Source organism: Rhinolophus hipposideros (assembly GCF_964194185.1).
Source record: "Rhinolophus hipposideros genome assembly, chromosome: 22".
Lineage (NCBI taxonomy): Eukaryota > Metazoa > Chordata > Mammalia > Chiroptera > Rhinolophidae > Rhinolophus > Rhinolophus hipposideros.
The window spans coordinates 24,213,214-24,270,447 of record NC_138068.1 but is presented as its reverse complement, the minus strand read 5'-3'; the positions used below and the strand labels follow the sequence as shown (position 1 = coordinate 24,270,447).

The window sequence follows — 57,234 nt, the reverse complement described above, 5'->3', positions numbered from 1 at the left end:
AAAACAATGTCACTCTCCTAGGGCTATTGTGAGAAATAAGTGAGTGACAAGAGCTTTTTGAACCTGGCACATACCAAACACTGAAAAAAGATTAGCTATGATGACGAGGACAGGGATGATCTGTGAGTATTTACTCCGTGTCAGACTTTACATTCAACACCCACATCAATTCTGGAAGGCAGAATATGGATATATACATACACCGTGTTTCCCCCCAAATAAGACCTAACTGGAAAATAAGCCCTCGCGTGATTTTTTCAGGATGACATCCCCTGAAAATAAGCCCTAATGAGTCTTTCGGGGCAAAAATTAATATAAGACCCAGTCTTATTTTCAGGGAAACACGATATATATAGTGCCAAAAAAAAATGTATACACATTTTAAGGAAGGAAAACTATTAAAATTGTAATACTCAATATACACCGATAACAAAAGATGAATACAAGTCACATTTGACTTCTGCAATTACAAGACGTGCTCAAAGTGGTTACCATCAGCATCCAGACACTTCTAATTACGGTGAACTACTGTTTGAGCAACATTGACCAAAGTGTCCACTTGTATACATTTTTTGGCACCCCCAGTGTATATGTGTGTGTGTGTGTGTGTGTGTGTTCAGAGACTTTAAATAACTTGCCAAGGTCACACAGCAAGTACATGGTGAAACTGGGATTTGAATCTCCATCTATTTGATTTGAAAGTCTAAATCCCTAACCACCCACTATCCTTCCTCCTGTCCGTCATCAGCTCTACCAAACTTTGAATAACATGGGGGCGACAAGAATGTCATTAATTTTCATCCCCGCCCCCCGCCACCCCACTCCCTCTCCCAAGTGCTCGTTCCAGAGCAGGCATCAGAAAATGTTTCCTGAATGAATCGCTGATCTTTCCTCCCACGCCTGGCACTTCCAGTCCCTCAAGGGCCTCCCCCTCTCCATCCTTGAACCAGCTTTTACTGAATACAAAAGGCCATGAAAAAAGTCTTTCTCCCTAAGGATACAATTAATCAGAATGCTTGCGCACATACCTCTAGCTGTATAAATACATATATTTGTATCTATATAAATAGTAGCACTCAGAAAGTTTGCTGGCTCAGTGATGTGGTTGAATGGGAGACTGACGGCGTGATTCATGGCTCAAGTCAAATTTAACTCTAACCTGTTTGTGCAAGACAGATTTACTTCAAGGGCCCTTTCTGCTGCATAATTGCCATGGGGCTATCTTCTTTCTGGAGGGAGGATATGTCCACAACAGCCCACAGTCTCTTGCTGCTGTACACCAAAGTCAGAGCCGGAGTCTCTTGGCTACTTTCCCAGCAGTGTGGGCCCAGGTAAGATCCAATCAGGCAGTTGTCAGCAGAGAAAGGAGGAGTAATCAGAACTGCAGCAGTAGGCACCCTGCCAGGAAACCCGGGGATATGAGATGGAGAATCCTCTGGGATAGGTAGTCTAGAGAAAGCCTTTCATCCATTTGCCCATCCATTCATCCATCCATTCATCCATCCATCCATCCATCCATCCATCCATCCATCCATCCACCCATCCGTCCATCCATCCGTTTATTCATTCAACCATTCATTACATACATGCATGCATACATTACACACACCCATCCATCACATTCACTTATCTATCTCTTCAGGCATAAAATATGTGCTCAGCATCTACTAGACACTGCTGAACAGTGAGGATATAGTGAATGAGTCAGATATTTTGCCTATGGAGCTTACATTCTAGCATGAGTTCAGACATTAAGCCGATAATCATACCAATAACTATTTAGTTATAGGCTCCAAGGAGTGTTAGAGAAAAGAGGTAGAAAGTGTTAAGAGATTCTGTACCTGAGGATCTTGAGCTATTTGTGGGGTCCGGGAAACTTCTGAGAGTTGCTAGATGAGAAAGAGCCAACCAACCATCTGGGAGCTGGGTGGATCTTTCAGAGAGAAGAGCCTGAGGACAGCTTTGAGACTGAGAAGAGCAAGGACCAGAGTGACCTGAATGTGGTAAGGAGGGGAGAGTGACAGGAGACTGGATTGGGGAGGCATTGGGAAACCACATCACCCAAGGCTTTGGAAGCTATGGAAGGATTTGGTATCTGGGTCTACTTATGCTGTGATTCCATTTTCTATTTAAAGTAGCTCAATTTGAAGAAGTGGGAGTTTCATCACTTTGTTTAACAGGAAGGTGGTAAGCCATGAAAAGCGCAGAGCTAAGCTGAACTCTTGGCTCCTGCATACTACAGATATATGACCTTAGGTAGGCAAGCCATTTAACTTCTCTGAATCAGATTACTCACCTGTAAAATAATGATAATTCTGCATTTCTTTCTTCCTTTGTTTAATATTTATAGAGCACCTACTTCGTATCAGGTGCTTTTCTGGACACTGGTGATATTCCAATGACCCCAACAGATTGAGCTCACTGAGTTGTTGTAAGGATTAAATGAAATAGTGCATATAAAACATTTGGTACCATTCTTGGTCCATTGATGGTGGCTGTTTTGATTATTATTTTAAGCATTAATCAAGGAACACTTTCCGAATTTTGCTCAATATACTGCAAAAAACAGCAGGTAGCATTTCCTCCTTCAGTTATAGCATCCCCATTCACTACTCTACCAACTCAGAAATCTGAGTGACATCCTTTATTCCTGACAGCCAGTCAGTCTCCAGGTTCTGCCCTTCCTGTCTTCTAAATATCTCAAATGTATCTACTCATCCCCAGAATCTATTCACTGACATAATTTGGGGCTCTTAATCTCATACCTGTCTGACAGACATTGCTAATTGCTTATCCAAAATATACAGTCTCTCCTTCCATACTGAAAGCATCATGATTTTGTTTGTGCCTGTAATTTGTGTAATCTCAGGGAAATACTAACATCCTCAGCCTCTTTTGCACTTAGCAGTGACAGTTTTGACCAAGAAGATGGAAGCAAAAGTCTCCTCCTGGAGGTAAAAAGAATAGATGTAGAGTCTTCTTTTCTACCTGTTCTTAATTTTTCTTTCTTTGAATGTGGATGTGATGTCTGCAGCTGTGGCAGCCATATTGGAACCATGAAGTAATGCCAGCAACTGCTGACCTTTGAATATCTTGTGAGAAGAATAAACCCTCTTTTGTGTAAGTCACTGTTATTTGGGTTTTCTGTCACTTAGAGCTGAATTGATTCCTAAATGATGTACTTCTTTTTTTTTTTTTATAACAATCTCCCAACTTGCCTCCTTCAGATTTATCCCCCTAATTCATCTCTGCATAGCAGCCACAAGTATGTTGTGAAGTGTGTAAATCTGATCACTCCTTTGAAAAAATGTAGAGGTTTCCCATCACCTACAATCGTCTCTGGGCATAGTGCTATTTTCTAGCTTTTTTAGGGCCTTCAGAGAGCATCTCAGCTCCTTGATTAGCATTTTTTCCCCCTAATGAATATTGATATATTAATCCCTCATTCAACTCTTGTGACCTTGGTGTCATTGCAATAGTGTGTTAAATAAAAGTATTACATTTAACTTTATTTGAACTTAAAGAAAAAACTGAAGTGAAATTGAATTGCTGATTTTAGATTAATTTTTCTTCACCCATGGGATATTATTTCTTAATAGATCACTCTGAGGGAATTATTAAGGAATGTGGGATCCAGGATTGGATTCTGGACTGGAAATGGGGTACCAATGGGAAAATGGCAGTATTTTAATAAGGTCTATAGTTTTGTTAATAGTATTATATCAATGTTTATTTCCTGGTTTTTATAATTTTACTGTGGTCATGTAAAATGGTAACATTGAGACACTAATTAAGGGCATATCAAATTCTCTGTATTACTTTTTCAACTTTTCTGTACTTCTAAAAATATTTCAAAATAAAATGTTTTTTTTTAATCACTTTAAGGTTAAGAAAAAAATTTATAAAATACAAGAGATTAGAGTAGTTCTTAATCACGTTTTTATTCTAGAGAGTATGGAATTACTCCCTGTTATGAAACATGATGGTATTAACACCCTATAATTCTTTCCATTTTCTCTTCCCCAATTATGGTTAATTATTTTTATATTGTCAAGATTTAGAACACTGATGTCTTTTTTTTTGTAATCATGGCTATTATTGGAGCTGTTGAATCTTAATTATGTATTTAAGTAATTTGGTACTCACCACTAGTCCTTTTGTTTCCTGAATTCTTTATTTTGATTTATCTCTTTATTGGCTGGATTTCATAAAGAAATACTTTTTTCAAGAATGTCTCATTGCTCCTGTGTTTCTTGAGCTCATGCACACTTGAAAATGTCTCTGTGTTGCCATCACATTTATACAAATGGGAGCTTGGCTGGATATCAATCCTGGGGTGTTGGTTCAGAACTTTGTAGACATTGATCTACCATTTTTTGTCATGGAGGGTTAAATTTGTTTTTTACATACAGTAGAATTAACTTTTTTCATACACTGTTTTATGAAGTTTGTGTAATATTATGAAGTTTATGTAATATTCTATGCCACTTCATGGACTATTACATAAACTTCATAAAAATTACGTGTAATATTCCTATAACCACAATTAGAATCAGACTACAAAACAATTCCATCATCCCCTCAAATTTCCCCATGCTGTCCCCTTATAGACAAACTTTCCCCCAACCATTAACCCCTGGCAACCACTGATCTATTTTTGTCCCTATAATTTTGCCATATAGATGTTGTATAAATGGAACAAATTATATAGGATGTAACCTCTTGTTACTGACTTCTTTCACTCAGCATAATGCCTCTGAAATACATCCATAGTGTTATGCATACCAATGGTTCATTCTTTTGTATTGTTTAGTAGGATTATATTATATCAATGATCTATAATTTGTTTATCAATTATTGAAGGACAGGGCGGCCATACCATTTTTCTTCCCACCAGCAATATATGAGAGTTCATTGAGTATAAGGACTCCATACTGACAGTTCAAATTTTGGGTCTATGTTTAGTCTTATTATTACATTGTTAATGTTCTTTATATATTCTGAATACAAGTTCTTTGCAAAATACGTAATTTGAAAACGTTTTCTCCTCCTAGGAAGCTTGTTTTTTCATTCTCTTAGCAGAGCAAACATTTTATATTTTGATGAAGTCCAATTTATCAACAATTTTTAAAGGATCATGCTTTTGGTGTTATATCTGTGAACTCTTTGCCTAATTAAAGGTCATGAAAATTTCTCCCATGTTTTCTTTGAAAAGTTTTATGTTTTACATTCTATCTGTGATTGTTTTGAGTTAATTTTTGTATAAGGAGTGTGGTATAAGTTGAGGTTCTTTTTTTTTTTTTTTTTTTTGTATATAGACACCTAAATGGCCCAATACTATTTGTTGAAAAGACTATCTTTTCTCTATTGAATTGCTTTTGCGACCTTGTTGAAAGGCAATTGACCATACTTCTGTGTGTCCCTATCTGTATTCTCTGTTCTGTGCTGTGGATCTATGTGTCTGTCCTTTTGTCAATACCGCTCTGTCTTTATTATTGTAGCTTTATAATAAGTGTTAAAATTGGGTAGTGTGAACCCTCCAACATTGTTTTTTCTTAATCAAAATTATTTTCATTATTCTAATTCTTTTGCTTATCCGTATGAAAGTTAGTCATATCTACAGAAAAATTCCTGTTGTCATTTTTATTAGAATTGCATTAGTTTGGGGATAATTGATATCTTAACTATATTGTCTTTCAATTAATGAGCATGGTATCTCTTCCCATTTATTGAGGTCTTCTTTTATCGGGGTCTTGGAGTTTTCAGCATACCGATCTCATACACATTCTGTTAGGTTTATACCCAAATATTCTACTCTTTTAGAAGTTATTGTAAATGGGACTGTTTTTAAAACTTGTTTCTAATTGTTCATTGATAGTACATAGACATATGATTAGTTTTTACATGTTGACCTTATGACCTTGCCAAACCTACCTATTAGTTGTAGAAGCTTTTCCTGTTTGTAGATTCCTTGGGATATCCTATATAGACTATCTTATTGTCTATGATAAAGACAGTTTTATTTCTTCTTTTTAAATCTGTATTCCTTTTATTTCTTTGACTTGCCTTTTGTAGTGGCTAAGACTTACTGTACAATGTTGAATAGGAGTAGTGAGTGGATATCCTTGCCTTGTTCTCTGTCTTAGGGAAAGCATTTAATCTTTCATCATTAAGTATGATGTGAGCTGTAAGGTTTTTTGGTAGATGACCTTTATCAGGTTATGGAAGCCCCCTTACCATCCTAGTTTGCTGAGAGAAAATTCTTGAATGGATATTTAATGTGGTTTAAGTGAGCTTTCTGTACTAGTTAATATAATCATTTGGTTTTCTTCTTTACTGTGTTAATATGGAGGAATAGATTGATTTTCAAATGTTGAACCAGCATTGTCCTCCTACGATAACCCCACTTGGTCAAGACATATTATTTGTGTGTGTGTCTCTCTCTCTGTAATACATACATGTGTATGATTTGCTAATATTTTGTTGAAACCATATGGACCTGGAATTATATTCAGAATGTTTATAACCACTTATTTGATTTCTTAGACAGGAATATTAAAATAATTATTTCTTCTTGGGTGAATTTTTGTAGTTTGTAATTTTCAAGAAATTGGTCCATTTCAACTAAGTTTTCAAATTTAAGTGCATAGAGTTGTTTGTAGTATTTTACTATTCATTTATGTCTGTGGGGTCTGTGGTCATATTCCTATTACACTCTGAATATTGGTAATTTATGTCTTCTCTTTCTCTTTTCTTCTTTGTTAGTCTGGCTACAGGTTTAGCAATTTTATTGACATTTTCACAGAAGCAGCTTTTGGTTTGATTGATTTTCTCTACTATTCTGCTTTTGATGTCATTAATTTCTGGCCTTTATTATTGTATCTATATTATTTTTATTATTCTTTATGTTTATATCTGTCTTTATTATTTCCTTGTGATTGTTTTGGGTTCATTTTGTTCTTTTTTTCCTAGTGTTTTAAGATGGAATTATAGATTGTTGATTTGATCTTTTGACCTTTCTCCTTTTCATATATACTCATTTAACGATATACATTTCCCCCTTAAACACTGTTTTAGCTATAGTCCACAAATTTTGAGATATTTTTTCTTTTCTTTTTTTTAGATATATTTTATAATTTTCCTTGAGATTTACTCTTTGACCCATGGATTATTTGAAAGTTTTTTTTTCTAAGTATTTAGGGAATTTTCCAGATAACTTTCTTGTTATTAAGTTTCTATTATAATTTAAGTCCATTATGCTCAGATATATTCTTTGGATGATTTCAATTCTTTAAATTTGTTACGATTTATTTCATGACCCAGAATGTGATCTATTTTGGTAAGTGGTCCTTGAACATTTGACAATAATGTGTATTCTGCTATTCTTGGGTGGATTCTTCTGCAAATGTCAATTAAAGCCAGTTCCTTGGTAGTGTTGTTCAGTTCTTCTCTATCTTTGTTTATTCCCTATATGCTTATTCTCTTAGTTACTGAAAGAGTAATTTGCACCTCTCCAAAATATATTTTGGATTTGTTCATTTATTTTTTCCCAACTCTAACAGTTTTTACCTAGTGTATTTTGAAGCTCTGTTGTTAGATACACACACATTTAATAATGTTATGTCTTTTATCATTATCTAGTGTCCCCTTTATCTCTGGTAATTATAATCTGTCTGATATTCATAGAGCCACTGTAATTTTCTTTTTATTAATATTTGCATGGCGCATTATTTTTCACCCTTTTACTTTTAACCTATCTATGTCATTAATTTAAAATGGTATGCTTGTAGACAGCTTATAGTTGAGTCTACTCATCTGACAATTTCTGTCTTTTAATTGGTGTGTTTAGAATACTTTCATTTAATGTGATGATTGATTAGTTTTAATTTAGGTCTATTATTGTTTTCTATTTTTGACTTCTGTTTTCCTTTGTTCTGTTTTCCCTTTCCTGACCTCTTTTGGCTTTTTTTGAATATTTTTGAGTATTCCATTACATTTTTTCTAGTTTTATTTTACTATATCTCTTTGTACCTGGTTTTAGTTGTTGCTCTAGGGATCACAATATACATACATGACTTTGAACAGTTTACTAGGATCGAGAGAAGGTGGTGATTGATTCAAGGTAGGGGTGAGATAAAGGAAGGAGTTAGGTACGACACTGAAGTTTCTGGATCCCACGTATAAGGTGGTATCTTTCACTATCAGGGTGAATATAAATGGAGGAGCAGATCTGGGGGAAATGAGGGGTTTTTTTTCTTTGGAACATATGGAGTGTGGGATACTTGTGGAACATCCAAGTGGAGATGTCAAAAAGCAATTTATCACATGGGCCTGAAGTTAAGGGAAATACTTATGGAGGCTTAAGGATAGATTTGGAAGTCATCAGTTGAAGTTAGCATCTTTTGTTTTTGCCACTCAACGTTTGTTTGCCTCTGGCAATCCATTCCTAACTCTTGGCCACTCTCAATTATAGAAGGGGCCTTGAGTGGACTCAGCTAATTATTTTATCCCATTCATCTTGGCCACAGAGATTGACTCAGGGTTAGACTTGTAACCAAATTTGGCCAATGAGAATGAGGTCCAATAATTCTGTTCCATCATCTTGGGGAGATACATTTTGTTTCTGTTTGAAGTTGATCTCATAGGGCGTATGAGCTGAAGATGCTGCTGATATCTTGCTTCTCTGAAGGAAGAGCCATCTGAAAATATGTCAGTAAGAGAGGAAGCAGAGCGGAGGGACACTGGGAATGAGTGGGTCCAGGGAATATTCTTTGAGTTTCTGGTCAGTCTGTGCTTAGTCTTTAGACTTCTCAATCATGTGAGCCAATACTTTTCATATTTCCTAAATTATGCTTGATCAGGCTTTCTATACCTTTTGACTGAAAGAGTTCTGACTGATACATAAGCATCTAGTGAGGATGAAAGCCATGGTGATAAATGATAGTGTGAAATAAGAGTGTGTCAAAAGGGAGAATAAAAGAGTAAACCCCAATTAAAGGATAGGAAGAGGAAAAGGAGCCCATGAATGAGCATGAGAACAGTGCTCAGAGAGACAGGAGAGTTCTGTGTCTTGGAAGCCCTAAGAGAGTGAAAAGAGAGACAGAGAAAGAGAGAGAGAGAGAGAGAGAGAGAGAGAGAGAGAGAGAGAGAGAGAGAGAGAGTAATTAGCAATGTAAAATACTTATGGGGAATCAGTCAGGATAAGGACTGAGAAGGGCCCTTTGGATTTTTCAACAAGGAGGCTGTTGACAAAATAGTAGTAGATACCAAGCTAGAAGGATTCTCTGAAATCATTACTCTATACCCTCTTCTGTAGATGAAGAAATTAAGGCAATGAGATACTTAGATTCTTTTTTTTTAAAGATTATAATAAGTAAAGATGAGGGGCCTAAAGGTCTTTAAAGATCACCTGACTCAATTACTTATTCAATCCTTGAGTTTCCTATACAACATCTCTCTGAAGCCTGTGCTTAAATACGACTAGTGGGGAAGAACTCATCACTTCCCAGGTCTAATGAAGACTCTCTGTTTCTGGCTTCTTACACAATTTCCTTTTTACCCCACAGAGCAGACACATGCCAGGAGACTGTACACATCCTGAGTTGATCCCTGGGAAAGCTGGTTGGATTTTGGAAACTCAGAAGAGTAAGTCTGATTTTGCATTTTAAGGAGACCCTTGGCTGAGATAAAACCCTCTCCTCATCACTCCATCCGCTCCCTACATAAAGCCAAATCCTTAGGGAATTCCAGGACCAGCGTATCATTTCACGTGCATGTTCATTGGCACCTCAAACCCAATATATCAAAAGCTGAACTCATTACCTTGCTCTACTAACACCTGCTTTTACTCTTGAGAGTCTGACTCCCTTACACCCAGATGCTCAAGGTAGAACCCTGGCTCTTCTCTGTCCTCCACCCCTACTTCTTATGAATCATCATTATCCTTACTTACCAGGCGTTCCTGGATTTCATCAACTTCTCTTTATTTCACCATCACACCCAAGCAGAGGCCACCATTACCTTTCACCTGGACAATGGTCAGTCTCTCAGCTGGTTTTCTACGTCCAGTGTCTTCCCACATCATCTGATCTCCACAGGGAAGTCTTATCAGGCCCATGCTCAGCACCCTTCAGTGATTTTCTATTGCCCTCAGGAAAAAGTACAAGCTTCCTAATATGACCTAGATTGTGTCCCTAATCCTGGGGTTTCTTCTGGCTTTTTAGCTTCAACCTTGTACCCACCTTTCTCACATTCATGTCTTCCACCTCCTTGCAGAAGCCATTTTTTTAAATCTCTTTTAGTCTTTTTTGCTACATGCCATCCCCATTCTTGGAATTGTTTTGCATCTCCTCCCTTTCCCCTTCAGTAATATTTGTGAACTTTTTGTTTGGATATCTACCACCTCTTCGAAAGCCTTCCCCCTTTTTTCCGTTTTTTCCTTAAAGATTACTGTAAACGTATGATCCTTGTAGCACCTATGTGAAATGCCTCTTGACAAGGTTTAGGAAAGATAAATTTTATAATGTAGATAATATAGATCTATATTGTTATGTGAATATTCTAAGAATATGAACAAAATTGTATGATGAATAAAAATAAGATTGTGCTCGTAAAAAAAAAAAAAAAAAAAAGCCTTCCCCAATTATCCCTACCACAGGCAGGATTGATGCAACCCCAGTTTCCTCACGGGCCCGTGGGACTCCTCTATTACAGAAGTTTTAACTATTTTCTAGATGTCTGTTTTTGAATATTTCTCTATTGTATGACTTTAAAGTCCATGAGAATAAGGAATATGTCTGCCCTCTTTGTCACTGTATTTTTATTGCCTGGCACAGTGCTTAATGTGCAGTATGTGTTAAGTGTGTACCAGTCTATGGTTTAGTTATTTGTTTAATGCATATGGTGTTGGCATCACTTGACTGAAAAGAAGCTGAGTTCAGATGAGTAAATGTTGAAACATTCTTACTGCACCTTACAGAATCTAGATTCACAGCCCTTAAATTCTCCCTTGCTGTCTCAGAAGATGCTAGCTATAATGCCTGAGATATGGACAATTAAGGCCTCTCCAAGAGACCAACCCTCAAAAATCTACTCCAGGAATTGTCATTTTCAATACCAGAAACTTCTCCCTGAACACCAGTAAGCCCCATGATGACATCAAAGCCAATCAGATCTTCTGATGAGCGTGAGCTAATAACCATTAGTAAATGTGACTCAAGCCCAAATCTAAAGCCTCAAAGATATAATAATCATCCATTGACTCATTTATGCATCAAATATTTATTGAGCACCTACCCTGTGCCAGTTCCTGTGTTAGATACTGAGGGCACAAGACAGACCCGGTCCTTTCCCGTTAGTTAACATGATGGTGGTCAGGTTGAGCACGGGGAAAGGGATGGCTATTAATTAAATAATTACCCAGTGACTGTGATTAGTGCTACAAAGGCAAGTATTGGGTGTTCTAACAGCATATAAAGAGGGGACCTGATGTAAGGTTTAGGAATCAGGGAAGGCTTCCCTGAAGCAGTGACCTAAGGCATATATGTATTTTGCCAGGCAATGAAATGAGCAAAGAGTGTTGCAGGCAGAGGAAGCAGCAGAGCAAAGGGGCTTGGAGGTGGGAGGGGACGTTATGCCTTTTAGTTGCTGAAGGAAGGCAACTGGCAAGGCATTTGAGAGGAGAGATGGACAAAATGAGGCTGACGTAGAAATCAGGTCGAGCTCATCCAAGTCCTTATAGACCATGGCAAGGATTTACAGATTTTTATCTACTTAAGATAATAAAATGCTCTCGCAGTGAACTATTCAATCCTCTGAGGAAATAGCAGTAGCTGGTGTCAAGCACTTGGCATGTGTTTGCCATAATATCCATGCACGGTAGATGTAATGGTTTTAAAACATGGCTGCAAATTGACACTCCCTCATTCAGAGGTAGGATCTATGTCCCCTCTACTTAATCTGGGTGGATCTATGATGGCTTTGATAAAAACAAATGATACTATGTGACTTCCATGTCTAAGTTATAAAAGGTCATGCAACTTCAGCCTGTTCACTAGAAAACTAACTCTTAGAGTCCTGAGTTGAGGCTGCCATGCTCGGCAGCCTTACCTTACCTCTCGGCCACAGGTAAGTACTCCAGTCATTGTTCCAGATAAGTTTAGCCTTTGAATCACTCCAGCCCAGGACTATGTGAATAAAAAGACCTCCACGTTATTACAACCGACAGCCATTTGGGTTTTCCCATTTGAGACCCCAGACTTCATGCAGCAGAGATAAGCCATACCTGTTACGTCCTTTTGAATTTCTGACGTAAGAATCTGTGAGCATAATAAAATGGTTGTTTTGTTATGCCACAAAGCATTAATGTGGAATAGATATTATTCAGGAATAGATAGCTGGAAGAGCAAGTATTAATATTATTATTATCCCATTTTACAGATGAGGAAACTGAGTTTCAGGAAGATTAAGCAACTTGATGCAGGTCCCATAGGTAGTCAATGGCAGAGTTCATGATCTGAACCAAGGTCTGACTAGTCGTAGAGCTTGTTCTCTTCCATTTTTTTCCTAAGTGCCTTCTGCTGAAAAGCTTCTTGACAAAGCTTCCCAACCTCCCTCCATTACTGTTTCAAACTGGAGTCCCTCCTTGGCCAATCTAGATTTTAATGGTTAAGATTTAGTTAGAGAAACAGCCTTTATGAAACATTTGACACATTCTTTTCAAATAATTGAAAGACATCACTCTGCAATCAGTCCTTTCCTGATTTTATTTTTCCCTCCATACCTCCCGGCAGGAGCCAGACACTCCTGTCAAGCCTGACAGATGTGCATCTCCTCTCCTGTCTCTGCCCCCAGTGCACAAATACCCACTGGCCCCCATTAAATCCCAATCAGGCTTGGAGAGAGCTGATTCAGTCCCCTCTCCTGCCTCCCGGGAAGAGTTAGGGATGAGCAAATCATTTATTGGAGTAATTCTGGGAGCTAAGGCAGAGCCATGGCTGGAAGCCACCCACTAACTAGAAACCTAGGGCATCAATCAACCAAACTGATTTTTCCACTGCCACAGCCATTTAAACATTCAGCTTTGCTTGGGGCTTTGTCCAAAGTTACTCAACCAGCGGGTTCCCGGGCGATAAGTCACCGCAACCTCGTTCCACTGTCTCTGTGTCCTGGGGCTGCCTCTTTACTCACTTCTCGTGAGGGGTTGAAGTTCATTTGTTGCACTCAAAAAAGAAGAGAGTCTGCCCTGCTTGCGCACACGCTCTGGTTATAGTAGAAAGATGAAAAAGGAGCCCGAGGTTTGGTGGGATATCAATATACTTCTCATTTGACGCCCTGCAGAGTCTGGAGAGGATGTTTTAAATTCATTTTATAGCGCCTCCTGCTGGCCCCCTTGCCTAACTGCAACAGATGCTTGATCCAGCTTGTGGGAGCTTTGAGAGGGCTTTGGGGGGAGGGGGGACTCTTAAAAGTCAGGTAGAGAAGGAAGGGAGTACTCAGCCATACAGATCTCCTCTCTTCATTCTACATAGGGGGGAAACTGAGGCCAGAAAGAAAAATGTGATTTACTCAAGGTCATGATTTGACAAGTCTATGTTTTAAGGTTAGAACGAGTCTCTCCGTGGCTAGAACTTTTTTTTAGGACCCAAGAGTGCCCAGCACATAGTAAAGTGGCTCATGCAGCACAACATGAAATCAGGAGGTCCTGAATTCGAATCCAAGCCCTGCCACTTAATAGCTGTCACAAAAAGGCAGTTTTCTGAGCCTCAGATTGTCATCTGTAAAATAAGGGTAAAAGAAAGGGGTAAAATAGGGTTTAATAAGCATCCATTCAAAAATGACTACATATCTACTATGTGCCAGCCACTGTGTTTGGTAGTTGGAATTTAATGCGTAGGACACTGCAGTACCTGTTCTCTTTGAGGGTGGCAGTTTAGTGAGAAAATTAGGTGATATATGCAGACACACAGCAGAAATTCAACAATCATTAGAAAGGAAAACATTTTCTCTTTGATTCTCCCCCACTTTCCAAGTATCAGAAGGCTTGGGGCATTGCCGCAGCTCTATCAGTCTAGGAATGTTAATGAACTGAAGAAATTAAGTTATTTGAAGGTCCAGACCACATGAATCTTTGTATTCGCCACTGTGCCTGGCCCCAACATGTGCTCCGTAAATATTTGTTTGGCTGCGTGGCGGCCCCAAGTTCTGGCTCCCTCTGCCTTCCCGGCTGCCAGCCGATTGCTGTCCGTGGTGCTGAAAAGCAAATTCCTGCTCCTCTGCATGAGGCAGCGCAGGTGCTGAGGCAGAAAATGGAGCCCAGGGGAAGTGAGTAGGGAGGGGAAGAATGAGCCAATTTTTCACTGGCTACTCGTGACATCTTCATTTTGCCATATCTTGGAATCCAAAGCTGATACTTCTTTTTCTAGCTGTCCCCACTTGGCATTTCTTGCTAGTTGGAAACACTGGGCAGATAGGTGTTCTTAATAATCACACAGATTGATAATTTCTACAATGGGAGCCCATAGCCCTATAAAGTCCTGTGTGAAATTGTTCTTGAAAAGTGTGGACCCCTTTTTCCAGCCTCTTCCTGAGCAAGGAAAAGGCAGCAATCATAGATGCCTTTTCTCCAGCTGATTTCATCTGTGTCTGTCACCCAAGAATGTGGGCATCTTTGAGTCAGAACTGGCTATGGGGAAAGCAGAAAGAGGTAGGGCCTGACAGTAATAGTCTGGAGCTGGGTGAGTGTTACAGATGGCAGGGTGATTCATTTTGACCAGTAGGTCATGTGATAATATATTTGCTATTTATTCATTCTGGAAATATTTATTGAGTGTCTACCACAGCCTGGCACTGGTCTAGGAGCTCCAGTCAAGTACAATAAAGACAACGTCTCTCGCTTCCTGGAACTTACATTCCAGTGGAGGATACAAATAATAAACAAATATGCAAATGAATGTGTAGTATAATTCCAGGCAAAAGGATAGATAATGATATGGAATGATCTTTTAGAAAAGACGATCATGGTAGGCCTCTTTGAGGAGGTGACATTTAAGCATTATAAATTAATTAAAAGAATACGACATGTAAATAGTAAGGCAAGGCAGTGTTCCAGGCAGAGGGAACAACAAGAGCAAAAGACTTACAGTGGGAACGAGATGTCATGTCCAAGGAACAGCAAACAGACCAGTGTGAGTGGAGCAGATTTATCAAAGGGACCTTAGGAAAAGTTGGATAAATACACTGAGTCCAGATCCTGTGTCTTGAGGGGGGGAGCAAGCAAGATGCTCAGACTAGAAGAAACACAAAATGACAGTCACTGTTGCACCTGCATGGATAAACCACAACACTCTGGATGCCGCCAGGGATACAAGAATAATTAGAGCTTCTGCCTTTATAGACCTCACCATGTCTAAGATATAACAAATGGATGCCAGTGGGAGTTAACAATGTACTATTTATTCAGCCAGCTTTCCTGGGTGCTTACTATGCACTCACAGACCATTGTCTAATGCAAGAAAAGAAGGAATGAGGCCCTGATGGAACCAGAATGTTGAAAGGCAAGTAAGGAGCTCCAGACAGCAGAAGCTGAGGCAAAGCCACTTTCCTCTGATTCTTAACCTGCTCTCTTCTTGAGAGCTAGGGACAACAGTGGTCTAGAGTAGGAAACACCTGAGAAGCAGGTGCTATAGAAGCCCTCATCACTGAGGCTCAGTCCCCAGAGGAAAGCAGCATGAGCTACTTTTTGCTAGACAGCATAGGAAAAAGAACTCACATTCCAGGCATCTTAGCTAAGAATTTCATTTAGTCTTTACATCAGCTCCATGCAGTGGATAGAATTTCCTTACCATACCCACAGGAGACTCACAAGTCCCTGAACAAAATCCTGCCAAGCAAGGAGTAGAGTCCCTTCCTCACTGGTCCTAGGTTGCAACGGATTTTATACACCCTGCCTTGCTGCTGAAAGACCCTTAGCATGTCGCAGATATTGGCAGAGAGTCTTTGACAAATGAAAAACTGAAGTTTTGAAAAGTTGAGTGACTTGCCCAGGGTCAAAAGTGTTTAAGGAGATGAAATAGGACTTAGTCCCAAATTTGTCTGACCCGAAAGCCATTTGCAATTCTAATTTTTTATTGGATCTCAAGCATGGAGCTCATGTTTGGCTTTGTTTGTTTGTTTTTCAGTGACCAATCCCCTGGATATGCAGAGCCAGCTTTCATAATGGTAGCACCTGAGATCTCTGCCCCTTGCATTCTTGATCTCTCTTAATCTTGTCAACAGTGTTGGAAGGTAGCGGTGATGAGAATCATAATAGCTAGCTAGCGTTCATTGAGCACTGATTGTATAGCAGGCACTGTGTTAAGCACTGCACATACATTAATTTCATATTTGCAACAAACTCTGAAGTAAGTACTACTATTATTCCCATTTCACAGATAAGAAAATTGAAGCCCAGAGAGATTATGTAACTTGTCAAAGATCACACAGCTAGTCAGGGACAGAGCCGACAGTCTGGCTCTAGAGCTCTTGCTCTTACTCACTGTACTCTGTTGATAAGACAGCCGTTACTCAGAGAGGTAAGCCACTCGCCCAGTTGTCCATAGTCTTACTTGATCCCAGGATCAAATCCCAGGATACTTTCCCTGCTCTACACTGTCTTTCTCAGTGATAAAGCAGAAGAAAGGAGCAAAGCTGTTCTGTGACATCTCCACAGAGGCACAGAGTGATTTAATGCTGCCAAGGTGCCCCATGGGCGTTTTATTTAAATGATGATCTGTACTCTGCAGTTGTCTGATATTTCCTCCCACTTCTTTTTATCAAATGTGGAAACCATGTCACTCCGTGCACCCTCCCTAACATGCAAATGCTTCTCCAAAGAAACCCTCCCTTTCTGTAGGGACTTGGGCTGTTCAAGCTCCCTCCTTAAGTGCCATTTTTTCCAGGGACTTGTAAGGATGACTCAGAGAGGGAGATGCTATCCTGTAAAGTTAGTTATTTTATTAGAGATGGGACCCAGGCTGGAGACTCAGAATTAGACTGATAAAGGCCCTTCAACGAGGGCTCTAAGGAGCCTTGAGTTGTCACTGACCAGTTATTCAAAGTCAGGAACAAAGCACTTTAGCTTCCATTGCCTGTAACTATTACTATTCCTGAATGTGTCACAGAACTGGGAGGGTGTGAGGTGTGCATGTTGGAGGGTGTGCATACATGTGTGCTGCTATGTTTTCTGTGTGTGTGTATGTGGTTGTGTTTCCGTGAAATGTGTGTGTGAGTCTGGGAGTGCTGGTGAGGATCTGTGTGTTTGATCATACTTGTGTTTGTCTGTTCATATCCATGTGTATGTATGTGTATTAATATGTGTATATACTGTGAACATATGTGTGTGGACCTGAGTACATGTGATCTCTTAGTGTATATTTCTGAGGACTTCTATGAGGGGAGGACTCCTACATGTTTAGTTAGAAACCAATAAGTGTAGGCAGGCCAGGGCGATGGAAGCAGTTACAGGGTGGGTCTTTTGGTGTTGCTGTGATATAGGAGAAGAAAAAGATATGCAGGTTAAACCACTATAAAACCCTGAAAACTTTTTCATCTGAAACTGGGGAAGATTAGCTACTATTAACAACAATAGCAGTTTATAAATGAACAATAGTATTATAGAGCTAGTTGTAATAGCCCCATCTACAGAATACCTACTGTAGACCCCTTTATATACATTAGATGCATTCTCATCACAACTCTGTGCAACTATTATGTCCATTTCACAGAGGAGCCAACTGGTGCTCAGAGAAGTTAAGTAACTTGCCTAAAGTCACACAGCTAGGAGGAGTGGAGCCAGGAAGAGAACTCAGGTCTGTCTGACTCCAGAGGCTGAACTTTTTCCATCACTCTATCCTTCACCTGCACCAGCCTCCACCTCTCAGCCCCAGCCAAGTCCCATCCCTGGTGGGGTAAGCTCCAGAATGTGAAGAAGAGGGGCTCAGGGTGGCAGGCTGAACAGAGTGATACAATGGGAACAACTAACTTTTAGGCCCAGCTGGTCATGCAGTGGTTGTGTGGCCTGGAGACAGTAGCACCTCCTCTTTCGACCTGTTTCTTCATCACTCAAATGTCAGTTTGGATTCACTGGTCTGGTAGGTTCTTCCCACTCTGACTGTGTGGGCCACTGGGCAGAGGGCTTTGTAGGGTTCCCCACACCACCTGGAGAGTGTTGACCTAGTAAAAGGGCTCTGGGTGGGGACAGAAGAGGAAACTCAAGACACATGTCCACCCAGCCAAGGGTACTCTTTTCTTTCCTTCCCATATGCAGAGATGTCAGCTGGCCCTCAGCACCTAGTCCCACCTCCTTCTCCTGCTTCTCTCCTGTGTGCCTTCCTGGACTGCAGAGATGAAAACTATTTTTCCCAGACTCCCTTGCAGTTAGGGTTCTAGATGCCAATTAGCTAGGCTTGTGTGAGGTGGAGACAGTAGAAATGGAATGGATGGAGGCCGTCTTCTGTTGCTTTGGCTGTTGCAGCTAGCAAGAGCAGTCATGGAGGAATGGGGCATCTCTGCAGGAGCATTTCCAAGACCCGTCACAACTCCCGTGAGTGTTGAGAGGCTGTTGTGATAGCATCATGGTGGCTCTGTAGTCCCAGCTTCCGGGTCCCTGGATCATGATACGGTGATAAGTTCTTGAACTAACCACTGGCAGGATTGGCGTCCTGTTTGCCCACCTTCTGGCTGTGTGAATGATGGCCATGCAGTGTTCTAATGTCTTTCCTCGAGGCCCCGTCTACTCTTCCAGCTGCCCTCCCCTCCCACACCTTTAAAATTTTCCTAATTTCTCCATTAAATCTCTTTTGGATTTTAAAATCATGGTATGGTTTCATCCTTCTGCACAGAATGCTGACTGATGACCATGGCACGCTCCTATTCAGCCTTCACAACACAGCCTCTGTCTCCAGCTCCAGGATGACTTTCCTTATCCGCCAGACTAACTTGGGAACCTCTTCTATATGATTCGGTGGCCCCCCCTTATCTCAGACTTTCCCACATGGTACTGAAATTAACTGTTTACTTTCTATCATCCCCACCAGACTGTGAGCCCAGAGGGCAGGACTGGGTCTTCTCAGCTGAGTGTTTAACAGAGAACCTGAGCTATGGCAGGGTCATCTGGGATTATTCTGTGGAGTGAATGCAGAAGAGGTAGCATCTTGTCAGTTCAATAGGATTTAGGAAAAACTAAGATTCATAGACTGAGAAAAAGGCAATTTAATCTCTCCCTTTGGCAAAAAGAAATGTAGTTCTTATAAGAGCTATTATTAGGAGCAACGTACCTCAGGGAGCTCACGGGATAATGAGGGGCAGCTCTCAGATCAAGGGTCTTGTTCCAGATCAAAGATTTGCAATATCTCTGTGGATCTGTCCTCCTGCTGATGCCCTGAAGCTGCTCCTGAGGCATGTAAGTGTGATGAGTGAAAACAGCCCTGGTGTTTGAGGCGGACGGACTGGGTTTATGTCCTGGCTCTGCCACTTACGGGCTGCGTGACCTCGGGCAAATGACTGCATTGCTCTGAGCTCAGTCTCCTCATCTACAAAGTGGAGTTAACGATATCTCTGTCATGGTGTTGTTGTGAGGGGTAAATGAAGTGGTTTAGGAGAAGAACCTAGTCCTAGCAGGGAACTAATACATGGTGGATGAGATGAGATTTCAGTGATTTGAGATTTGGGGTTTTTCCCTTTTTCATTTGAGCAAAAACGTTTCTTACCACTGACCTCTTGTTGGACTGCTGGCAGAGGTCAAGAGTGGGCCCCAGATATGTGGTCATGACCGTGAAGCCTGTACTTCAGGACCCAGAACACAGCGGGTGCTGAGTGAACAGGTGTCCCTTCTTGCCAAGTGCTACTTTTGGATCTTGTTCAGGACTTATTCCCAGGTGGCTGAGAATGGAGGAGCATCGTGAGCAGATGTGCCATAGTAGAAAGGGGCTCAGACTTTGGCGCAAGGCAAATCTTGATGCAAGTCCCGCCTCCACCACTTACCCACTCTGCTACTTGGGAAGTCATTTCATATCTCTGGGCCTCTGTTTCTTCATCTGCAAATTGGCACTTACAGTGCTTACCTCACAGGGCTCCCAAGAGCTTACTACACATCAGATATCCCTGTTCTTGTCATTGTTCCTGGCACAGGATAGCTCTCAGTGGAGAACAGAATGTACGCCTTTGCTACTCTTGGGTATCAGCCTGCCTCTGAGGTAGTGGTTTGCAGTATGGGTTTTAATGGCAGATCCGTTTGGGCTCTGTTCCATTTACGAGCTGTGTGACCTTACCCAAGTCACTGCCTCCCTGAGTTCAGTTTCTTCCTCTGAAAGCAACCTAGCTCCGAGGTTTGCTATGAGGATTAAATGAGGTGCTACACGGAGATGACTCAGCCATGACGGGTATCAAGTTGATGGATGATCACTTAGCCGGAGCAATAAAGTTCTGCTGCCAGCTGAGGCAGAATAGGAGAGGGGATGTTGCAGCCACTGAAAACGGGACGCTCTCTCCCATTGCAGCTCATCGGCTCAGCTGTTGGCATCTTGTCTGTACCTCTTGGCGGGGAGAAGAACACAGCTGCTTTTCCCCCTGGCATTCTCATTGCTACCAGAGCGCTCGCCTCAACTCGGAAAACGGATACCTTTCCCCAAGGTCTTTCCTGCCCTCTTCCATTTTAGCCATTTTTAAGTGTACAATTCAATGGCATTAAGTACATTCATAATGTTGTGCAACCAGCACTGCTATCTATTTCCAGAACATTTTCATCGTCCCAAATAGAAACTCTGTGCTGTTTGAGCAATAACTCTCCCTTTCCCCTCCCCCGCAGTCTCTGGTCATCTCTATTCTTCTTCCTGTCTCTATGAATTTGCCTCTCCTACATACCTCACAGGAGTGGAATCATACAGTATTTGTCTTTTTATGTCTGGCTTATTTTATTTAGCACATTGTTTCAAGGTTTACCCATTTGAAACATGGGTAAACTTCAGAACTTCATTTCTTTTCAGGGCTGAATAATATTTCATTGTGTATAGGTTTTCATTTTGTTCATCCACCTAACTATTGATGGACACTGGTTTGTTTTTACCTTTTGTGAATAACACTGCTGTGAACACTGGTGTACAAGTATCTGTTTGAGTCTCTATTTTCAATTCTATTGGGTATATACGTAAGAGTAGAAGTACTGGGTCATATGGTAATTCTATGTTTAACATTTTGAGGAACTACCAAAATTTTTTCCACAGAGAGTGCACCATTTTACATTCCTATTACAATGCACAAAGGTATATATTTCTCAAAGACACTGGCTCGTTGAGGTGTTTGCTTGGCCTCTTTGTTTGCTTGGCAAACTCCTATACATCCTTCAAAACCCACGTCAGATGTTCCCTATTCAGAGAGCCCTTCCTGAACATTCCTTACATTCCCAGACAGAGTTCATCACTGCTGCATCTGTATCTTGCATTGTTTTGCTTGTGCACCTATTCCATACATTTTAATGTCCCTCACTGGACTGTGAACTTATTGAAGGTAGGAATCATGTTGGATTTGAATCTCAATCAGCAGCACTAGAGCATTAGAAAATGCTCCTGAGCCGAATGGAAATTACTGAGTAACTCTTTCTTCAGATCTCTGGGCTCTTTATCTACATGGAGAACCATTTTCAACCCTACTCACCTTCCAAATACTCTTTAGACAAAGTGCTGAACCTCAACCTGGCATGGAGGGCCTGCACCGTCTTCAGCCTCTTCTCTCCCCATTCCTGCCTTTTACTCTATGCTCCAGCCGTGCTAAGCTACTGGTAGTTCTTTTAGTCACTAAATGAACACATGTTTCCTGAGTATATACTATGTACCAGGCACTGTTTGAGGTGGAAGGGATACAGCAGTGAGTAAGACAATGTGCCTTCCTTCATATTTCACACTCCACTAGGGGAAACTGGCAATAATCAGGCACAATAATGTATCAAATCGGCCAGGGATATGTGCTGTGAAGATAAATCGAGTTGGGTGAGGCATCGGGATTGGTGGGGTAGAGGGTAAGCAGAACATGAGGACAAGAGTGGCCCAGAATGAAGGCACAGCAGGGCAGAGGCGCTGAAGCAGTCGTGTGATTGGTGTGTTGGAGGAGCAGCAGGGAGCCAGAGCGGCTACAGAGAGATGAGCAAACAGAAAGCAGCAAACAGGAGGTTGGGAGAGAGCAGGCCCATCAGGGAAGAAGTGTGGATCTTATTCTAAGTGGGATGAAAACCTCTGGAGTGTTTTAAAGAGGAGTGTAGTACAATCTGAGTCATGTTTTTTAAAGAATCTCTCTGGCTCCTGAGGAGCCAGTAGTAGTTAGGGGATAAAGGTGGGAACAGAAACCTGTGGGACTTGGGCAGTCGGTCGTCTAAGAGAGAAGTGACAGCCGAGAGTGACTGTGCCAGACACAGTGAAGATGGCTGACGAACTGCATGGGGGTGAGAGGAAAAGCAGATCAAGGATGACCCCTTCAGCCATCCTCCGCAATTCTCCTTGCCTCTAGGCCTTTGCCGAAGCTGTTCCCTCTGCCTGGAATTCCTGTCCTTCCCTTTGCCTGGAGAAGTCCTGCTTGTGCACCAGTACCACTTAGCTCTCACTTTCTCTTGGAAACCTTCCCTGGATCCCCCCTGCTCCCCCAAAAAACCAGGCTGGGTTGGGAGCCCCTCTTCTGTGTTCCTGCACAATTCTAGGTCTCTTCCTAGCCCAGCACTCGTCATACCACTGGACATTGTCTGTATATCTGTCCCCCGACTTGGATCATAAGCACAAGGTGGGCAAAATGGTGTGTGACATGTTTCATGGCCAGAACCAAGCACGGACTGGCATATTGTGACCTTTCAATATGAAAGTATGACGGAGAGAGGGAGGGGGGGAGAGCGAGAGAGCGAGAGCGAGAGAGAGAGAGAGAGAGAGAGAGAGAGAGAGAGAGAGAGAGAGAGAGAGATTGAGCATTATTACCCCTTAAGCACAGCTTCTGATTCCCCCTTTCTGTTCCCGTGTCAGCCCCACAGGGACATGGCTCTGGCCATCAGGACCTAGTGTGGGTCCTCTGAGATTCACGCTGTGTGCATGGCAGCACAAAGAGTGATCCAGGAGACAGGAAGCTGATGGGAGAGTGGGGACTAAATTCTACTGAAATCCTCCTGAGTGATCCACGTGACCTACTCCTATCTTCCCAGGGCAACAGGTGAATAGAGAAAACACACAGCACTTCGAGCATGAGACAGGGTGGGGAGAAGGTGGGAAGCAGTCCAACTTGTAGTTGGGGTACAAGCCTGGAGTCCAACAGCTTGGTTTCAGCCTGCGCTCTGCCATTTTCTAGCTATCTGACTTCGTGCCAGTGATTTCCTTTCTCCCAGTCTGTTCTTTATCTGTAAAGTAGGGGTAAGAATCACACTTAATTACAGGGTTGTTGGGAAAACCAGGTGTGTAAATGGTGTACAACAGGGCCTGCCATGTAGGAAGCCCTTGAGAAACACTGGCTTTATTTTATTTTATTTTTACTTTTCTGTCTTCTGCCAAGTTCTCCCTTATTCCCACCTAACAGAATGGTTTGAGGGCGGGTTGTTTCAAATGCTGCCTGCTTTTTAGTCTTTGCTTTTTCGTCCGCTTCAAGATCTGCACTGGAGACTTATCATGCACTGAGAACATGCAGGGAAAGGAGCCTGCTGGAGTTTCGGAATCGGTCCTGACACCTGCGTGAAGCTAGTTTGGTCCTCCTATCTCCAGAGCATGCAGGAGCTCGGGTGACATATCTGTGAGTTGCCAGGCAGTGAGTAAGTGGGAGCATGGGGATTGAGCCCAAGTGAGCCTGTGCCCATTCCATGGTTCCTGTCCCACGTGCCACTGCCCACGGCTGTGATGTGACCCCGGGCATCACTGAGCCCGGTAGGGGGTGATCTTTATGACAGGCTTTTCTAGGACTCAGGGAGAAAGCTATTCCTGGCCACGACCTGCCTGTGTGTAAAGGACATTGTAGAAGGAAAGGAAAAGCAAGTGAATGAACCATTTGTTGTGAGGCTGACAATAGACTCTGGGGGTGAAAGATGTTAAACGTTATTGGCTTAAAGTAGGATTGCCCGCAGCATTGCTACTCCGGTTGTCTTTCCTTCTTTGTGTGATGAACAATAGATAAGAGTGGCCCCTACTTCTCTATTCCAGTGCCTGCTGACTTCCAGGAATGGAAGCCATTGTATCCCATCTCTTAGAACTTGTGTCTATTCCAAGCTTATTACTAAGAGCTTATAGAGCTGAGGAAGAGGAGGAGGAGATGAAAAATAAGGAGGACAGAGAGCAACTGGGGCGAGGATTTGGCCTTGGAGTGGAGAAGAAGCTCACCCCAGGGCTCCCACATTCCCAGGATGGCAATAAACAGACTCCACCCAAGTCCTCTGAGTCGCGAGAACAGAAGCCAGCCTGAGGCGGTACTGTGTGTGCTAAACCTCGGCCATAGCCACCAGACACTGGGGCTGAGGGCTTCCACACAGGGCATCGGGAAGTTGTGTGTATCTGCCTGTCAGTCCCAATGTGCTGCCTGGGAAAAGGGAATAGGAGAAGATGGCAGGCAAGGCTCAGATCCTGAAGAGTCCTCCCTGGGACGGAGGAGGGAGACTTCCCCTCAAGGCTGGAAGGGGGTGTGCAGGAGCTGAGCTTTGGGGCTTATGGGACTGGATTCATTTCCTCCTCCCTCCCTGTGCGGCTGGGACCTCCCTGAACCTGATCTGCCTCAACATGTTTGCTTGTTGTGAGCATCTAGTGAAACATGCAGAAGTGTCTGAAACAGAGTAGGTGATCAGCAAATGGCCCCTTCCATCTTCCTCCTTGGAACGAACCCGGTGCAGGGAGAGAACGAGGCCCCCGAGAACCGTGGTGCGTCACAGAGGGAATGATGTGATTAGCCACAAGACGGATGGTGACAGGGCACTCATTAGGAATCTCTATGTTAAATGCTGCTGCTCATATCCTCTTATTTCACCCTCACAAGAGCCCGATGAGCTGGATAGCCTCATCCCCATTTCACACATAAGGAAACTGAGGCTGCAGTTGGAAACTCGTCTAAGATCTCACCACCGTGAGTAGCAGAGCTGGGAATCAAACCCACATATTAAATACTATTAGAACAGCCCTCTCTTACATTGTACAGTTGGAGAGACTGAGACTCAGAGAAGGAAGCTCTTGGCCCCCACCCCTGACAGTGGGCAGATTCAAGGTTTCATGCTCAAAGAAGGGCGAGGGAGTGGGCAGGGATTTTGGGTCAGATTAACCTGGGTTTGGAGTCTAGCTTGATGACATATTTGCTGCGTGTCTTTGGGCAAGTTTCTCAGCTCTCAAGCCTTTCTTTCCTCATCTGCAAGGTGGGGACAGTATTCACTACCTGGCCAGGTGTTAAAGATAAAACCCAACGACTTTGGTTAACTGCTTGATGCAACACAGGTTCCCATGAAATGGGCTGCCCCTGCCAGACTTCTGAAACAGTCCTGCCTCCCCCATCAACCACTTGTGTACTATTGACTGAGGAGACACTCACATGTTCTCTTCCAAACTCAGAGACCCCCTACGTTTTGGAAAGTAGCCATAAGGAGTGCTGCCTTCAATCTGCTTCTGGCAGGGGCCGAGGGTACACGTGAGGTGGGCACACCCCCCCACCCGCGTACGTGCCAAGGCCCATCGCAGCCCATCTTTTGTGGGGGGGATGTCATGATACTCACTTTGTGTTGCCACCAGAGAAAAGTCAACTGCAGCTCCTGGCTGCTGGGGAAGGGCTGTGTTCCTGCCAGGACTGGCTGTGCCTGGCACCAGCTCAGGCATCTACCAGAGTCGACTGTTGGTTGCAGGCAAATGTCTGCACAAAAGCGTCCAACACACACAAGCATCGCCACAGCACACGACACTGGAAGCGTGATGCACGCCCCTGCTGGCTTCCTCTGCTGCTTCCCTTTCTCAGCTCTTCTCATATTCTGGGACTCCGTCAGCCTGTGTCTCAGCGTCTGTGTGTCTCTCTGTGTGGGTTCTGAGTCTGACTGTCTTCTTTCTTGGTTTCCTTATCGCTCTTCCTTGGACTCTGTCTCTCTGTTTCTACCTGTCTTTTTGGGTATCCTCATCTCTGACTCCCTGGACACTCTCTTTGGGTCTCTCTGTTTTTCGGTATCACTCTCTATCTCTCTGACAGTCTCTTTCTCTAGTTCTGATTCTCCCTGAATCTTTCCGTTTCGCTCTGATTTTCTGCCTCTCTCTCTGTCTGTCTCCATCTGTCTCTATATCTGTCTGACACATGCTCCTTCTCTCTGTGTCCGTCCCCATCTGTCTCCATCTCCCTGTCTGTCTGTTTGTCCCTCTCTGACTCTCTTTCTGTGTCTCTCTGTCTTTCTGTAACTCTTTCTGTCTCTGTCCTTCCCTACCTCTCTCTCTCTTTTTCTGTGGCACTCTCCTGGCAATGCATCAAAGACTCAAGTGGCCGGATTTCAAGTGACAAACAGCACTACACCCAGAATCCACCCCCCCCAGCGTGGCTGCCTCCTCCTCCACATCCCCTGTCACGAAGCCTATTGTGTCGGGCCCAGGGAGTTCGAGTTGAAGGGCCCTGGGGTCTGCGCCTCTGACTGCTCAGAGCTACTTCCCCATTGGCTCCGAGCAGCTTGTGCTCAGCAAAGGCTGAGCAACAGGGGGAGGCTCTCGTCCATAAAAGGGGGGGGTGAGGCACCAGAACTGCCATTCTAAGGGGCTTTGGTGGCACTCACAGCTGCCTCTTTGGCACCTCCTTCCAAACCGGAGTCAGAGTGGCCCTTGGGTCTTGGACCAGCCACTTGCTACCAACCCTCTGATCTGCTCAGGCAGAAGCTGACAGGGACAAAGAAGAGTACAGGTAAATCCAGAGGGGCGCTGGGATGGGATCTCTCTCGGTTTTATTTATTTTTCCTGGTCCTCTGGACCTGGAGGTGGTGGGAGCTCGGGCTGGGGCATTTCAGGTTTGGGTCTGATTACAGCAGACGTAGTTATAGTTAAGAGGCTAGTTTACAAGAGACAGATCAGTGGAAGACGGACTGTGCTTTGGAATTTCCCTCTCTGTATAGCCCTGGCTTAAACAGCTGGGTGGCTCTCTCCCAAGAGGTCCACTCCTCGGTTTTAGCTTCATGGTCTCCTTGGTCCTGCAATCCACCACACAGCAGCTCCCATGCGAGAATGAGGCGACACCCTGGGTGGAAGAAGTGAGAGTTTGAGCTAATCAGGGTGATTTTAAAGGTCAGTGGTTCTCACTGGACTTAGAGAACAAGGGCTTGGGGACGTTAATGAGATTCAGGGCTCTGGCATTTACCGTGAATCGTGTACATCAATGTACAACCAAGTTGAGCCTTTTCATTCTTTGCGGATCGTGGTTAATTGCTGACAGAGTGCTGGTTTGAGTGGCTTCTTTTGATGTAATTCTACACAGAAATGAAGTTTGGGGCTGTTTTATTGGGAAGGGATGGCGAACGAGAGTGACAACATGCCAGGAGACCCAGGCTTAGCAGGGCTTTTCTTGTCAATTTTACTTTGAAAGGACTTGTTGCTTTCATGTAAATTACAGCCAGAGGAGTCTAACAGGTAGGCAAGAAGCTCTGATGGGAAAGCCATTTGCTGCCTGGTAAAGATGTTCACGTTCAAAGAAAGTATTATAGCATCTCAAAGTTTGACTCTAGCAAAAAAAGCTGGTGAGTTTGAGGGAAAAAAGCCTGCCGACGACTCTGAGGTCGAATAGTGAATTCTGCCATCTCCTACTTTTTCCTGGGTATCTTTTATGTAGAATCTTTACAAACATTCACTAATTAAGCTTCCAAGCTTCTCAGGGGGAACAAGCTCTTCAGGTTATTGGATCTGATTTTAACTCCCTTCTCATAGATCGAAGTCTTCATTATCATCTTTCTTCCAAGGGTTGGTGAAATAGACAAGGCTTGTCTTTCTTATTTGACAGGCATTCCAGCCAAGATCCACTGCAAAACGTTTCAGAATGTCAATCCTTTTCTCTTCATTTTCTCCCCCGGGTCTCCCTCCCACCGCTGCATCTTCTATCCCGTTTCTCCTCACCTTCTCCCCCACCCCCCAACCCCACCTCTTCTTGCCTTTTGTTCTATTTTTGCAGGTCATTTACCTCCAGGCTTTGAGATCTGCGTGGGGAGCTGTTGGTGGGGAGCTGTTGCTGCAGCCCAAGCAGGTGAGTTACACTGCCTGGAGGAGGTTTGCGTTTGCTGAAGGGATCTCAAGCCCACTGCTTTGCGCCAGATGAGCTAGAGGTGTGATGGGTGGCCTGCGAATCCTGTGATCCGCTGGCAGCTGGGAGTGGGATGTCTCAGTGGTTCCTGAGGAACCCAGAGTGTCTTAGCAGAGCAGGCAAAGGGACCAACTCTGGGGCTGTTTGAGAAACTTGCAATCCCCTTAAAACACATGGGAAGGAATTAGGTTCTTGTAATTCCTGGGAGCCAGGGATGTTTCATATATCATGTAAATGTGTGTCTCACAATACTCCAGACAGTTCGGGGTTCTAGTCCCATCATTCATTTGCTGTGTGATTTTCGGATAGTAGCTGTCCCTCTCTGAGCATTAATTTTCTCACCTGTATAATACGAATAACAATGTTCACCTCCTGTTATTCTGAGGTTATTCTGAGACTCTTTTGGGCTACTGTAATATACGTGGTATTTAGTAGGTACTCAATAAATACTAGTATGACTGCTCAAGTTTTTCACTGTTCTGAGTGGCAGGTGGACCCCTCCCTTCCTCCCAATCTATTGTAAAATCCCTGATCATCTCACTCCATTATGCTGTGTGCAGTGCCCAGGAAACAGGATCTAACGTCTACTCTTTCTGTTTGTGGGGCAGACACCACTTTCCCCTCCCCACCCCATTCTCTCCACATAACAGAAGACTTTATATCTTCATTTGATCGATCCTCCCTGATTCCCCCTGACTGCCCACCTCAAAGGGTCATTCTCTCACAATTGTTGTATTTATTAGATGTCTTCCATCAATCTGAGCGGGATCAATAACTGGTGGTTTGATTTCAAAGCGTGTCTGAGAAAGTGCAGTCCGCTAGCTGATTGCTCTCACGGTTTTCACGCGTCTCAGACCATACTCGCAAATGTTGGTTAACCTCACTGGTCTGGAACAAGGCTAAAATGATTTCACTGAGACAGAGCTGGCCATTGTGGCAGGCAGTAAACCTTGCTGGAGACACCCAGGTTAGCCCAGGATCAGGCCCTGGAGATGAAGAGGTATTCCTAGGTCCTTTGAAGTTGGACCTCATGAATTCCTGCCAGGCTGGGTCCAAATCAGTGCTTCTGGCAGGAGGGTGAATGGCCCAGGTCCAGAAGGAATATCCCCTAGCTCAAGGGAATTCTCCCTGACGCCATCCAGCCACCCTGGTGGCCAGAGCAGTCAGCTACAAGCTGTAGGCCTATTCACCAGGGGGCAATTGGTCCACTGTCGTTTGGATCCTTGACCTATTGCTGGACAGTTCAGTTACACCTGACAAGGGTTTACTGAGCAGTTGTTACGTGGTTGGGTGTCTGGCCCACTGGCAGGGGGAGAGAATTGGTGCTTGAGATGCACATAGTAGGTCAACCTCCTGAATCAAAGTCCACTTCCTTTCTTACCTTCTCACTGTCATTTTGTCCCCTTCCCTCTTTTTTCCCCCTCTCCTCTCTCTCCTCTTCCGTTTTTTCATACCTTCTCCTTCTTCTCATTCCCAGTCACCCTCTCTCCATCTCTATTTCTCATCTTTATTTTCTTTTCCCACATGGTCTGTCATCTATCTCACGCTCTGATTTTCTAGGTATCATCTCTCTCTGAGATGGCAAGTCACATTTCTGCCTCCCTATTTAGTGCCCTGCCCATCCCCCCTTTCTCTTTCTCTTCACTGCCATCTCTCTCTGGGCCACCTTCCTTTGCCTTTCTCCCCATCCCATAATTGCATCAAGTAACAAAGGGTGGGCGTTCCATGTGAATCCTGCTCTTGAAATACATTCTTTTAGAAATGCCGTTGACGATCCCACCGTGACCATCAACTGCAAAGCCATCGTTCACGCTGGTCTCAGCACAACAAATGGCCCCAGAGAGGTGGCTGTCCCTGGCATGGGCCTTCGTCCTATGTTCTGGGATTTGATTCTTGCTGGACTAAATGGGGGCTTCACTTTCCTTTCAGACCTGGGCCCTCCATCCCCCTAAATGGGTAATCCATTCTCTGGTAAGGATGCTAAAGGCCAAAAGATCACTCTTGCTCTAGTTTTCGGGATCTCCTTTTGTCAGCCCACTAAGAGACCCACAAAGAACTTTATATATTTTCGAGTGAGTTAAAACTTTTGAAATAGTTTCATTTTCAGGAATTTGAGAGTCTTGTGGGGGGGGATCTGATGGACATTTAGAGGGTACCCAGACTTCAGGGATGGTTTGTGGAGGGGAGTCACAGTCTGACTGTGAAGTCCTCTTCTGCTGTGTACTGGCCTCTTCACCTTGACCCAACTGTTTTGCTTTTCTGAGTCTGTTTCCCCATCTAGACAATGGGGCTAATAGTGCCCAGGCTGCTGGATTCTCCTGAGGTGAAAATGCAATAATTGAGATAAAATACATAGCAATGAGTTTGGCCCTGGAGCTGTGCCTTAAACAGTGAATGCTCGGAACTCAGAGAATATCAAATCTGCCACGTCTGTGCTTGGGAACTTGGGGGCGCTTTGTCACTTGGTTCTCACCCCTCCTACCTGGAATCCGAACTTGTAATTATAGCACCTCTCCCGTAAGCTTCATGGGAGACCCTGGCACCTGGCACAGAGCAGCAACGCAGTGCTAGTTGGTTGTTGTGATGCGTGTTGTTGGAGGGTCATTGAAAGGACGCCATCTCCTCAGTTCAATTCATACCTGGGTGTGGGAGGCCCCCAGCTCTGTCTCCGTTTCCCTCCTGACTCATGATGTGACCTTAACGAAGTGACTTCATTTCTCCCTTTTCCCATTTCCTCTCTTATCAAATAGGGATAATCATATGCAATAAAGTGCTTGGAGAGATAATTGCGATGTTAAATCAAGCCATTATTATTCCATGCTGGCTTTTTAAATAAAAACGCTTGCTGCTCCTCTGAGTCCACAGACTACAATGTAGAAATAGCATCAAGAGGAGATAATAGGGCAAGTGGTCTCTTCCCTTTCAAGGAGCTCTGGGCCCTGGGTGAAAAAAGGGCCTACTATGTGGTGGCCCTATGCCGGATGCTATCTTAGTCTGTTGTTATGGAGACATGGCAGGAAGGTGACACCATCCCACTTACAGATGAGAAGACCCAGGTTTAGAGAGGAGAGTGATTGATTCCCCTCTGATTTTCCAAGATAAGCTTCAAAACTATTAGAATAATTAGAGTTATAAAATGATTATAAAAGTAACGAAGACAGGGGTCAGCAAACTTGTTCCTTAAAATGCCAGGTAGTAAGTATGTTTGGCATTCTGGCCCTGACAGTCCCTGTTTCAATACTCAGCTCTGCTTTCGTGGTATGAAGGCAGCCCCAGACAGGACGTGAACAAATGGGATGGGTGTTGTGGGAGTCAGGGCTCTCCAGAGAAACGGGAACAATAGGATATGTACATATAGAGAAAGAGATTAATTATAAGGAATGGGACCTTGTGATTATGAAGGCTGGTGAGTCCAAAATTTCCTTTCCTCTTAGGGGAGACTCACCCTCCCTCCTCCACCAGTTCATGCTTCCCTCACGGGGCTGTCACAAAGCGCCATGAGGCAGTGGCTGAGGAAATGCTTCAGAAACTTGCAAATGTGGAGGGTTTTTCTTTGGGGGAGCCATTGGGAGGCCCCCTGGCCTGCCAAGTCCATGAAAGAAGCCCCTCCACTGGGGTCTGTGTGCCTGCTGCTGCCCTTCTAGCTCACTAAGGGGTTTGCTTTCCACCTCTCACATCGATGAACGGCCAAGTTCTTCTTCTCAGCTCATCCCAAATCAGAAATGACAAGAAGTCAGGGCTACGTCTGATGTATGACTTCCAAGCAAATCCTCACAGCAAAAGAGAAAATGCTCCCCCTGGGTCCCATCTCAATAATCTGCTCAGTAATTCGTTTATTTTACAAAAGGAAGGAAGTAGGCTTTCTCAGGAAAATCTCAGAGCTGATATGTCTCTATTAGAGTCACCTTTTAACCCAGAACATCTGGTAGAAAGCCTAACTCTCATTTAAAAGCCAAGTGAACTCCTCCCCCAGTCTCGGTCTTGTCCCCTTCACATTGAGTATAAAGACACTCCCTTTGGGTTGTTGTGAGGATTAGAATAATATGTGTGAAGTGATAACACACAGCCTGGCACCTAGAAAGCTCTTGAGAAGTGGTGGCTGTTATTGGATTGATATGACCATGAATAAGGAACACTTGGCCCCACCTGGCCCATAGTAGGCCCCTTGCATATGGCAATTAATTCATTCAACAGTTTTTTTGTAGTTTCCCCTCTATTGTGTTCCAAGCCCTCTGTTATCACTCCTTTTTGCCCTTTTATTTTCCCATCTCCTGTAGCCCAAGTACTATTGGCATGGAGCCTTCATACTCTACTATTTAAAGCACCTACTATGTGCCAGGCATTCTATACATGATCGCTTATTTAATTACTACACCAACCTTCTGAAGCATTATTATTAGTCCCATTTTATAGCTGAGAAAACTGAGGCACAACAGACTTAAGTAATTTCCCCAAACTGGTGATAAGTGGTGGGATTTGAATCCACATTACAAAACACTTGTTGACCCTGCTTCTGGGTCAGAAAGAAATCAGAAGTCTCACTTCTCCTTTCTCACCATCTGTACCTCCCACCCCTTATCACTTCTCCTGGTTGTAACAGTTGTTGGGCAATCCAGGGGTTGCAAACCCAAATGTCTATCAGGTGCTCTGCAGGGGCAGACATGAGGGAAGCCACAGGGTGGGGACAATGATGACAAGGTCACATGTGTCCCCTCTGTGACTGTTGCCAGATTAGAATGCAGGCCTCTTGTCTCCAAGGCTTTTGATTTTAAAAAATATTTGGAAATTGAGACTTTTAAAATGTAAAACTTTCCCAATTTAAAAATGCTGGCAGCAAAAATTTTAAATTTCTTTTTAAAATTAAAAAAAAGATTTTTAAATCCCTGTGCACGTCAGACTACCTTCTGCCTATTTGCTGAGCTTGTCCTGCAAGCAGCCAGTTTGCACCTCTGGACGCTTGCCATGTGCTAGGCTGGGAGGAGGAAGCCAGACGCCTCAGCCCCACTTGACCCTGCACAAACTCCAGTGTCTCCATCTCTGTCCTTGAGAAAAAGGTAATTATGTGATAGAGCCAGCACAGGTGATTGTGGGAGCTCAGAGGAGAAGCCTAATCCAGACAGACTTCCTGGAAGAGGCAACTGAGACTGAGTTTTGAAGAACAAATAAGAGTCAGTCAGGTCAGGAGATGGGAATGGATGGGTGGGGTGAGAAACATGTTCCAGGCAGATGGAACCCCATGTGCAAAAGCTTGGAAGATGGGGCGCTTGGGGCATTCTTTGGAATTAAGAGAAGGTGTGGTCAAGCTCAGGTCAGATGGAGCTCATACCCAGTCTGGGTGCTATGCATTTGCTGAGGTACCTTAGACAGGTGGTGCAATCTCTCTGTGCCTCTGTTTCCTCATCTGTAGAATGGGGAGAATATTAGTCCGAGACTTATAAGGTTGTTATAAAGACCCCTTGCATTAAGATGCACATGGGACTCAGCACAGGGCCTGGCATACCATGAGCCCTGGTCAATTTCCTTCTCAGTAGGAAAGCCCTTGAGGCCCCAGCTATGGGGTGCACTTCCTCTCAAAAGCCATGGAGAGCTGGGATACAAAGCAGGGCGGCAGTCAGACTGGCGTTTCAGAATTGTCCTCTGACTGCTGTGTGGAGGGCATCTTAGAGGCAACATGAGGCTCTGGAGCCAGGAGGAGGCTGATACGGACCCCTGGAGGGAGAAGCAGGAGGCTGGGGAGGGGTGGGTTGGAGGGACTGGGCCCATCCATGCTCCCTGGTGAAGAAGGCGGGCTCTGGAGGCAGACTGCCTGGGTACGAATCCCAGCTTGGCCACTTACTAGCCTTAGAATCTTGGCAGGTGTCTTAATTCATTCTCCTCATCTATAAAATGGGCATGACAATAGTTCTCACCCCATGGAGTTGCGATGAGGACAAATGAGTTCATCCTGAGAATTGCTGAGAACATTTGAAGTGCTTAACAACCAGCTAGAATTATTATTATTAAATATAAAGGTAATGGATGAAAGGAAAGGATGTTGGCACTATTTTTACACAGGACAAAGCAGTCTCAAAAAGGGCCTCCTTCTGCAACAGCCACGCTGTGTGGGAAGCCTCTGGCCAGGAGTTAGAGTTTGGTAGAGGCTTCCCTCCCCAGCTGGTTAATTCACTGCTCATCTTGCAACAGGCCAGCCCAGCCATTGCTGGTATCAGAGAAAACATCAACTGCCTGATTTGAATCTGCATATAAGTGGTACAGCTCTCTCGCCTGGAACCCAAATCCATTTGGCAGCTGGTAGAGCGTGAGAGAAACTCGAGCACAGGAGAGAGACGTGGGATAGACACAGGCCTCTTCCCTGAGTTTTCTTCTTTGAGCCTCCCCGCTTAGGGGAGCAGACCTTGTCTCGCCCAAGAGAGGCAGACGGCCCTGAGTTCTCATTTCTAATTGCTCTGCAACCTCAGGAGATTTAGCAAGCCTCTCAGAACACCAGTTTTCTCATTTATAAAGCGGGAATAATGATGCCCACCTCTGAGTTGGTGGGTGGATTGAGAACAATATAAAAGTCAAAGAGCTGTGCATCGAGCCCTCTGGGCTTCTTGGGGGGGCGGGGTTCAGCTGATAGTGAATCAGGTGTTCTAGACATTGTAATCATTAAAGGCACATGTGTGAGGAGTCAGATAAAACGGCCTTGCACCCCAGCTTTACCACTCGCGGGAGGGATGGGCAATTCACAGAACCGGAAGCGCCCACTTCACTGGGGAGGAATAAATGAGATGATGGATTTAGGGCTTTAGCTCGAGGCCCAAAGCACAGTAGGGGCTTCATAAATGGTGGCTGGGATCACTGCTAGGCACGCTTTGGTGGAAGAATCTACTGTGGGTTCTAAGGAGGGACACTGGCTCTGGGCTACAGCATGGGGCCATGTGGTGGAATCTTCTAAACCCCTTAAACACCTGAACAAACAGGGCAGTTGGCAGGAATGGGGCACCTGGAGGAGGGAAGGAGGACAGCCATCCTTGACAGCAGCATTAGAGGAAGCAGGCCACAGTACCAGGCGGGTAGGAGCGTGGGACCCTGCCCCAGGCAGGCGTCTTGGGGGACTCCCCATTTCCAGCTGGGAGAAGTGCCCTGTGCCCTCATTTGAACGGCTTTGGCGTTTCATAGTTGGTTTATAAGGAGTTAACTATGAAAGGGACAGTTTTTAACAGACTATTTGTAAAGCATTAATTCATCCGCCTAAGTATTTATTAAGGGCCTACTATGTATTAGTCAGGATTGTAGGTGCTGGGATACAGCAGGGACGGTGACCATTAGCGTCTGTGCCCCTAAGGAGCCAACATTCTAGTGGGGGAGATGGTAACAAACAACAACTGTAATAAACATCAAACAATAGGACAGATGCCAATGAAACAAGGGTAATGTGAGACCCAGGAAACCCCGTTAAATACGGGAGTCAGCCAACACCTCCTGGGCGATGTGACATGGAATGCATTTGATTATAAGAAGGAGCGAGACCTGGGAGAATCAGGTCAGGGTACAGCAGACAACGAAACAGAAAGTGCGAAGGCCCTGAGTAGGAGCCACATGGTATGCTTGAGGAACGCAGAGAGAACATTTCAGAGCCGAAGACAAGACAAAGTCTAAAGTCTTCGTGGGAATGAAGTCTAAAGCCTCATATAACTAATTACCAAATAGTGGAGTGTTTTGATTGGAGGAGGCACAAGTTGCTGGGAGAATACAAAGGAGGAGATGCCCACCCAGTGTAGGATATCAGGGAAAGCTGCCTGGACAAAGTGATATCTAATCTAGGACATAAATGACAAGTAACAGAGGAGGACAGGAAGGGTTTTCCAGGCAGAGGGAACAGCATGTGCAAAGGCCCAGAGGTGGGACAGGGCCTGATAGATTCATTGGGGGAATTGCAAGTAGCTGGATATGGTTGGAACCCAGACCTAAAGTGTTGGGATGTAGGGATGGGATTGAAGGTGTCCCTAACATTTAGGAGAAGGGCCAGGTATGACCCACCCCAACACGTCTGATCACAGAATTGATATGCTGAGCAGGGCAGGAGGAATCAGAGAAGGAACTGGAGGCAGGGAAGCCAGCATGGAGATGGATGGAGGTGGAACTATGTCCAGGGTGAGCAGAAGTGCTGGGGCGGAAAAGGTAAATTCCAGGGACATTACAGCGCAGAAAGGACTGGCCTGGGGAATAGCTTAAGGAGCAAGGGGCAAAGGCAGGTGGATGGACGCCTCAGAGAACTCAGAAGAGTGGATGGCTGAGTACTTCTGGCTTGGTGGGTGATCAAAGTGGGTTTTGAAGGATGACTGACCCAGGTCAAGTTTTGGCCTGTCCACTACCCAGTGGTATGGACCATCACTCCCCCTCACTGAGTCTCAATTTCTCCATCTGTCCAGTGGCACAACCTACCTTCAGAGCGATTGCTCAGATTGAGTGTGAACACAGGAAATTTCCTAGCACACAGCTGGCACTCAGCGCATGTGAATTCCTTCATTGACCCTTGGCCTTGGGCACCCACTGTGCCTCTCGAGGCCTCTGTTCCCATCTGTAGAATGGGAACCAGGATGCTTGCCTTGTGGTACAGCGAGCAGGCATTGATGAGATGACTGAAGGCTCAGGATACACCCCAGAGCAGATCACAGATTTCATTATTTTCTCTTTCTCCCTCCCCTGCAGGAAAAGCCAAGAAGAATGGTGTGGCCGGGGCTGGTGATGGCTGCTTGCCTCCTTATGCTCTCCTCTGCCACAGCGGACTGCCCATCGCACTGCGCCTTGTGTGCTGTGAAGACCCAGGATGGGCCCAAGCCCATCAACCCCTTGGTAGGTTTCAGGCAAGGCGTCTGGATGCCCAATCCTTGGGGAATGTATACAGACGGGACCGCCAGTGTGCGAAGCTCGGAGAGGGAAGGTAGCAGGCCTAAGCAGCAGTATATCAGTCCTGTGTACTCGTCCACCTGTGCAGGGCATGTCCTGCCCTGTGGTCAGCTTGGGTATCCAAGGGCTGCTGTTTTTCAACTCTTGGCTCCTCTCCAGACCTCACCACCATGGGCTTACTCAGGTTGCAGACAGAGACTCTGGTTTCCAGGGAGCCTGATGCCTGGCAACAAGGAGTGTCATTCATGGGGTGTACTGACTTCGAGAGTCAACAGGCCTAGGGTAATTTTTCAGGGCTTCTTAGCACCAGGATGATGGGCACCTCCAAATCTAGTCATTCTCATAGAAGGAGTTCATTCTACCACATCTAAATACCAGGATCTGGTTGATGGGATCCAAACTTTAATACCTCTCCTGGGTCTTAGCATCTCTGCCTCAGCCTCAGGGGCTTTGTTCTGAGTCAAGCTTCCCCATGTTTTTCACCTGTGAGAGCAGATCGGCTGGAGTAGAGGTACTAAGGATATTGTGGACAGAATGGAGACTTTGGAGCTGCCACTTTCTATTAATAGTTCCATGACTCTGGAACCCTCTCTCTGAGCCTTAGTTTTCTCATCTGCAAAATGGGGTGATTCCACGAGATCATGATGCAACATAATAAATGCACAGTTCTAGCCACTCTACTGAGATGAGCCCAGCTTGCCCGGTGCTGTCCATCCATACATACATGATCTCAGGACAGAGCAGTGGTTAAGCGTGAGGACTCCTGGCATTAAACGTCCTCGGTCCAAATTCCAGAATTGTCCAGTATTGTTATCACTGTCATCATCATTGTCATCATCATGATGTTTGAATTCTCCCAACACCCCCAGATTTGAGGTCCCTTCATGTGTTCTTTCCACCATTATGCATTGTTTTTGTCCTGCTCTATGAAGTGTTTGCAGCACCCTTCCAAGGAAAGGTTGGGAGAACCAACTGCTTCCTCTGGAGTCAGAAGTAGAAATGATGGGTGAGCTCAGCAAGGCACTCTGGGAAGATCTCACTTCCAGATTTGGCATTGCCACCTGTAGCCATGTGCCTTTGAGAAAGCTGTTTCACTTTTCCATGTCTATTTCCTCATTTTTTACATGTGCATGATATTATCTACCTTTATGTACCATTGGAAGCATTAAAGTGGGCAGCTGGGGGCAGGGGGCTTAGTGATCACAGCTAATTTTGATTTTCTCAGACATTGGACAGAGGACTCTCTGGGGCACGGGAGTACATGTGCTTTGACAGTTTGATGGGGCTGACATTACTACTGTGGTCTTTTGGGGTCTTTTGCAGATTTGCTCCCTGGAATGCCAGGCTGCCCTGCTGCCTGCTGAGGAGTGGGAGAGGTGCAAGGGCCTTCTGTCTTTTTTCACCCCCTTCCCCCTTGCACTCAATAGCAAGGAAGACTTGGAGAGCAACATTGTTCTGGAAGAACCCAATAGTGAGCTGGCCACGCGCACGAGGCCCTTCCTGAAGGAGCTGGAGAAAAACAGATTCCTCCTCAGCACTCCAACAGAGGAGAAATCTCCGAGCAGGAGCCTTGCAGAGAAGCTCAGAGGTCTTTCTGACAGGTTGGGGGAGGGAGTGGAGTCAGAGCTGGTGGGGGGCACCCAGCTGAATGATGGCGCCATAGAAGCTGGAACACTAGATTCTGCTGAGGGGAACCCGAAGGAACAAGTCAAACGCTATGGGGGCTTCTTGCGCAAATACCCCAAGAGGAGCTCAGAGGTGGCTGGGGCTGGGGCTGGGGATGGGGATAGAGTGGGCCACGAGGACCTGTACAAACGCTATGGAGGTTTCTTGAGGCGCATCCGTCCCAAACTCAAGTGGGACAACCAGAAGCGCTATGGCGGTTTTCTCCGACGGCAGTTCAAGGTAGTAACTCGGTCTCAGGAAGACCCTATTGCCTACTCTAGAGAGCTTTTTGATGCTTAAACACCCCCCTCCACCTTATGGACGTGAGTCAGGAGCTCTCCTGACCCCCTTCCAGACTGGAGTGCACTCATTCTTCCTCCCTACATTGCCTGTCCCCATCTCAGTTCAGCATTGCCTACAAAACCTCCAAACCCAGCCTGTCTCTCTCCTGCCTGGAGTGCAGTATCTGTCTGGGGTCAGTGCAGGGGAAAGATGGAGGTTCCTCTCTCCAATAGGCTTAGTGCTTGGCTCAGATCCTAGATCTCTAAACTACCACCAGGAGCAGCTTTTGATACCAATCCCTCCACCCCATTCATGTGACTCCCCAATTCCATTAATCTAGGCTGACTTGTTCTTCGTCCCTCTAGACCTATTGTCTCCAAGCTTTGCTGATCACATGCCCTTCTCGGAAGAAACATGAACATACCCATATGCAGATATATTCATTTAGGTAGTATATACATGTATCATAAAACATACAAAAGATTGAAATGAAAAACAAGACAAACAGACAAATAGAAATCCCAACATTTTATTCCTAAACCTCAAAGTATCTCCTTGTGAACCCCACTTTGGAGACTATGCTTTAGGTAAAATGCTCAGACACTGCCTTTTATTGGAGCAGGAATTTTGACACTAGAAAGTTCAGTCTTCCAGTGGGTTACATGTTCAGTCAATGTACACTGAATTCTCATTGTTTAGAAACACACATCTCATAGAACTGGGTTCCTGAACTCCGGTCCATCTCAGTACCCTGGACAGCGCCCAGCTCCTCACAGGAGGGGAGTCTGCGTTGATAACCACTTTCCCAAATGGTTAAAGAGAGCAGTTCTCCTTTGAATGCTGAAATGATCGAGGAGGGAGTGAGGCAAACCAATCTGTTCTGTGCAACAAATTCAAAATGTGGACCAGTTCCCTCAGCCCTCATTAAACTAATTAATGTGATCAGTATCACAGTCCTACCCCAGGACGAACTGAAGCTGAGTCAAGTTGCTGAGGTTAAGCACAGCCATGTTCTTGAGCAGCTGAATCCGCTGCCAGGAGTCCGAGCCATCTGGCCAAGCATATGCAAGTGGGCATTGAGTAAGGGAATCCAGAGTAACCGTGAGAAAAAGGCCCTCCTCAAACCCCCGTAATGATTTTCCTCTTGATGTCTCACAATGAAACCACAGAGAGAGCTGCAATGATTAAGTGCTTGATGTCGAATGAGTTCCCTTGATTCAAATAACCCAGAATCAGAGGCGGAGATCTCCTGATGCCTTGGTTTCAATCATAGTTCCCTCTGTCTCTATCTCTTTGTCTCTTTTGCTTATTTGTCCTCAAGCTCTATAGTTAGGTTTGTGGGTCCAAGAGGCTGAGCTGGATAGGAGAAGAAATGGACTTGAATCTGGTTATTTTGTATAAGATCTTACTGAGCACACCTCTTCATGCGCAACCCCCAGCTGGCTCATGACGTTCTGAAATGTATCGATTGTTTTAGGGTTACTTTGTGTGCTTTTTAAAAATCCCATTTATGCAGTTTACTTGGAATTTGCTTAATCCTTAACAGGCCTGTGTTATTTCCCATTCCTCCCATACAATAAATAAATAAAATTGCTGATGACTTGGGGACTGTGTGTATGTGTATTGCCTCAGTCCCCAGAGAGGGAAAACACCATTTGCAGAAAAGAGTATTAGGGAATGAAAAATATACATGTGCACATGCGCGCGCACCCCTGCACACACACACACACATTTTTCAGTTTTGAAAATCAAATATGGAATTATAGAAAGAGCACAAACTTAGAGTGTCATAGCCTTTAATCTGACATCTGTGTGACCTTGAGTAAATCACTTGACCTCTCTAAGCCTTAATTCAGTAAAATAAAGACTAATAAAATAAAGACTGAGAGTACCAACTCTGTAAGGTGGCTGTGAGAATTACATGTGATCATATATGCAAAGCTCCTAGAACATAGTAGGTGCTCAGTAAATGAGGATTTCCTTTCTACATTGTCTTATGGAACGGTGGCAAAGCTCAGGCACCCAGCCACACAGTGGGGAGAGCAATGGGAGGTGCTGCAGAGGGAGCCTGAGCCCTATGAACTCCCAGGGGCTGTCTTCTATGCTGCATGACCAGGGCACGAGAAAAAAATGTCCCTGGACAAGGTGAGTGTGCCAGGCAGGAAGAGCACTGTGGAGAATAGGTGGCATAATGTCCTTTACTGAAATGACATTAATAGGCATTAAATGGCATAAATAGGCCTTGTGTGAAAGACTCGGTGACTCCAGCCCATGTGGGTTCCACATGGACCCTGGCTTTCTGAGTGACTTCTTGGAAAACACAGAATCACGGAGGCCTCATTCATTCTCACATTCATTCAACGAAGTGTTAATGGAAGGCCTCCTGTGTGGTAGGCCTTTTGTTAGGTGCTGGAGTTACAGAAAAATGAAATGGAGACGGTTTCTGCGCTTATGGAACTTACAGTCCAGTGGAGGAAGACAGCAATAAACAAGTAAACAAAAATATAAATCTAAAATTAAAGATAAAACCTAAATACATTTAAATTTTAAATAAAAATTTACATAGGAGTAATCGTTGTGAAGAAAACAATTGGTATTTAGTAATAATGGATAATAGGGGGAGGGTAAAAATCTCCCTGGGGTGTTCAAGAAATCCTTCTTAAGGAATATCCCATTCTTGATATTCATTGGATCGTCAAGTTGGAAGGAACCTGGTTGGGGTTATCTCCAACCACCTACGTTGTGCCAAATTTGACACATTGATAATAAATTTTAATCTGCTTGAATGCATTCATTGACTTGGATTTCACAACATATTGCTACTTCTTAATGATTCAGTGTTGGGAATTCCATCTTTATGTTGGGTTAAAATTTAGGTTTCTGTCACTTTTACACATTGGGTCCTGCTCCTGCTAGCTGCTAGCCCAGAAGCTTCTTTAGGGAAGACTTTTCTGCTACTTGCAAACAAATGGCTCTTAACTATTTCAAATAATTTAAAGATACAAACAAACAAACAACAAATCATTTGTTGGCTCGCATAAATGGAGAATACAGACATTAGCTTCAGGTAGAGCTTGATCAAGGGGCTCAGTAAGGACACCAGAACCTCTCCATTACTAGGCTCTTTTTTCTTCTGTGTTGGCTTAATTCTAAGACTCCACATGGTTTTGAGGTGTCTGACAGCAGCTCCAGGCTACCTCATGCAAGTTCAAGTCCAGTATGCTATTTTCACAGCAAATCCTAAAGTTTCAATGCACCTCATTGGCTCTAATGGGGTCATATGTCCAATCCTGAGATGAGGCAATCATCGTGGACATATTAATGTGATGCTATGATTGGTGAGGACTGAACCACTCCTGTATACCACTGGAGCCAGGGATGGATTCAACCCAACTCAAAGTCGCTGGATTAGGAGTGGGAAATAAGGTGGTTCTCAACAGGAAAATTGGAGCATGGTTCCCAGTAGGAGAACAAATGAATGCCAGCCCACCAAACAGTAGATGGTCACCCCCAATGAGTGAAGGTGGCTGGGTGCCAACTCGGGCAAACGAGAGGGTACACCATGGGGAACGTGGGCCCAGAGTAGCCAGATCTGATATTTAAGGGACCGCAGAAATCTGGGTTTTCATTTTTTTTTCAATGTAGGCAAGTAATATTTTTCTTAAAAGTACTGACTAAGACAAACAACAGTATGTTTGGGATAAGACACATAGCTCTCTCACCACGATTTTGTGACTTCTTTTTTTTTATGAAAAACAGTCTTTTGGGGGTTAAAAAAATTTTCCCCATATGTTATGGATTCCTATATTTTCCCCCATGACTTGGAATGCAATTGTTCTGGACTTCGTTTTCTGGACGCATTTCACTTGGTCAAGGAGGCATGTGCATACAAGGTGGAAAGAGCTTGGCTAGGGGTCCTACAGACTTGAGTTCAGATGCCCCTTTCCTGGGTGGCTCTGCACTTCACTGAGCCTCAGTTTCCAATCTGTCAAATGGGGAGAAAAAGACTGAGCTCTTTGCACAGAGGTGAGGATTCAGTAATAGAAAGTCTGTGATGTACTGACATACAAGAGGGGCATGACACAATTTGCTGTCCCCTCTTATCAGGTGGTGCCTCTGATCATGCCATTCCAGACGTCACCTGAGTCAGGCACACACCTGTGGAAAAGACAAAATCCTCCCGGTGGTAAGAAAAGGATGAAATTTAAAAAAATTTTTTTAATCGACTAAACATATGTGCTGTAAAGGGTACTGAATCTTAAGTGTGGGGCTTAATGGATTCTTACATATGTCTACACCTGTGTGAGCCCCCACTCAGATCACAGTATAGAACATTTTCAGCACCCCAAAGGGGTGATCATTTTTTTTATGAGCTGTTTGTGGGGATGAAGAGAAAGCCAGAGGAAGAATTGGAATAAAAACATCACAGGCCTTGCAGAGTACTCATTCTTTGTCCATGTCACCAAGGCCACTGTGGAGTGATCACAGAGCAGGCGTGGGTGAAGGGATGTCAACATCTTGGTAACATTAAAATAGTGCGTTATTAATAAGCACGCGGTTTCCACGACAACGCCGTACCCCATCGTCAGCGAGGAAAGTCTTGTCATAATGATCATGACAATCATAATGATCCCTCGGATTCACGTCACCCCTCCCCCACCCCAACTCCAAGCCCACCACACAAGCGAGCCCAGTGATGGCGCTTGTCTGTTAATTAAAGGCCCCAATGCAAAGACCACAAAAATCCCCACGACAGTGTCAGGAACAATGGTGCCCTAATAGATGTCATTTTGACATTCTCAATTCATGTCGCCTCTCATTATAGTTGTGGAGATTTATAACAAAGATTTATAATTACTCTTCTAATATGTAAATGTGCACATAAGTTGCGTTCCCACCCCATTTGTCTTGTCTCTGTCTAACTCAGTCCAAGTTCCATTGTTCTTTGTCCCCAGGGCCTCCCTCATCCTTAATCTCCTTTGACATGATGTTTGCCATCTGAAAATGTCCATCAGTCTCACTCTTAAACCCCTATTATACCAGCGTAGCTCCTTAGGGACCTGCCCTGGTATTGGGGAAAGCCGAGAGTGCTTTTCTGTCACTGGTAAGATCCGTGCAGCCTTTGGACTTGGAGAAGGAGCACTGGACTGAGAGTCCGGAGACCTGGGGACCTGAATGTGGTCCCGGCTCTGCTCATTGGCCATGGGAGGTGGGCTTTGAATTATCCAGGAAACAGTTTTCTCATTTGTAAAATATGTGGATAAATATCATACGGGCTTTTGTCCTTTCAAGAGCTGGCATGTAATGCCTGCTCTGCATCAGGCCCTGAGTAGGTAAATGATGGACGGAACAAGGGACCTTTGGTTTCTGCATCTGGAAATGGGGCTGATGAATTTCTCCCTGGCAGGTAGCGGGGGAGGGTCCCCATGAGAAAACACAGGGACCCTGTCTGGCCCAAGGTTGTCGCATAATCACTGCTAATGCCCTCCCCTTCGAGCTCATCCCATGGATCACTTGGTAGTTTGTGGAGCCCCTGCTGTTCACCTTGCACTGCAGGCGGGACAGGGGATTCAGCAGTGACTAAGCAGAGTCTCTGCTTCACAGGGCTCACTTTCTGGTGGTGGGGAGAGACCAATCACCTATAAGTGAACAAATGGGTCAGTGGTTCACGTGGCTCTGAGTGACGGCAGGCAAGAGGTGCCACTCAGAGATGTCACGAAGCCCTCTCTGAAGGGGGATATTTGGCCAGAGATGTGTAGGAGGTGGGAAAGAGCTTTGTGGGTGTCTGAGTGGAGCTTGGGGGACAGCATTTCAGGCAGGGGGAACAGCATGTGCAAAGGCCCAGAGGAGGGCTCGTCGGTGTGTAAAGAGTAAGGAAGCTGGGGGGACAAGTGAAGGCAGATGGTGGGAAACAGGTTATAGACACAGACAGAGCTCCCGGGACTCAACACTGTCTCATTCCTGCTGTTACCTCATGGGATTAGTAGAACCTCCTTTTCTCTCAATTGTTGCCCAATTTATGGGCCATGAAAAGGACCGACTTTTGCTCGGAGTGAGATGGGAGCACTAGAGGGTTTTAAGCTCAGGAGAGACATTATCTGACACGAATTTAAATGGATCAGGGTGGCTGCTGTGTGGAGAGCAGGCTGCAGGGAGCATGAAGGACCATTGTGTGGTCCTGTCAGTGAATGGCACCCTCCAAAGACGGAGGGTACCAGGAATGACCGAGGAGCTTTGCTTTCTTGGGATCAAGGGCCCAGGCACAATGTTCTGTCCCTAAGAGGCAGCGGTGGTCCTCTGGGGGCATCAGGGCCATGGTCAGGCAGAGGCCAGCTCTCAGGATGCTGTCAGTGGTGGTGGTGAATTGTACTTAAGAAATCCATCTGCAGAAGCCAACTCCCAGAAAACCCCTCCCTGCCCTTTCCCCAACCCCCTCTTACCACAGCCTTGAAAAAATGAAGTCTCAGTGGTTTGAGCTTCACGATTTTGGGAAGAAAAGTCCCTGAATTGGGACTTGCTCTACATAAAAGATGCATCATTGGAAAGTGTATAAATAAAATTTTTGCACATCAAATTGTATTTTAGTGCACGAGGGAATATTGTTGTTCAATTGCCTTATAGATTTTATAGATTACAACAGCGTCTCTTGCCCACTTAGGCACATTTGAAAATTCAGAAAAGCATTAGGGAGCTCATGTGAAATGAACCAACAGTCAGGGTTCAGATATCAAGTGTTTACTGAGCTCCTGCCCTGGGCCAAGGCACATGAATAACCTTTGCCCTCAAGGAAGACCTCAGCAGGGAAAACCTCATGATACAAATAACTATGAAAAATAAACAATGAGTTACGCCTGGGAGGAGTTTGTAACAAAGAGAACTGCAAGTGTGGAGAACAGGGGGCTCTGAGAAGTCTTCCAGAAGATGTGACTTTGAAGCTTAGATCTGAAGGAGGAGCAGAAGTTAGCCGAGTGTGAGTGTGGGTGAGAACAGAGAGGGTTTTCAGTGAAGGACCAGCATGGGCGGACGTCCAGAGGTGGAGGGAACATTGTGTGTGTAAGAGACTAGAGGAAAGCCAAGGTGACTGAGAAGAAACATGGGGAGGGAGCTTGATCATGGAGACAGAGTAAGACCGGTGGGCCGGGTTGTGACGGGTGGCTTTATGTCAGGACGAGGGAAGCAAACGGAGGATTTCAAGCAAAGGAGCAACACTGTCAGATGTGCTGAACCCGAGTTTTCTGAAACCAGGTGAGGCATAAATATGTATACATAAACCTACCACAAAGAAAATGTCACCTTCAATCCCACCTCTTAGAGAAAGCTGGATGTTTCCGCTTATCTCCTTCTGGGGTGGTTGGTTTCTCTGCTTGTCTCTGAACGTTGGATGACATGCTTTTCTTGTTTAGCATTATATGTCTTATGCACTCTTTACACATTCTTTTTGTGTCGTTTATAAGTCTACATAATCATCACAGTTCACAAATTGGATAGACCATAATTTATTCAAGTATCTTCTGATGGGTAGAGAGACTGATCATTTCCATTTGCCTGGAATAGTCCCAAGATTGTACCTTAGCTTTGGTACAACCCTGGATTCAAACTTATCTGGTCATCCTTCCTACAGGATAAACAGTAGAGTTGCTTACATTATTATGAATATGATTGTTACTGCTGTTATAAATAACCCCGTGATGAATGCATTTCAGCTAATTGGCTTAAGTAAACCACGTATAGTCACAACAGTCCTCGCTGAAAGGACCCTTAGACTTCATCTTGTCGTGTTTCTCAGACTTCAGACATACATGTGCATTCTGCCACAGCCACACGCCACTGACACTAACACTTTTTTTTATAAATCAACTTACTTTTTAAAAACTTCTGAGAATGAATCAATTGATGAAGGAAACTCGATGTTACTACCCTGAGTGGAAAGCCAGTATTGTATTCTATTAATAGAAGCTGCATAACAATGAATTTAAGGAACAATGTTATGAGGGACCAGCTCTGGCCTGAAGCCTGCAAAAGACTGGAGGAAAGAAAAGCATTGCAAGCATAACAGGGATGTTCAAGACTCTAGCATCAGAGGAGCCTTTCTCTTTAACAGAATCAAAATGTTTCAAAGAGTATTTCTCCCTCTGGGGTTCCTGGTGGCAAAGCTGAACCCAGTATCATCATTGAGGGCTGAGGTAGCTTCAGATAATGGCTTTGTGCGTGGTAATGAGTTTGGAATTTATTCCAAGGGTTTTAAGCATGAGAGGGGTCTGGAGATACTCTATTTTCATGTAAGGAAGGCTGCTCTGTGCCAAGCCCTGAGCTGTCGATTGACTCACTAAGTCGCTCATTCATTCATGTGAGTCTGGGGACTCACAGGCTAGCTTCCTCATCTCCTGGAGTTCACGTTCTGGAGGATGAGACAGCGATAAATCAGGCCCCACTTCAACTTTATACGTATAGGTTACATGCCATAAGAGCTTTAACTTTTGTTTTTTTAGTTATAGAATTCACTTTTGAGTTTTAGGTTTAAAGGACAATTGAAGGAGAGTACAGAGTTTCCATATACCTCTTCGCCTTCCCCAATACATCCAGTTTCCCCAGTTATTAATATCTTGCATTAGTAGTTAGAAATGAGTTGTTAGCATTTGTAACAATTTGAATTAATATTTGTGCTGTATATTCTATGGTCTTTTTACAAATATATAATGACATGTACCCACCATTACAGTACCATATGGAATAATGGCTTCACTGCCCTAAAAATCCCCTGTACTCCATCTATTCACCCCTCCATCCTTCCCTCCCTTAATCCTTGACACCCACTGATCTTTTATTGTCTCCCTAGTCATGTCTTTTCCAGAATGTTTTATAGGTAGAATCATACAGTGTGTAGTCTTTTTAGACTGGCTTCTTTCACTTGGTCATATGCATTTAAGCTTCCCTCATGTCTTTTTATGGCTTGATAGCTCATTTCTTCTTAGCACTAAATAATATTCTATTATCTGGATGGACCACAGTTTTTTTATCTATCACCTACTGAAGGGCATCTTGGTTGCTTCCAAGTTTTAGCAATTATGAATAGAGCTCTATAAACATCCCTGTGCAGGTCTGTGTGGGTGTAAGCTTTCAACTAAGGCCTCTACTTTTTATTAAAGTTATAATTTCATTGTTAGTTAAAATTATTTTTATTACCTTTGATGTGTAGGGGTAAGATGGGCTAGGCTGGCTCTTTGACAACATGCTCAGGGGAGAGGACTTTCTAAATAAGACCTGAAGGGTGGAGAAGGAGCCAGCCATGGGCGAGCTGAGGGGAGAGCATCCCCGGCAGAGGGAAGAGGTAGGCACAGGCCTTGAGGTGGTGACACACAGGGCCTTGGGGAGTGGCATGAAGCCAGGGTGGCTGGTGTGGAGTGGAGAGGTGGAGAGCCACGCAGGCCTCCAGGCCACAGTGAGCATCTGAGATTTTATTACCAGTGCTCTGGGATGACATTTGGGGCCTTAAAGCAAGGAGTGAAGGGGCTGAGAACTGCAAGGTGTTTGCAGGCATTAACTCAGGGGTGTCCCAGCAACCCCCTGAGGTCAGAACACTGTCTCGTGTTGCATATCAGAAAACTGAGGCTCAGAGCCCGAGAAGGCCCATGGTCCCTGTCTCACTCAACTTCAGGAATGTTACAGCACCAAGCGAAGAAAGAGAGATGCAGAATCCAACCAAAAGGACACCTCCGAATATCTATCAGAGCGGCAATCTGGGCAGACAGCAAGGGTAAGAAAGAGCTTCAGAATTCAATTAGACTGTAAGGAGATTAGTGAAGGAAGTCGGCTTTGACCTCAGGGCAGCCGGTGGGCAAGGCGAGGGGAGTGTGGGGGGCGGGGGTGTAGTTTCAGATCAGGCAGAAGAATTAGGTAATGGGTATGGCCAGAATCTAATTGTTCAGGAGACTAACCTCTTTAGAGGAAATTGAGTCCCTTGTTGTCATGGCAACCAATTAAGAAAGAGCTCAGATGTCCGTCAGCACAAGAGAGAATCACTCTGGACACTGAGTTATCAAGTCCCAGCAAGAATCTTTGGTTTACCGGCGTATCCGAATTTCGTTCAGCCAACACCCCCAACAATGATGGCTTAAATAAGATCAAAGTTTCTTTCTCATTCAAAAGTCAGAGATGGGCAGCCGAGGGCTGTCTTTTATTTAGCTTTTTCTGCACAAACAAACTGCCCTACAACTTAGTGGCTGAAAACAGTGACAGTTTATTTCTCCTACTCTGCGCGTTGGTGGAGTGTCTCTCCTGCAGGTTTCACCTGGGCTCAGCTGGAGGGTTGTCTGGGCGGGAGGTTCCACTCGGCCTTATTCTCATGCCTGGCAACTGGTGCTTCTGGCTGGAACCCTCATCCTGTGGTAGGCAACACCGACTTCCTCACATGGGGTCTCGGCTCAGCACTCCAAAAGGACACATGTGGAAGCTGTGTGGCCTGATGGCGTAGTCTCAGAAGTCACCAAATGCCAATTCTGCCACATATGCCTGATCAAAGCAAGTCACCAAACCAGTCCAGGTTCAGGGGAGGAAAACAGACTTCATCTCTTGCTGGGAAGAGGACAGAGTCACATTGCAAAGAGGCATTGGGGTGGAAGGGATCTTTCCAAACAATCTATCACAGGCTGAAATGGACGCTCTGCTCCATGAAGTCATCAGAATCTGGGATCCTTCCAGCTCACCATCCCTAGAGTGGGACCATCACACTCCCTAGAGGCCAACCATCACACCCACGGTCCAGGTGGCAAGATGGAGAAATGGACAAAAAAGGGGGCAAAAGACACACACACCAGCTGTCTTTTCAGGAAGGTTTCTGAAACATTTCCACTTGCATCTCACTGGCCAGATCATAGTCACGTGGCCACACTTAGCTGCAAGGGAGGCTGGGAAATACTGTCATTATTCCAGGTGGCCAAATGCTCATTCAGAATCTAAAGTTCTAGTTCCAAGGAAGAAGGGGAGCATGGATATTGGGACTCAACAGTTTCTGTCACAATATGAAACCTTTGCCCCTGAGATAGTACAGTGTACTGAAGGAAGTCACCCGATCCCACTTAGGATGGAGAAATGTCTCCTCATTAGGCAAATGCCTGTGACACTGAAAAGGTTTAGAAGTCAAACCCATATCATCGTGAATTTTGTATTTAAAGTACTCATAACATTGAAGGGACTTTTTTTGGCATATTAGAGAATGAACAAATTAGCCTTGTGACTCCAATTTAAAATGCGTAATTGATTTTAGACTTGTGATTCTTCTGTTGAGAAGCATATGAATCTTCTTATATTAAACTTATAAATGATACCAGAATGTGTAAGAGAACTTGAGATTCGCTGTATGTATAAGGTTTTAAATTATATTTTCCAAAGTGGTTTAAGTACTTTGAAAAGTTTTGCTTGACAAGTCAGGCAATGGCAGTGTTTAAAAAAGGAAACTGCATGTGTTAAATTAGTAAGTCCTGTGTAAAATGTTGAAGATAATTTAATTAACAAGTTTGCAAATGGATGGATCATTTAACTCAGTTTGAGTGGACTGACCATTAATCAAAAGCCCCTTGAAAGTGACTGCATAGAAATAGAATAATGGTTTGTAAATTGAACTTAAAGGCTTGAGAATGACTAGGTGTTTTTTTTAAAGCTACTGTAATACATTGAATATTAATTAAATAACAAGCACTGGCAAGGAACTTTTCTGTATATAAAAAAATCTCCCCCACGCTGACATTCCCAAGCTCACACAGGAGTTAAGTTGGGATTTCTTTGGGTGACCCAAAGTCCCTGCTTGTACCCTGGCCACAATGATGCCAGCCTGGCTGGGGAATTGACAGGACGGGGGGAGGGCAACAGAAAAGGTCTCAAGAATGAACTGCCCACAGGTCAGGCACAGGTGTGTGTGCTCAGGGAGCCCATGCAGGCCGCAGGAGCCCCTAGGAGGAACCCACGGCCCCATCCCACTCACCTCAGCCTCCTAAGTTTACACATTGGTTTTCATTGGAGACTTCCCTTTGGAGAGAGGAAGGAGGTCCCGGGAGACACTCATAAAAGAGTCAGGGCTGACACTGAGGCCCTTGCAGGAGTTGTGGGAGAGAGGGCTTCTCTCCAAGTCATCTCCGCACTCTGTGCCTAGGAAGGGATGAATCCCTGACATCATAATAATCTGAAACAATCATTACTGACTTTGGTAGTCAGTGCTGTGGGAGCCACGCCCAGATCCCCACTTCTGGCTGCTGCACCCCTCCCCTGTTGTCTTAATACTGGGCTCTAACCATCACTGTCCTCTCAGAAAATTGGCCTACCCTCCCCCACTGCAGGACTGGGGTTTCGAAACACCAGTCCCTCACCTCACGTGGGTGTCGTTCACGCTCCAGAGCTCACCTGGGATCAGGCTGGAGCTATCCACAGCTGAGATGGGACCACTTTCTTACTTAGCAGCAAGGGGAAAGTGGTGCTGGCCACTAGCAAAAGTCATCTGAGAGTCAAGTTTCCTCCTTGGTCCTCAGCTTCCTCCCAAGACTGGGAAGCCATTACCAAAGCCCCTCTGGGTTTGTGAAGTGAAGGACTTGGGTTACGTAAAGCACATAGTAGGCCCTCAGTTTAGTTACCGTTGCCTCGCCAGAGACCCTGTCTCTTTTGTAGTGATCCAGGAAAATTTCAAGGTACATCCTGTTCCTCTGTAGTGACCTTGCTCCAGCCTTCAGGGATGCACCTGGCCTTCACAGAGATCTTAAGGGGACAGGAGGCCCTTGGACCAGCTCTTTTGGGTAGATTTGCAAAGATGCTGCATCCACACGAGGTGGCAACAGCGAGGCAGGTGGCTGGCAGTTACCCGTGTCTGATCTGGGAGCGCCCCCTGGTGGCGATACAGAGCAATACATGTTGAGGGAGGTTTTCCCACCCTCCAGGTGGTCTTGTGGTTCAAACTCCAGGAGACAAAAGAAAATGAGGATTTAAGGCGGGAGCTCAGGAACCTATTTAATGTAAATGGACAGTCATTAACGTTAAGATGAGAAGTCTTCTCTGTACTTCCTATAAGATACTTTAGTGCTGTCTTTTCTCTTTGGCCGCAAATGATTAAGCAATTTCCTCACTGCAAAGAAAAGGAAATTAAGGTTTGCCTTAGCTCTCCTCTGTACCAGTGGCTTTCAGAAATTCAAGCCTCACTCCGGAACAAAGCACTTTACTTTCTCCACCCATTCTCTATTTGCTCTACTCAAAATTTAAAATGAAGATAAAAACAGGCCCAACTTTTGGGTCACCTAGACTTTCCTGAAACTCTGGGAGAAATAATAATAATGAGGATGATAAAAGCAACAATAATAAGCTATAAATGCTGAGGGCTCTCAACTAAGATTGAAATGACTTAGTGGGAGAGCATTTCATGAGTCCATGAAATGGGCATTTCATGATTGCTTGTCTAAAGGTGACGGTGTCCTTTTCAAGATTTAACAATTTGATTTATTTTTCTTTATATTTTTCTTTTCCTTTCCCTCCTACCTGATTCAATCACTGTGCTTTCTTGAGGCTAGATGCATACCTCGTTAATCTGATTAATTGCCACATGCTGACTTAAAAGAAACCGATTCCGCCCTCTGACATCTGGACACCAGCAATGAGGCTGCAATTCTGGACTGCAATTTTCCGTCAGATGATATATTACTCACTCCTATGACCGGGTTTGAGATACCATCGTGGAACAAACCAGGCCCCAGGAGATGTTCTTGCGGACCTCAGCCCTAAGGAGTCACATGACTAACTCCCCCTCTCCTTTGTTCTGCCTCTTCTTGTGTATCTATAAAACTCCTTGACCCGTCTAGGAACCTGGAAGGTGGCCTTCCAGATGTCAGTCCATCATCTTCCTGGAATGTTGGCATCTTGAATAAATCTATTTTTCCTTCCATCAACCCTTGTCTCTCGATCATTAGTTTACAAGCAGCAAGCAGCTGTATCTGAATTTGGTAACACTTGGATGGCCCAGATTACCCAGGGCATTTCCTCATTTACCACATTTGTTCATCAACTCATTGACCCACCTACTTGTTCTTCATTTTATTCATGCAAAGAGTTTACTGATTTCATTCTCTCCGTCACTTATTTCCTCGTTTACTTGTTCACTCACCTACTCATTTATCAATTCACTTGCTCGTTCATTCTTATGACTATTTATTTATTTACCTGGTCATTATTTGTTCTTTTTCATACTATGCTGATCATTCCCTTATTTACTCATTTCTTCACTAATTCCACATGTACACATTTATCTGTACATCTCTTTGTCCATGTATCCTGTCCTCTGCCTATCCCCATCCATCCATCTCTCCATCTATCCATATCTCCCTCCATCCTGCCTGCCATCTATCCATCCATTAATTCCCTCATCCTTTCTGCCATCAATCCCTCCATCCCTCCATGCCTCCATCCACCTATCCATCTTTTCAGGCCTCAGGTTGACCCTGAAAATTAAGTGGATAAAACCTAGCTTCAACCTCTGAGGCACTCACCATTCAGTGGTGGTCAATAAGAAGAAAGAACACCATTTCATTGTGATTAGAACAATGCCAAGGGGTTGACAGAGAAATCCTAAGTCACCTGGTGGGGGAGGCAATTTTGGAGGAGATCAAGGCCAAGCCCTAAAGGAAGAATTAGCCAGTTGGGGTAGGATGCAGGCAGTAGGAATTTCAGGCAGAGGGAATAACATGTACAGTAAATCCTCACTTAACATCATCAATAGGTTCTATGACTTTAAGCGAAAGGACGCATGACAAAACCAAGTTTACCACAGGCTCATTAATATACACAAGAGTTAAGTTCCTGTGGCATCTCATCAACATTATAATGAAATGACATTGAAAGAAATGTCATTATTGGAGGACCTGCTACGTACGTGCTTGGAGACAGAGCAGGCAGAGTGATTGGGGACCTGCAAGTATGGCTGGAAATTAGAAACAAACAGAAGAAGGAAAGGTAGCGAGGCAGTGCGGGGTGGGTCTGACCGCCTGGGATCACACTCACTTCTCTGCAGTATTAACTCTTAAGACTTCTAGCTTTGTGCGTCGTGAGGATGTCTGTTAGCTCTGTCTGCCCTAATCCCCTTCTGGCCTCCATCAGCTCTGAGAGAACAGCCCTGCAGGACGGCAAGAAATACAGGCTCCCCCACAGTGTCCTTGGTGACAGAGCCCATCTCCGCTGCCTCCGCCTATCACCCTTAGCCCTCCCCTTCTCTGTGGTCACACTCTGGGCAATGTGCTTCCACAGAAATATCTCATACTTGTAGCTCAACTCCAGCACAGCTGTCCCCAGCTTCCACTTCCTCCACGAGTCTGATAGGTTTCCAGGCCCTGCCCGGCCCACCTCTTCACTTCATCCACCCCCTCCTTGTCAGCCAGATTGACACTTACTTCAACCAGACCCCCATTATCTCTTGCCAGCATCTCCCTCCCAGCACCTTCTCTCATCTTCTCACTTCTAGTGGCCTGCCCAGCCCCCACATGGCCATTCCTCTGCCTCCAGAGTGGCCCCTCTGAAACGCCATATTTTGATGTCATCCACCTGCATCACACCCTCAAGACCCCCTTGTTCCAAGCCAGGGGGTCCCATTCAAACTCCCTGGCCAGGCGTTAACAATCCTTTCCTGTCTGGCTCATTTTATGTCTCCAGGCTTGCCTGGCTCCATCTCCTCACCAAGCCTCAGAACTCTCCACATGCCCCGCCCCTACTCACCTCTACCTCTGCAACTTGTGGTCCTCTGCCTACGAGGGCCCTCTGCTCTGTCTTCCCAGAAACCTCCTATTCATCCTTCAAAACATGGTTGAGTACATCCATTATATCTTGTCATGCTGCTATTTCAGCAGTCATCATTCTTTGCAAAGACTTATTTTCCATCTGTCTGTCTCCCTCCACTACACTGTGACCCCCTGGGAGACTGGAATCTTTTCACAGTCCTTGCTGCATTCTCAGAGCTGAGAACAGTGCCTGGCACACAGAAAGTGCTGTGTAACTCTTTTATGGAAGGAAGGGATGAATGAACAAAGTATCTCTGTGGATGTCTGGGTCTGGATTAGACTGATAACTCCTCCTGGTCCTGAAAGGTTTGTGTCCAGCCTCGCCGTTTATCCTGCTGAGGGAGCAGCTCTGCAGATCTTTGACAAACGCCCACCTTGCATCTGCTGGAGAAGCCAGGATAATCTGGTTGCTTGGCATTTGGGGCCGGTTTCCAAGGGCTTGTCTTCCCAAAGAGATCTTGACGCTAATGCTGACTGGCAGAACAAGATCCTGAGGGTGGGATGGGCCAGCCAACGATTATCCAGGTGCTGGGCTGTCAGTCAGCTGAACTCTGGAATCAGAACCAAGGCCCTGGGGGAGGAGGTGGTGGCAGATGAAAATTCATTCTGAGGGGCTGGCAGCTGTTTTCCAAGGCTAACTTGCTACAGTTCTGCGCTGACATTCCCGTAGCACATGCTGGGATGTCCTCCCCATTCTCAGCCCCCAGCACAGATGGTCCTGCCTTCTGCGTTGGGAAGGGACCACACATCCAAGAGGCAGCAGAGTGGGAAGTTAGAGCACAGCTGCTGGGCTGCCCAGCTCCACCTCTGACTAGGAGGTGAACCTGACAAGTTCCTTCACTTCTTTCAGCCTCAGTTTATAACCTCAGTTTAACACACGGGTGACATTAGTACCTACCTCCTGGGGCTGTTGAGAATTAGATGAGTTAATATTAATACATCTCAAGCCCTTCAAACACTTCCTGGCATACAGGAAACGTTCAATGAGAGGTACCATCTCCTGTGTCTTGACTACAAGGGCAGCAAACTCAAGAGCCTAAAGAGATCAAGCATATGATGGGGTCTTGATTTTTAATCCAATCTGACCCCTTTAAGTGGAGTATTTAGACCATCTAAATTTAATGTGTAAATCGATATAGTTGGATTGAAATCTACCATCTTGCTATGTGTTTTCTATTTGTCCCATTTGTTGTTTCCTTTTTTTCTTTGTATTAAATGTTTCTTATGATTTCATTTTATCTCCTTTGTTGGCTTATCAGCTAAAACTTCTTTCATATTCAAAGTATTTTTTAGAGCAGTTTTAAGTTCACAGCAAAATTGGGAGGAAGATGCAGAGATTTCCCATATGCCCCCTTCTCTGACACATGCACCGCCTTCTCCATTATCAACATCTCCCACCAGAGGGGGACGATGGTTCCAACTGATGAACCACCCAAAGTCCATAGTTTACATTCGGATTTACTCTTGGTGTTGTACCTTCTATGGCTTTGGACAACTATATAATGATATTTATCCACCATTATAATATCATATAGAGTAGTTTCACTGTCCTATGTGCTCCGCTTATTCATTCCTTCATCCACCTAACTAACCCCTGAAAGCCACTGATCTTTTTACTGTCTCCAGAGCTGTGACTTTTCCAGAAGATCACATAGTATGTAGCCTTTTCAGACTGGTTTCTTTCTCTTAGTCATACGCATTTAGGTTCCTCTACATCTTTTCATGGCTTGTGAGCTCATTTCTTTTTAGTGCTAAATAATAGTCTACTATCTGGATGTATCACAGTTTGTGTCTCCATTCACCTACTGAAAGACACCTTTGTTCCTTCTAAGTTTTTGACAATTATGAATAAAGCAGCTACAAACATCTGTGTATAGGTGTTTGTGTGGATTTAAGTTTTCAACTCCTTTGAGTAAATACCAAGGAGTGTGATTGCTGTATCTTATGGTAAGAATATATTTAGTTTTGTAAGAAACTGCCAAACTGTCTTCCAAAGTGGCCGTACCATTGTGCATTTTCACCAGCAATGGGTGAGAGTTCTCGTTGTTCCACATCCGTCAGTATTTCGTGTTGTCAGTGTTCTGGATTTGGGCCATTTTAATAGGCGTATAGTGTTATCTCATTGTTGTTTTAATTTGCATTTCTTTGATGACATGATGCGGAACATCTGTTCATGTTCTTATTTGCCATCTGTATATCTTCTTTGGTGAGATGTCTGTTAAGGTCTTTGGCCCATTTCTTAATCAGGTTGTTGAGTTATTTTAATGGTTGTTTTGAAATTTATAGTATACACATCTTTAACTTATCATATTCCATGTTCAGG

At 44.5% G+C, this 57,234-nt stretch overlaps 1 protein-coding gene across 4 annotated transcripts; it reads left to right on the top strand.

The window, feature by feature from the left end:
* The first annotated feature begins 23,705 nt into the window (after window positions 1–23,705).
* PDYN (prodynorphin) lies at window positions 23,706–40,719 on the top strand. Of its 4 annotated transcripts, none has more exons than XM_081033758.1 (4): window positions 23,706–23,802; window positions 28,147–28,218; window positions 36,970–37,113; window positions 38,491–40,719. In XM_081033758.1, the coding sequence occupies exons 3-4, from the start codon at window positions 36,985–36,987 to the stop codon at window positions 39,130–39,132; spliced, it is 771 nt and encodes a 256-aa protein (XP_080889884.1). In that variant the 5' UTR covers window positions 23,706–23,802; window positions 28,147–28,218; window positions 36,970–36,984; the 3' UTR covers window positions 39,133–40,719. The 4 variants fall into 4 exon arrangements, with proteins under 4 accessions (XP_080889884.1, XP_080889882.1, XP_080889881.1 ...); XM_081033756.1 differs by having other exon boundaries at window positions 23,722–23,787; XM_081033755.1 differs by lacking the exon at window positions 23,706–23,802 and adding an exon at window positions 26,051–26,892.
* The last annotated feature ends 16,515 nt before the right edge of the window (window positions 40,720–57,234 follow it).

What these genes read in the sequence shown, in the direction of transcription:
- PDYN (XM_081033758.1), top strand. Translation starts at nt 36,985, where the DNA reads ATGGTGTGGCCGGGGCTGGTGATGGCTGCTTGCCTCCTTATGCTCTCC. An exon ending in CCAAGCCCATCAACCCCTTG is followed by an intron (nt 37,114 to 38,490) that starts GTAGGTTTCAGG and finishes GGTCTTTTGCAG; the next exon opens with ATTTGCTCCCTGGAATGCCA.